This window comes from Heterodontus francisci, chromosome 49 (genome assembly GCF_036365525.1).
Source record: "Heterodontus francisci isolate sHetFra1 chromosome 49, sHetFra1.hap1, whole genome shotgun sequence".
Taxonomy (NCBI): Eukaryota; Metazoa; Chordata; class Chondrichthyes; order Heterodontiformes; family Heterodontidae; genus Heterodontus; species Heterodontus francisci.
In genome coordinates this window covers 9,216,452-9,286,137 of record NC_090419.1, presented here as the reverse complement: position 1 = coordinate 9,286,137, position 69,686 = coordinate 9,216,452, and the positions used below count along the sequence as shown (strand labels likewise).

General features: G+C 55.6%; 2 protein-coding genes across 3 annotated transcripts in view; both read left to right on the top strand.

Annotated features, from left to right (window-relative positions):
• itih6 (inter-alpha-trypsin inhibitor heavy chain family member 6) overlaps positions 1 to 31,188 on the top strand; it is a 67,126-nt gene extending 35,938 nt beyond the window's left edge. The window contains exons 9-19 of the mRNA XM_068024302.1: positions 358 to 605; positions 1,005 to 1,174; positions 3,640 to 3,756; positions 7,313 to 7,484; positions 9,150 to 10,175; positions 10,556 to 10,594; positions 17,442 to 17,486; positions 24,987 to 25,043; positions 27,346 to 27,459; positions 27,971 to 28,366; positions 29,801 to 31,188. Coding sequence (XP_067880403.1) covers positions 358 to 605; positions 1,005 to 1,174; positions 3,640 to 3,756; positions 7,313 to 7,484; positions 9,150 to 10,175; positions 10,556 to 10,594; positions 17,442 to 17,486; positions 24,987 to 25,043; positions 27,346 to 27,459; positions 27,971 to 28,366; positions 29,801 to 30,048 — 2,632 coding nt within the window. The 3' untranslated portion in view covers positions 30,049 to 31,188. The remainder of the gene's footprint in view (positions 1 to 357; positions 606 to 1,004; positions 1,175 to 3,639; positions 3,757 to 7,312; positions 7,485 to 9,149; positions 10,176 to 10,555; positions 10,595 to 17,441; positions 17,487 to 24,986; positions 25,044 to 27,345; positions 27,460 to 27,970; positions 28,367 to 29,800) is intronic.
• Positions 31,189 to 38,268: 7,080 nt separating this feature from the next.
• ndnl2 (necdin-like 2) lies at positions 38,269 to 66,898 on the top strand. 2 transcript variants are annotated; one of them, XM_068024267.1, is made up of 11 exons: positions 38,269 to 38,369; positions 53,956 to 54,047; positions 56,140 to 56,247; positions 56,686 to 56,749; positions 57,571 to 57,650; positions 58,776 to 58,870; positions 60,513 to 60,592; positions 63,842 to 63,884; positions 64,193 to 64,255; positions 65,644 to 65,758; positions 66,203 to 66,898. In XM_068024267.1, exons 2-11 carry the CDS (start codon positions 53,979 to 53,981, stop codon positions 66,281 to 66,283), a joined length of 798 nt encoding a protein of 265 aa, XP_067880368.1. In that variant the 5' UTR covers positions 38,269 to 38,369; positions 53,956 to 53,978; the 3' UTR covers positions 66,284 to 66,898. The 2 variants fall into 2 exon arrangements, with proteins under 2 accessions (XP_067880368.1, XP_067880367.1); XM_068024266.1 differs by having other exon boundaries at positions 38,303 to 38,404.
• The last annotated feature ends 2,788 nt before the right edge of the window (positions 66,899 to 69,686 follow it).

Here is a 69,686-nt window from a genome sequence, read left to right as displayed (position 1 = left end):
ATGGAGGCGTTGCCGGACTGGGAGCCAGTGTAGGTCAGCGAGCACAAGGTGGGGTGATGGGTGAACGGGACTTGGTGCGAGTTAGGGCACGAGGGCAGCAATGTCCGATGAGGTGAAGTTTATGGATGGTGGGTGTTGGCAGGCTGGTCAGGAGAGCATCGGGTCTGGAGCGGCCAAAGGCCGGGGTGAGTGGTTCGCGGACCCTCTCCGCAGGCCAGCACCCTTTCAAGGAGCAACGAGGCGTCAGGCAATAAAGCCGGTGGGGCTCGCTGAGTTAACACGGGCGCTGCGATGGGCCGATGCTCGGCGCGCGCGGCGAGGGTCGGGGCTGAAGGCTCGTGTGTGTGTCCGTCGCAGGGGCCGCGAGACGGAGAGGTTCCGCGTGGCGGTGAACGTGGCAGCCCGGGGCCGCCTGGACGTGGCGCTGACCTACGAGGAGCTGCTGCAGCGGCGGCTGGGCCGGTACGAGCTGGCGGTCAGCCTGAGGCCCAGGCAGGTGGTGCGGAACCTGACGGTCGAGGTGGTCATCTCGGAGCGGACCGGCATCGAGTACGTCAAGGTGCTGCCTCTCAGGACCAGCAAACTGCTGAACAACAAACTGAAAGGTGAGGAGGAAAGATCGTGCGCAATGGTGGGGTGGAGTGGGGGGGAAAGGGGATGAAGGGTTTGACCTTTGACCTCGCCCAGGCCTCAGGCCTCCTGCACGCTTGCCCTTGCAGGCCGCATTGACAGAGCGTGAGGCTCAGCTGGGCCTGGGGTTATGTTCAACGTGGGCTCCGACCGGCATCCAACCCAAAATGGCGGCCGGGTGTCTCTGTTGACGGCATTGTGCGGGCGGTTTCCCTATTGGAGGGGCTGGGGGGTGGTTCGATCGCCTGAAACAGCGGGTGGGAGGGGGTGGACCGTCTCTCTGTAGTGGGGGGGGGGGGGGGGACGAGATCGGGGCACCTTATGAGAGCTGACCCTGAACGAACGCTCTCCCGTCTCCCTCCGGCTTCCCGCAGGAACTCAGGATGTCCTGGACTCCGCCACCGTCGAGCGAACTCTGACCTGTGCCCGGGTCAGGTTCACCCCGAGCCCGGAGCAGCAGGCCCAGTACTCCGACCAAGGCATTTCGGGAGACTTCGTGGTTCAGTATGACGTCCACATGTCCGATCTAATTGGGGACGTGCAGGTGAGTGGAGAGGGGAGCGGGGGGAGGGGATCGAGGGAGGGGAGGGTGCGGGGGGCGAAGGGGAGGGAGGGCTGGGGAGCTACACCTTACTTTGGGAACTGGTGAAGACTTCTCACAATTCTAATTGTGAATGGGCTGGAACCACAGGAAGAGGAGGAGGCCATTCCGCCCATCGAGCCTGTCACACAGGAACAGGAGGAGGCCCATTCAGCCCCTCTCAAGCCTGTCACACAGGAACAGGAGGAGGCCCATTGAGCCCCTCCTCGAGCCTGTCACACAGGAACAGGAGGAGGCCCATTCAGCCCCTCTCGAGCCTGTCACACAGGAACAGGAGGAGGCCATTCCGCCCCTCTCGAGCCTGTCACACAGGAACAGGAGGAGACCAAGCCCCCACCAGAGGAAGTAGTTTCTCCCTATCGACCCGATCGAATCCTTTAATCATCCTAAACCTCTCGATTTAGATCACCCCCTTAATCTTCTACACTCGGGGGGGAATACAAGCCCAGTCTGTGCAACCCGTCCTCGCAGGTTAACCCTTTTAGCCCCGGGATTGTTCTGGTGAATCTGGACTGCACCCACTCCAAGGCTGATATATCGGCCCAAGGTGTCTCAGTGTGTGTGTGTGTGTGTTTTCCCTTCGTTCAGGATTGGACTCAGCTATGACAGCCCCCCATGGTCGATCAGCCTGGCCCACACTCTCTCCGTCCGGGCTCACTCATGGACTATGGACTGGCGTGAGAGGCGGTGGGGTTTCAGGCAGACAGGGAGGTGAGGTGTTCAGAAATACTTCCCTCCTCATATACTGCTGAAATGAAAGAGCACATTGTGGCTGGGAGGATTATTTGCAGGAAATACTCCTCCTGCTGTGGCAGGTCTTTTGGCCAGGGGCCCAAGCTTTGAAGCTGGTATGAAATGGAGCCTGCCCTGTCTCCGCTACCTCGGGGCGAGTCTGCACTCCCAGCCTTGGCATCGTGCCAGCATCCTGTTTTCCGACACACTCCATCCCCGTTACACAATCGTCAGTACTAGCTGGAGGTCACGGCCCACTCGGTCCCCTCCCACGTGCAACAGTAAAGAGTCAGGAAAAAAAAACTTCAATCGGGTTTCAGACAAACAGCTCTTGGTTTTAAAATAAAATAAATAGAGCCTTGGCTAGACCCCATCTGAGTAACTGTGTACAGTTCTAGGCCCCGTTTAGGGAGGATATATCAGCCTCGGAAATGGTGCAGCACAGATTCACCAGTACTGACCCTCCGACAGTGCGGCACTCCCTCAGTACTGACCCTCCGACAGAGCGGCGCTCCCTCAGTACTGACCCTCCGACAGTGCGGCGCTCCCTCAGTACTGACCCTCCGACAGTGCGGCGCTCCCTCAGTACTGACCCTCCGACAGAGCGGCACTCCCTCAGTACTGACCCTCCGACAGTGCGGCGCTCCCTCAGTACTGACCCTCCGACAGTGCGGCGCTCCCTCAGTACTGACCCTCCGACAGAGCGGCACTCCCTCAGTACTGACCCTCCGACAGTGCGGCGCTCCCTCAGTACTGACCCTCCGACAGAGCGGCACTCCCTCGGTACTGACCCTCCGACAGTGCGGAGCTCCCTCGGTGCTGACCCTCCGACAGTGCGGAGCTCCCTCGGTGCTGACCCTCCGACAGTGCGGCGCTCCCATAGTACTGACCCTCCGACAGTGCGGAGCTCCCTCGGTGCTGACCCTCCGACAGTGCGGCGCTCCCTCAGCACTGACCCTCCGACAGTGCGGAGCTCCCTCAGTACTGACCCTCCGACAGTGCGGCGCTCCCTCAGTACTGACCCTTCGACAGTGCGGAGCTCCCTCGGTGCTGACCCTCCGACAGTGCGGCGCTCCCTCGGTACTGACCCTCCGACAGTGCGACGCTCCCTCAGTACTGACCCTCCGACAGTGCGGCGCTCCCTCAGTACTGACCCTCCGACAGTGCGGCGCTCCCTCAGTACTGACCCTCCGACAGTGCGGCGCTCCCTCAGTACTGACCCTCCGACAGTGCGGCGCTCCCTCAGTACTGACCCTCCGACAGTGCGGCGCTCCCTCAGTACTGACCCTCCGACAGTGCGGCGCTCCCTCAGTACTGACCCTCCGACAGTGCGGCGCTCCCTCAGTACTGACCCTCCGACAGTGCGGCGCTCCCTCTGCAACTGCGGGAGGGTTGGGCCTGGATTATGGGGCTCGGGTTTCTGGATTGGGGGCTCAAGGTCACGGCTTTGTGACCCCTAAACAAGAGAGTGAGACCCACGTAATCACTGATGACTCACCATGTAGATAATCATTATTTAACCGGTCAATATAGAAACATGGAAAATAGGAGGTGGAGTAGGCCATTCGGCCCTTTCGCCCTGCTCGACCATTCCAAAAGAGCATAAATGTCTAATTCTGTACTGTTTCCTATATATCAAAGAGCTAATGAACGTCCCTCTCTCCTTCTCTCCTCAGAGCTTCAATGGCTACTTTGTTCATTACTTTGCTCCAAGAAGTTTGCCTGTTGTTGCCAAGAATGTCATCTTTGTCATTGACGTTAGCTCATCCATGATTGGGACAAAGATCAGACAAGTACACCTCGAGAGAGATTTCTGCCAAATCATTTAAACAAAAGCAGCATTTATATATATATATATATACATAGCCCCTTTAACATTGTAAATAATCCCGAGGCCCTTCACAGGAGCGTTCTCATACAAAATTCAACCCCGAGCCACATCAGGAGATATTAGGGACGGGCGACCAAAAGCTCGGTCAAAGAGGTCGGTTTTTAAGCAGCGTCTTAAAGGAGGAGAGAGAGAGGCGGTGAGGTTCAGGGAGGGAATTCCAGAGCTTAGGGCCCCAGGCAGCTGAAGGCACGGCCACCAATGGTGGAGCGATGGGAATCGGGGGATGGTCAAGAGGCCGGAATTGGAGGAGCGGAGAGATAGGGAGGGTTGTAGGGGCTGGAGGAGGTTACAGAGATAGGGAGGGTTGTTCGGGGCTGGAGGAGGTTACAGAGATAGGGAGGGTTGTAGGGGCTGGAGGAGGTTACTGAGATGGGGAGGGTTATGGGGGCTGGAGGAGGTTACAGAGATGGGGAGCGTTGTAGGGGCTGGAGAAGGTTACTGAGATGGGGAGGGTTATGGGGGCTGGAGGAGGTTACAGAGATGGGGAGGGTTGTAGGGGCTGGAGGAGGTTACAGAGATAGGGAGGGTTGTAGGGGCTGGAGGAGGTTACAGAGATAGGGAGGGTTGTAGGGGCTGGAGGAGGTTACAGAGATAGGGAGGGTTGTAGGGGCTGGAGAAGGTTACAGAGATCGGGATGGTTGTAGGGACTGGAGGAGGTTACAGAGATAAGGAGGGTTGTAGGGGCTGGAGGAGGTTACAGAGATAGGGAGGGGGGTCAGGTCCATGGAGGGATTTGAACACGAGGATGAGAATTTTAAAATTGAGGTATTGTTTGATTGGGAGACAGTGTAGGTCAGTGAGTGGGTGACGGGTGAACGGGACTCGGTGCGAGTTAGGACACGGGGGCAGCAGAGTTTTGGATGACCTCGAGTTTACAGAGAGTCGAATGTGGGAGACCAGCCGGGAGTGTGTTGGAATAGTCAGGTCTGGAGGTGACGAAGGCAGGGATGAGGGTTTCAGCAGCCGATGAGCTGAGGCAGGGGCGGAGATGGGCGATGTTACAGAGGTGGAACTAGGCAGAGTTAGTGATGGGGCGGATACGCGGTCGGAAGCTCATCTCGGGGTCAAATATAACCGAGAGATTGGGAACGGTCTGGTTCAGCCTCACACAGTTGTCAGGGAGAGGGATGGTGTCGGGGGCGAGGGAACGGAGTTTGGAGCTGGGACCGAAAACAATGGTTTCAGTCTTCCCGATATTTAACTGGAGGGAATTTCCCCTCATTCAGTACTGGATGTCGGAGAAGCAGTCTGATAGTTTAGAGAGAGTGGAGGTGTCGAGAGAGGTGGTGGTGAGTTAGAGCTGGGTGTCATCAGCTCCCTCAGTACTGACCCTCCGACAGTGCGGCGCTCCCTCGGTACTGACCCTCCGACAGTGCGGCGCTCCCTCAGTACTGACCCTCCGACAGTGCGGCGCTCCCTCAGTACTGACCCTCCGACAGTGCGGTGCTCCCTCAGTACTGACCCTCCGACAGTGCGGAGCTCCCTCAGTACTGATCCTCCGACAGTGCGGCGCTCCCTCAGTACTGACCCTCCAACAGTGCGGCGCTCCCTCAGTACTGACCCTGCGACAGCGCGGTGCTCCCTTGGTACTGACCCTCCGACAGTGCGGAGCTCCCTCAGTACTGACCTTCCGACAGTGCGGCGCTCCCTCAGTACTGACCCTCCAGCAGTGCGGCGCTCCCTCAGTACTGACCCCCTGACAGTGCGGCGCTCCCTCAATACTGACCCTCCGACAGTGCGGCGCTCCCTCAGTACTGACCCTCCGACAGTGCGGCGCTCCCTCAGTACTGACCCTCCGACAGTGCGGTGCTCCCTCAATACTGACCCTGCGACAGCGCAGCACTCCCTCAGTACTGACCCTCCGGCAGTGCGGCGCTCCCTCGGTACTGACACTGCGACAGCGCGGTGCTCCTTCAGTACTGACCCTCCGACAGCGCGGTGCTCCCTCAATACTGACCCTGCGACAGCGCAGCACTCCCTCAGTACTGACCCTCCGGCAGTGCGGCGCTCCCTCGGTACTGACCCTGCGACAACGCGGCGCTCCCTCGGTACTGACCCTCCGACAGTGCAGCGCTCCCTCAGTACTGACCCTCTCGACAGCGCGGCGCTCCCTCAGTACTGACCCTCCGACAGTGCGGCGCTCCCTCAGTACTGACCCTCCGACAGTGCGGTGCTCCCTCAGTACTGACCCTCCGACAGTGCGGAGCTCCCTCAGTACTGATCCTCCGACAGTGCGGCGCTCCCTCAGTACTGACCCTCCAACAGTGCGGCGCTCCCTCAGTACTGACCCTGCGACAGCGCGGTGCTCCCTTGGTACTGACCCTCCGACAGTGCGGAGCTCCCTCAGTACTGACCTTCCGACAGTGCGGCGCTCCCTCAGTACTGACCCTCCAGCAGTGCGGCGCTCCCTCAGTACTGACCCCCTGACAGTGCGGCGCTCCCTCAATACTGACCCTCCGACAGTGCGGCGCTCCCTCAGTACTGACCCTCCGACAGTGCGGCGCTCCCTCAGTACTGACCCTCCGACAGTGCGGTGCTCCCTCAATACTGACCCTGCGACAGCGCAGCACTCCCTCAGTACTGACCCTCCGGCAGTGCGGCGCTCCCTCGGTACTGACACTGCGACAGCGCGGTGCTCCTTCAGTACTGACCCTCCGACAGCGCGGTGCTCCCTCAATACTGACCCTGCGACAGCGCAGCACTCCCTCAGTACTGACCCTCCGGCAGTGCGGCGCTCCCTCGGTACTGACCCTGCGACAACGCGGCGCTCCCTCGGTACTGACCCTCCGACAGTGCAGCGCTCCCTCAGTACTGACCCTCTCGACAGCGCGGCGCTCCCTCAGTACTGACCCACCGACAGTGCGGCGCTCCCTCAGTACTGACCCACCGACAGTGCGACGCTCCCTCAGTACTGACCCTCCGACAGCGCGGTACTCCCTCAGTACTGACCCTCTCGACAGTGCGGCGCTCCCTCGGTACTGACCCTCCTACAGTGCAGCGCTCCCTCAGTACTGACCCTCTCGACAGTGCGGCGCTCCCTCGGTACTGACCCTCCTACAGTGCGGCGCTCCCTCAGTACTGACCCTCCGACAGCGCGGTACTCCCTCAGTACTGACCCTCCGACAGTGCGGAGCTCCCTCAGTACTGACCCTCCTGCAGTGCGGCGCTCCCTCAGTACTGGCACCCGGGGGAATTTCGGGCCTGGATTATGAGGCTCGAGTCTCTGGAGTGGGGGCTCGAACCCCACAACCTTCAGACTCAGAGCGAGAGTGAGACCCGACTGATCCACAGCAGTCAAGGCCTGGGTCCTCCGGTCCCATGAGTTTGGAGGGTCGTTGGGTGTCGAGTTGTTTGCCAATTGCCGTGGGACGTGGAGGAAGGCACAGGATGGGACATCAGGCTAAAGGGCGGAAGGGAGTTTCTCCATCGTACAAATTCCAAATAAAATTGCTTTGCAGACAAAGGAGGCGATGAACACCATCCTGAGCGATCTCCGAAGTGGTGACTACTTCAATATCATCACCTTCTCAGACGTCGTTGAGGTTTGGAAGCCCAAACATTCGATTCGAGCCTCCAAAGAGAACGTCCAGAATGCCCAGGAATACGTCAACAGAATGGTGGCCGATGGATGTAAGTGACTCCCCCATTGGCTTCACCCCCACCCCCCCCCACCCAAGGGCTCAGCTGCATGGCTGCTGACTCCTTATTAGGCAACAGGGCAGTGGGTGCCGACTCTAGGCAGTGAGTGTGAGCTGGCTGTTCGACCATGGGGTGCAGAGGATCACAGCCAAGGCGGATGCTGCCCGCACCCAATATCCACATGTGTCCATTTCAGAAGTCACTGCTGTAACAGAAAACCGGGCAGCAAATCTACGCACAGCAAGATCCCACAACCTAAGACTGATTCACGACCCGATCCGTGTTTTTTTTTTTAAACTCATGTTTGGTTGAGGGATAAATATCAACCGCGGGATATCGGGGATAACTCTCCCCCCCCCACTCCCCACCCCCCCCCCCCCCCACGCTCTTCTTCCGACAGTGGCTGTGGGATCTTTTACGTCCACCACAACCTGAAAGATGGCTCCTCCGACAGTGCGGCGCTCCCTCAGTACTGCACTGAAGTGTCAGGCATGTCACAGAAGGTCGTGGGGTTCGAGCCCCCACTCCAGAGACTCGAGCCCCGTAATCCAGACCCGACACTCCCCCCCCCCCCGCCCCCGTCTCAGTACTGAGAGAGCACCGCACTGTCGGAGGGTCAGTACTGAGGGAGCACCGCACTGTCGGAGGGTCAGTACTGAGGGAGCGCCGCACTGTCGGACGGTCAGTACTGAGGGAGCGGCGCACTGTCGGAGGGTCAGTACTGAGGGAGCGCCGCACTGTCGGAGTGTCAGTACTGAGGGAGCCCCGCACTGTCGGAGGGTCAGTACTGAGGGAGCGCCGCACTGTCGGAGTGTCAGTACTGAGGGAGCCCCGCACTGTCGGAGGGTCAGTACTGAGGGAGCGCCGCACTGTCGGAGGGTCAGTACTGAGGGAGCCCCGCACTGTCGGAGGGTCAGTACTGAGGGAGCGCCGCACTGTCGGACGGTCAGTACTGAGGGAGCGCCGCACTGTCGGAGTGTCAGTACTGAGGGAGCCCCGCACTGTCGGAGGGTCAGTACTGAGGGAGCGCCGCACTGTCGGAGTGTCAGTACTGAGGGAGCCCCGCACTGTCGGAGGGTCAGTACTGAGGGAGCGCCGCACTGTCGGAGGGTCAGTACTGAGGGAGCCCCGCACTGTCGGAGTGTCAGTACTGAGGGAGCCCCGCACTGTCGGAGGGTCAGTACTGAGGGAGCCCCGCACTGTCGGAGGGTCAGTACTGAGGGAGCTCCGCACTGTCGGAGGGTCAGTACTGAGGGAGTGCCGCACTGTCGGAGGGTCAGTACTGAGGGAGCCCCGCACTGTCGGAGGGTCAGTACTGAGGGAGCCCCGCACTGTCGGAGGGTCAGTACTGAGGGAGCGCCGCACTGTCGGACGGTCAGTACTGAGGGAGCGCCGCACTGTCGGAGAGTCAGTATTGAGGGAGCGCCGCACTGTCGGAGGGTCAGTATTGAGGGAGCGGCGCACTGTCGGAGTGTCAGTACTGAGGGAGTGCCTTAATGTGTGTGTCTTTCTCTCTATCTCCGTCTTTCTCTCTCTCTGTCTTTCCTTCCTGACTTTCTCCGCCACTCCATCTCGACTCTCCTTTGCCCTTTCTTTCCCCTCCCTCTCTCTCTCTTGTGGGATTGTCACTGACAGAGGCACCTTCCCCCCCTGCAGGGACGGACATCAACGCAGCTCTGCTGGCGGCGGCCAAGCTTTTCCACCAGGACGCGCCCTCGAAGCCTGGCGACGAGGCAGGAGGAGGGGCGAGCAAGGTGCCGCTGATCATATTCCTGACGGACGGGGAGCCGACCTCCGGGGTCCTCTCGCTCAGCGCCATCATCAGCAACGCCAGGGAGGCCATGCGGGGTAACCTGTCCCTTTTCTGCCTGGGATTCGGGGATGACGTGGACTTCTCACTGCTGCAGCGGCTTGCGCTGGACAACCGCGGTGTGGCCAGGCGCATCTACGAGGACGCAGACGCCAACCTGCAACTCAAGGGCTTCTACGACGAGGTGGCCAGCCCTCTCCTGTTTGACATCCAGCTGGACTATCTGGACAACCAGGTGGAGAATGTCACCAGGACCCTCTTTCCCACCTACTTCAACGGCTCCGAGCTGCTCGTGGCTGGGAGGCTGAGGGCCGGGACGGACGAGGCCCTCCGCGTCCGTTTGCAGGCCACAGGCTCGGCTGAGGTGGTTAACCTGGAGAACGAGATCCTGCTCAACGGGACGGGGCCCAGCTCCAGCTGCCCCCAAGCCGCAGGCGGTGTCAGCGGCTTTGTCCAGAGGCTCTGGGCCTACTACACCATCAAGGAGCTACTGCAGGCCCACCTGAAGATGGACGAGGAAGAAGGCCGCAGGCTTCTGAAGGAAAAGGCCACCGCCCTGTCGCTCAAGTACAACTTTGTGACCCCGCTGACCTCCTTGGTGGTCGTCAAGCCCGCCGAAGAAGGCGAGACAACTCCAGCCACCTCCGCCGCCCCCAAAGCCAGGAGGCCTCCCGACAAGGGGGCCGCCTCACCCGCCAGCCCGGTCCACCGAGCCAGCACGCCCGTCCCGCGGGCAGCTGGCCGGCCCTCGGCAGCACCGGGAACGAGCGCCGCCACGGGGCTGCCAGAAACGCCCGCGTCATTCGTCCACGAGACCTCCGTGACACATGGCCTTCAGAGCGGGCCTCGTGCAACCATGCTGCAGTCTGGCGGTGAGTCGCGTGTGCCAACCTGGTCCTGTCGTGTCTGGTTTTGATGGAGTAAATGAGGAGAAACTGTTCCCAGTGGCGGGAGGGTCGGTAACCAGAGGGATACAGATTGAAGATAATCGGGAAAAGAACCAGAGGGGGAGATGACGAGGATTTGTTTGACGCAGTGAATTGTTGTGATCTGGAACGCGCTGCCTGAAAGGGCAGTGGAAGCAGATTCAATAGTAACTTTCAAAAGGGGAATCGGAGGAATACTGGAAGGGGAATAATTTGCAGGGATATGGGGGAAAGAGCAGGGGTGCGAGGAGGGGGACGTGGGAATAATTGATTGATTAATCTGACCCGAAGCGTTCAAACATTCATGACTACTTTCTTCCCAACAGATGTACTTGTGCAAACAAAATCACAAGCTGACTATTTTGGTAAGTAGATGTGAGTGAACTGTACCACTGCTAGGTCAACAGCACACTGAACTGGAATCTCCGCTGTGTTTCTGTGGAGATGGACTCAACACAAGGCCACTGCTTGCCTGAAGGCAAGTGGTAAAGTCAGAGAATGTGCAATGATTTCACCTGATGTCCGTATTTAACCCGTACTGTACCTGTCCTGGGGAGTGTTTGATGGGGACAGTGTAGAGGGAGTTTTACTCTGTATCTAACCCCCGTACTGTACCTGTCCTGGGGAGTGTTTGATGGGGGACAGTGTAGAGGGAGCTTTACTCTGTATCTGACCCCATTTTTTTTAATCTGTGGAAAACCTTTTATTCAGTCCAATCACTTCTCAAACTTTTCAGCCTTGTCGCTCTCATTTTCCCCTCAATCCAAGGGGCATTCAGTCCGGCTCCCACCTGCTCACTCCCTCAATCCTCCTGCCTGCTCACCCCCTGGCTCTTCCTGCCCGTGCACCTCCCTCCGCTCCAGCGACTGGCCGCCCTCCTCGATCGGGAGACTCAGGACCGCGGCAGAGACCCGGTGTTTCTTCTTGCCCCAGACGAAATCGACGCGTTTCTTCTGGATCTTGGTGGCAAATGCAGGGGGTGGGTCAAAGTGGCCAACCGGTACCACAACATGGAGGCCACCAGTTGGTTTATGACCAACGCACGGCCCCTGTAGGAAAGCACTCGGAGCAGTCCTGTCCAGCGCCCCAGCCGAGCGGTGACTTTCGCCTCCAACTCCTGCCAGTTTGCCAGCTAGGCTTCGTCAGCGAGGCTAAGGTGGACTCCCAGATAGAGGAGGTGTGTGGTGCTCCACTCAAAAGGTGTCATCTCCTCCGGCAGGGAGTCCACCCGCCACTGACCCACCAGGAGTCTGGAACATTTCTCCCAATTGATCCTCGCGGAGGACGCGGCAGAAAAGGTCTGCTGGCAGTCGCGCATCCTCCGCAAGTCAACGGGATCTGTGATTGCGAGGAGCACGTCGTCGGCGTAAGCCGAGAGGACGACCCGCATGGCCGGCTCGCGCAGAGCCAATCCCGTCAACCTCCTGCGAAGCACGCATAGGAAGAGCTCCACGCAGATGGTATACAATTGGCCGGACATGGGGCATCCCTGACGCACTCCTCTCCCAAAGCGAAGGGGCGCCGTCAATGACCCGTTAACTTTGACTAGACACTCTGCGGCGGCATAGAAAAGTCGGACCCGGGCCACAAAATGCGGCCCGAGTCCGAAAGCGCACAGAGTCCCGAAAAGGTATTCGTGATCCACCCTGTCGAACGCCTTCTCCTGATCGAGGGAGAGAAAGACGACCGACTGACCAGTCCTCTGGGAAAGATGGATCAGGTCCCGGACCAGGTGGTTGTTGTCCTGGATGGACCGGCCCGGGACCGTGTAGGACTGGTCGGGGTGGATCATGTGAGCCAGCACGGAGCCCAGGTGGGTAGACATAGCCCGGGCAAAGATCTTGTAAACCGTGCTGAGGAGGGAGACCAGACGCCAGTTTTTAAGCAGGCGGAGATCGCCCCTCTTCGGCAGCAGGACGATGACCGCCCTGCGCCACGAGAGGGGCATCTCCCCGGTCGCCAGGCTTTCCCCCAGGACCCATGCGTAATCGTCCCCCAGGACGTCCCAGAATGCCCTGAGGAACTCCACGGTCAGCCTGTCCAGCCCCGGGGATTTGCCCCTTGAGAGCTGGTGGAGGGCGCCAGTCAGCTCTGCCAATGTGAGCGGAGCCTCCAATCCTTCGGCGCCCTCCGGGCTGACCTGCGGCAGGTCCTCCCACAAAACTCTGCATGCGTCCTCGCTGGACGGATCCGCAGAGAACAACGCACTGTAATAAGTACGGACCAGGAGGCCCATTCCCTCCGGATCCGTGATGGAGGATCCGTCGTCGGCCAGCAGCTCGACGAGCTGCTTACGGACCCCCCGCCATTTTTCCAGCGGGGAGAAGGGTGAGGCGCGGTCCAAATCTTCCAGGATCTGGATCCGCGACTTCATGTACGCACCTCGGGACCCTATGAGCTGCAGGTTCCTCAGCGCGCCCTTCTTCTCTTTATACGCCTGCCACAGGGCTGGGTCCATAAGAACTAGGAGCAGGAGTAGGCAATTCAGCCCCTCGAGCCTGCTCCGCCATTCAATACGATCATGGCTGATCTCATCTCGGCCTCAACTCCATTTTCCTGCCCGTTCTCCATAACCCTTCAACCCATTACTAATTAAAAATCTGTCTATCTCCTCCTTAAATTTACTCAATGTCCCGGCATCCACCGCACTCTGGGGTAGTGAATTCCACAGACTCACGACCCTTTGAAAGAAATAATTTCTCATGTGTTTTTTAAATCTGCTACCCCTTATCCTAAAACTACAACCTCTCGTTCTAGATTGCCCCACCAGAGGAAACATCCCCTCTACGTCTACTTTGTCAATCCCCTTAATCATCTTATATATCTCAATTAGATCTTGTCTCATTCTTCTAAACTCTAGAGAGTAAAGGCCTAAGCTGCTCAATCTCTCTTCATAAGACAAACCCCTCATCTCTGGAATCAATCTAGTGAACCTCCTCTGAACTGCCTCCAATGTAACTACATCCCTCCTCAACTAAGGGGACCAAAACTGTACACAATACTCCAGGTGCGGTATCCCTCATGCCTTGTACAGTTGCAGCAACACTGCCCTACTTTTTAGTCTCTATTCCTTTAGCAATAAATGCCAAAATTCCAGTTGCCTTCCTTATTACCTGCTGTACCTGCATACTAGTTTTCAGCGAATCATGCACGAGGACACCCAGATCCCTCTGCACCGAAGCACTCTGAAGTTTCTCTCCATTTAGATAATAATTTGCCTTTCCATTTTTCCGACTAAAATGGATAACCTCACACTTATCCACGTTATCCAGATAATTATAGACCAGTGAGCCTGACGTCAGTGGTAGGGAAGCTGCTGGAGAAGATACTGAGGGATAGGATCTATTCCCATCTGGAAGAAAATGGGCTTATCAGTGATAGGCAACATGGTTTTGTGCAGGGAAGGTCATGTCTTACCAACTTAATAGAATTCTTTGAGGAAGTGACAAAGTTGATTGATGAGAGAAGGGCTGTAGATGTCATATACATGGACTTCAGTAAGGCGTTTGATAAGGTTCCCCATGGTAGGCTGATGGAGAAAGTGAAGTCGCATGGGGTCCAGGGTGTACTAGCTAGATGGATAAAGAACTGGCTGGGCAACAGGAGACAGAGAGTAGCAGTGGAAGGGAGTTTCTCAAAATGGAGACGTGTGACCAGTGGTGTTCCACAGGGATCCGTGCTGGGACCACTGTTGTTTGTGATATACATAAATGATTTGGAGGAAAGCATAAGTGGTCTGATTAGCAAGTTTGCAGACGACACTAGGATTGGTGGTCCTGGGGAAAATTGATGTACAGAGAGATTTGGGTGTTCAGGTCCATTGTTCCCTGAAGGTGGCAACGCAGGTCAATAGAGTGGTCAAGAAGGCATACAGCATGCTTTCCTTCATCGGACGGGGTATTGAGTACAAGAGTTGGCAGGTCATGTTACAGTTGTATAAGACTTTGGTTCGGCCACATTTGGAATACTGCGTGCAGTTCTGGTCGCCACATTACCAAAAGGATGTGGATGCTTTGGAGAGGGTGCAGAGGAGGTTCACCAGGATATTGCCTGGTATGGAGGGCACTAGCTATGAAGAGAGGTTGAGTAGATTAGGATTATTTTCATTAGAAAGACGGAGGTTGAGGGGGGACCTGATTGAGGTGTACAAAATTATGAGAGGTAAAAACAGGGTGGATAGCAAGAAGCTTTTTCCCAGAGTGGGGGATTCAATTACAAGGGGTCACGAGTTCAAAGTGAGAGGGGAAAAGTTTAGGGGGGATATGCGTGGAAAGTTCTTTACGCAGAGGGTGGTGGGTGCCTGGAACGCGTTGCCAGCGGAGGTGGTAGACGCGGGCACGATAGTGTCTTTTAAGATGTATCTAGACAGATACATGAATGGGCAGGAAGCAAATAGATACAGACCCTTAGAAAATAGGCGACATGTTTAGATAGAGGATCTGGATCGGCGCAGGCCTGGAGGGCCGAAGGGCCTGTTCCTGTGCTGTAATTTTCTTTGTTCTTTGTCCTAACTCCATCTGCCAAATTTTGGCCCATTCACCTAATCTATCCATATCCATTTGTAAATTTCTCATTTCTTTATTGCATCTTACTGTCCCACCTATTTTAGTGTCATCTGCAAATTTGGTTATAGTACCTTCTATCTCTGCATCCAAGGCATTTATATAGATTGTAAATAGTTGGGGCCCGAGGACCGAACCCTGTGGCACCCCACTAGTTACATCTTGCCAACCAGAAAAAGACCCATTTATCCCGACTCTCTGTTTTCTGTTGGTTAGCCAATCCTCTATCCAAGCTAATAAATTGTCCCTCACCCCATGTGATCTTACCTTGTGTATTAACCTTTTGTGTGGCACCTTATCAAATGCCTTCTGGAAGTCCAGATATACTACATCTACAGGATCCCCATTATCCTCTTTGCTTGTTACAGCTTTGAAGAACTCTGGTAAATTAGTCAAACATGATTTACCCTTCATAACACCATGCTGGCTCTGATGGATTGCGTTTTGACTTTCTAAATGCTCTGTTATTACTTCCTTAATAATGGATTCTAACAATTTCCCAATGACAGATGTTAAACTAACTGGTCGATAGTTTCCTACTTTCTGCCTCCCTCCCTTTTTGAATAAGGGCATTATATTAGCTTTTTTCCCAATCCACTGGAACCTTTCCCGTATCCAGGGAATTTTGGAATATTATAACCAACGGATCCCCTATGTCCGCTGCCACTTCCTTTAAGACCCTAGGATGTAGACCATCAGGCCCTGGGGACTTGTCTGCCTTCAATCCCAATAGTTTGCTCAGTACTTTTTCCCTAGTGATGATTGTTCTCAGTTCCTCTCTTTCTATAACCTCTGCATTACCTGTTACTATTGGAATGGTACTAGTGTCCTCCACCGTGAAAACTGAGGCAAAATACTGATTTAGTGTCTCTGCCATTTCTGTGTTCCCCTCTATTAACTCCCCAGTCTCATCCTCCATAGGACCAACATTCACTTTAGCTACTCTCTTACCTTTTATATACTTACAGAAGCTTTTGCTATCTGTTTTTATATTTTGCGCTAGTTTTCTTTCATAATTTACCTTTGCTCTTTTTATTACTTTTTTTAGTAACCCTTTGTTGATCTTTAAAAGTTTCCCAATCTTCCAGCCTGCTACTGGCATTTGCAATGCTGTAGTTTTTGTCTTTATGTTATCCTTAACTTCCTTGCTTAGCCATGGATGTTTTCCCCCCTCTTACAATCTTTTTTCCTCTCTGGAATATATTTTAGTTGGGATGAATTGAATATCTCCTTAAACACCTGCCACTGCGGGTCTGCGACGGCATGACCGAGGCGGGACTCCAAGTCGAGCACCTCCCTCTCTAGGCTCCCTCTCTTGTAGAAACCACTCGAAGTGTGACAACTCCATCCTTCAGTTCCTGCTCTCCAATTATAGCCACCAGAGGAATTCCTGTCTCCTCACAGTATTGGAGCTGGTTCAGGAGCTTTGGGTCCTTCTTGTACATAATTTCCGCCTTGATTACAGACTTCCAGAGCTCTGCCACCAACTTCATCCTCTCTTCCAGAAGCTTCTTCTGCGCCGAGGCAACAAGAGCCTGAGTTTCCGTTGTGCGGATTTTCTGATCTGAGGCCTCCATTTTCTGTTCTTGGTCGACCCTTTCGCATACTCCTGACAGAAGACACGGATGTGAGTCTTGCCCATGTCCCACCATAGCCTCAAGGAGGGGAAGCCCCCCTGCTTCCTTCTCCAGTCGGCCCAGAATCGACGGAATGAGTCCCAGAATCGCTCGTCCTCCAGCAGCCGGTTGTTAAAGTGCCAGTTCGCATACCCTGCCCGCGTGCTGAGCGGAGAGAACTCCACCCACACCAGGCGGTGGTCCGAGCACAGCAACAGCCGCATGGAGGCCACCGAGATGCAGGAGACGTAAGCCTGCGAAATGTAGAGGCGGTCAATTTGGGACCCTCCTCCTCCAGACCTCCATGTGAAGGCGCTGTATCTAACTCTGTACTGTATTTACTCTGTATCTAACCCCCGTACTGCACCTGTCCTGGGAGTGTTTGATGGGGACAGTGTAGAGGGAGCTTTACTCTGTATCTAACCCCCGGACTGTACCTGTCCTGGGAGTGTTTGATGGGGACAGTGTAGAGGGAGCTTTACTCTGTATCTAACCCCCGTACTGTACCTGTCCTGGGAGTGTTTGATGGGGACAGTGTCGAGGGAGCTTTACTCTGTATCTAACCCCGCGCTGTACCTGTCCTGGGAGTGTTTGATGGGGACAGTGTCGAGGGAGCTTTACTCTGTATCTAACCCCGCGCTGTACCTGTCCTGGGAGTGTTTGATGTGGACAGTGTAGAGGGAGCTTTACTCTGTATCTAACCCCCGTACTGTACCTGTCCGGGGAGTGTTTGATGGGGACAGTGTAGAGGGAGCTTTACTCTGTATCTAACCCCCGTGCTGGAGCTGCCCTGGGAGTGTTTGATGTGGACAGTGTCGAGGGAGCTTTACTCTGTAACTAACCCCGTGCTGTACCTGTCCTGGGAGTGCTGTGTCAATCCTAGGACCAGGTAAGTACTGGGTCTGGATTATGGGGCTCGAGACTCTGCAGTGGGGGCTCAAACCCACGAGCTTCTGACTGCGAGACGAGATTGGGACCCATTGAGCCAGTGCTAATTCACAATTAATATCTTAATTTGGTTCATCTTTTTTCAGATGCTGAAACATATGTTGACTTTGACTATGGCGCTGCAGATTTGGGTGAGTGAAGATTTGCAGGTCCTTTATCTTGTGTGTTGGTGACACAGGAAGTTGGTCAACTGACCTTTCAACTATGTGATGCTGATTTGTATAGAAGCTGAGCTGGGGGGCTATCAGACTCACACCCAGCTGCAAGGACCAAGGGGGTTTTGTACTGGGAAATCCCAACATGGGTCGAGTGATTGGGAACTCCAGCAGAAATTGGCCATTTTTACAGCAAATTATCACAAGCCAGTCTGGTTAGGCTATCAGAATAGAATTTAGGCTAAAACAGGGACTGTGGAGTGATCACACCTGGATTATGGTAATAGCACATTGTTCAGACAGTGTAGAGGGAGCTTTACTCTGTATCTAACCCCCCGTACTGTACCTGTCCTGGGAGTGTTTGATGGGGGACAGTGTAGAGGGAGCTTTACTCTGTATCTAACCCCCCGTACTGTACCTGTCCTGGGAGTGTTTGATGGGGGACAGTGTAGAGGGAGCTTTACTCTGTATCTAACCCCCGTGCTGTACCTGTCCTGGGAGTGTTTGATGGGGACAGTGTAGAGGGAGCTTTACTCTGTATCTAACCCCCGTACTGTACCTGTCCTGGGGAGTGTTTGATGGGGACAGTGTAGAGGGAGCTTTACTCTGTATCTAACCCCCGTACTGTACCTGTCCTGGGAGTGTTTGATGGGGACAGTGTAGAGGGAGCTTTACTCTGTATCTAACCCCCCGTACTGTACCTGTCCTGGGAGTGTTTGATGGGGGACAGTGTAGAGGGAGCTTTACTCTGTATCTAACCCCCGTACTGTACCTGTCCTGGGAGTGTTTGATGGGGACAGTGTAGAGGGAGCTTTACTCTGTATCTAACCCCCCGTACTGTACCTGTCCTGGGAGTGTTTGATGGGGACAGTGTAGAGGGAGCTTTACTCTGTATCTAACCCCCGTACTGTACCTGTCCTGGGAGTGTTTGATGGGGGACAGTGTAGAGGGAGCTTTACTCTGTATCTAACCCCCGTTTTTTTTTCGCGGAAGGCCTCAAGCGTGCCGGTGGACACCGCATGCTCCTTCTCCAGGGACACCCGGGCGCGAATGTAACCTTGGAAGAGGGGCAGGCAATCGGGGAGGACGGACCACCCGAACGCCCGCAGCCTGGACCTGTGAATTGCCACCTTGGCCAGGCCCAGGAGCAGACCGACGAGGTGATCCTCCTCCCAGTGTATCTAACCCCGTGTTGTACCTGTGCTGGGAGTGTTTGGGACAGTGTAGAGGGAGCTTTACCCTGTATCTAACACCTTTATTTTTTACAGTCTACAGGGAGCTTTATTCTGTATCTAATCCCTGCTTTTTTTTCCCCCTTTATATACACACTTATATTTTTAAAATAACTTTATTAAAAACAGAAATAAACAAAAACTCAAATTAAAATGCCATTTTCGGCGTTGACAATGCACTCCAGTCCCTGCGGTGCCCACCGGTCGCGGAAGGCCTCAAGCGTACCGGCGGACACCGCATGCTCCTTTTCCAGGGACACCCCGGCGCGAACGTAACCGCGGAAGAGGGGCAGGCAATCGGGGAGGGCGGACCCCCCGACGGCCCGCAACCTGGACCTGTGAATTGCCACCTTGGCCAGGCCCAGGAGCAGACCGACAAGGAGATCCTCCTCCCGGCCCAAGCCCCTCCGCACCGGGTGCCCAAAGATCAGGAGCGTGGGACTGAAGTGCAGCCAGAATTTGAGGAGCAGCCCCTTCAGATACTCAAATAGGGGCTGCAACCTCGCACACTCCGTATAAATGTGGAACACGGACTCGTCCAGGCCGCAGAAAGTACAGGTGGCCTGGGAGTCCGTGAACCTACTTAAAAGCCTATTGCACGGGACTGCTCTGTGCAGCACCCTCCACCCCAGGTCCCCGATGTAAAGGGGGAAGACTCCCGCGTAGAGAGACCTCCATCGGGGTTTCCCCTCGCCGCCAGATGGCAACATGGACCGCCAGGGCGTGTCCGGCCGGCTGACGAGGGCGAGGAAGTGGAGTGTGTGCAGGAGCAGCCCGTACAGGAAACCCCTCCGCGCCGATTGGAATGGCACGGAGGGAATTTCTGAGAGGCGGCTCGGGTTGTGTGGGACCGGCTCCCGAGGAGGGTTTCGGGGCCTGGGTCCAATGAGCAGTTCCGGCGACCCCCCTCCTCCAGACCTCCACGTGAAGGCGCTGGAGTCGGGATGGAGATTCCGCCAGACGTCCACCAAGTTAAGGGAGCTGATCAGTCCCCTCAACTTCTCCACCGACGCTTGGCCGCGCTGGAGACCGGAGCGATCCCCCACCTCGAGGGTGCAGTTAAAATCCCCCCCGAGGATGATGCACTCGCCGCTATTGATGGAGCTCAAGAGAGCGGACACTTCTTCAAAGAAGCGCGCTTGCAACGCGCCGGGCCTGGGCGCGTACACGTTCACAAAGTGGAGCGGCACGCTACCCAGGCGAACGGCGAGGTGGAGCAAGCGGCCCGGCACTAGCTCCTTGACCCCCAAGATCTCCGGCTGAAAAGTCGGGGCCAACAAGATAGCCACCCCACTAGAAATAGGGGTGAGGTGACTCATGTAGACCCCACCCTGCCACTCCAGGAGCCAGGTGGCTTCGTCTCCCGGAACGGTGTGGGTTTCCTGCAGAAAGCTCACCGCGTATCTCCCTTCCCTGAGGACTGAGAGATTGTGAAATCTGCGGTGAGCCCCTCTGCTGCCGTTGATGTTGAGGCTGGCTATGGTTATCTTCATGTCAAAGGTAATTAAAACCCGTCACAAACACCTCACTGTGAGGAGGGAGTGGAAGTGCACCTGGCCCTCCACTCCCCCAGCAACCCATTGAGGAACACATTAAAACGGCGCCTCTCAACCAGTTTCACGCCCGCGCGCTTGCCCGCTTTCTTAAGGGCGGCACGGACGGACTGGATGATCAGCGCCAGATTCGACCAACGGCCGAGGGCCAGCTGAACTTCATTGCAGCAACCCCTGCAAGCCGCGAGGAAATCCCGGAGTTCCGCAGTGGGGATGAGAGGAGATTCGGTGGGAGGCACGAGGGACTCCACCACCTCACTGGCGATGGAATCAAGATCATCCTCCGTGCCCCACACCGAATCCCCATCCTCCTCCGGGTCGTCACCACCAGCGGCCGACACATCCACCACACACTGTGGGGCGGATGCCCCTGCCGCACCAGCTGGTCCTGCCTCCGTCACGATCCCACCCCCAGGATCGATGGCGGAGGAGTCCTCTCTGGGTTCTATTGTGAAACTGGAGCCTGTAGGCACCAGCGGTTCAGGACCCCCCTCCACCTCCGTCCCCAGGCCAATTTATGGTCCAGGGGAGACAGAAGTTCTCGACTCCAGAAATCCAGCCGGAACCGAGACCGGAGGCGGAGAGAGGAGGCCATCTCCTGCTCCGCCAGCACCCACAGGCCCAGCAGATGGGGCAGAATTCTCAGTTATGACCGGGTCGGGTGTCTCCTGGTTGGTGGTGGACTCCGGCTGGGAGGGCCAACCCTCTGGGGCCTCGCCCTCCCCTTCATTCAGGGCACCCAACCCAGTAGCAGTGGCAGAATGGGCGGCGTCCCCAGGCTCCCCCACCACAAGCAGGGCCCCACTTACTCCTTCAAGAGGGGCCTCAAGTACCGGGGCCTTCCCCTCCCCTCCATCCTGAGGAATAGGGAGCTCCTGCCTGGACTTTGTCGCCTTGGTGGTGGCGGTAGGGGAAACCTGGGGACCCGAAACAGGAGACAGCTCCCCTCCAACAGATAGGCCCTGCGCCTCAGGGCCCCTCGTTACCTCTGTGGAGGGGTGCCTTCTCCTCTTTTTCCCACCAGGGCGCAGAGGCTCAGAGACCTCCATGTCATCAGAGGCCTCCGCCTCCGCACCCTCCTTTTTAGTCACCCTGGGCCTGAGCCCAGCCCTGGGACAGGTGGATTCCGTGAGAACGGGCTTTGAGCTGAGCTCAGGCTCGGGTCGTTTCAATGTGTCCAGGGGATGCTTCTTTTGCCTCCGCATCTTCCTTCCACTCGGACGGGCACTCCCCTCCCCACTGGAGGCTGTGAAAACCACAGCCTCCAGAACCGACTGAGTGGTGTCTGTTGGATGTGTGGGGGGAGTGGGAGGAGGTGCTGTGGAATCACTCTGGGCCGCTGAGGTGGAGCTGGCGGCTGGGAGGTTGGGGCAGTTCTTACGAACATGCCCCACCCCCTTGCAGACGTGGCACCGCGCCCCGTCCGAGGTCCAAAAGACGCGGTAGGCCGTCCCCTGGAACTCCACATTAAATTGGCCTTCCAAGTCCTCCTCCCGCGCCAGCTGCATAAATAACTGGCGGCGGAAGGAGTAGACATGTTGGAGGCTGTGTTCCCGAAGACCAAGCCGGACTGGGGTGATCCCTGACCTCACCTCCCCCAGATGGTGCAGGTGGGGGAGGAGGAGCTCACTGGAATGAAGGGCGGGACGTTTGATAACATTATCCGCTGCGCAGTGGCCCCCAGAGGGTCCACTGGCAGGAAAGTCCCCCCCCCACAGTGAGCCCCTTACTCAGGGCCAGGGACACGGCCCGCTCGGTCTTTAGAAAAAACACAGCCTTCCCATACATCAGCCATTGCCTTCACACAGGCCTCAATGGACATGTTGGGGTGGGGATAGTTCTTCACCCCATGGCTGGATGTTATTAATTTAAAAGGTGACGGGGCCACGTGGGCAGCCACAGAGGCTGCAGCTGCATAGGTTGTAGAGGGCCCCGCCACCTGTGATGAAGGGCTAGCCATGGGTCTAAGAGCTAACCCACCCCAAATTGTAGGCTTGAAAATAACTTTATGCACAAAACAAACAAACAACAGGTTAGGGGAGAGGCTGAGGGAATGGAGGAGAGGGAAAGACAGGCTGTAAGTGATGACTTTCTTTCCTTTCTGGAGGTGGTGCACACAGCACACTTAAAACAGTCTCTGCCAGCACACTTGGTCTTCCGGTCTTCTGGTTGGGGGAGGCGTCTTCACCTAGGCCAGCTGAAGCTGACCAGGCACTATTTATCCCCTTCTGTATATTAGCCAGGCAGCTTCAGCTGACTCAGGCTGGGCAATTGGGGTGGGGAGGGAGCTTCCCTGCAACTTTAGTGCAACTGCACAGCTCCCTGCAGAATTGTATAGCCCCCACCCCTTGTTCTTCTGGCCTCTTCCACCTCCCACAACAGTCCAAATGAAATGAGTCTGGTGCTCAACACCCACCTCCAAATACAGGCTTATTCCAAAAGTCTTTCCTCTGCAGCAAATGTTGAAAGGTTTTTGCAGTTTCTCCTCAGCTCTCCCTCTCCAGCAGCACCTCCAGCAACTGACTGCAGCACTGTCAGCTGCACCTCGTTGATGCACTCTGGAGTCCCAATTAGGAAGCAGCCAACCCCCGTGCTGTACCTGTCCTGGGGAGTGTTTGATGGGGGACAGTGTAGAGGGAGCTTTACTCTGTATCTAACCCCCGTACTGTACCTGTCCTGGGGAGTGTTTGATGGGGACAGTGTAGAGGGGGCTTTACTCTGTATCTAACCCCCGTTTTTTTTTTTTCTTTTTTTTTTGTAAGTATGGGAGTAACAGAGGGATCTTTACTCAGTACCTTAACATTTTTTTTTGTGTTCTACATTTCCAACTCTGATCTACTGAGTGTGCATTTGCATCCCTTACTCTGCAAACTGTGGACCACAACCCTGCCCTCTGGATTTCTCTCCCTAAACTCTACAGTCTCACTAGCCCCTTCTGAGAACATCTTTACTCACCTCCCATTTTTTTTTTTAGTGTAGAGGGAGCTTTACTCTGTATCTAACCCCCGTTTTTTTTTACTCTGTATCTAACCCCCGTGCTGTACCTGTCCTGGGAGTGTTTGATGGGGACAGGGTAGAGGGAGCTTTACTCTGTATCTAACCCCCGTACTGTACCTGTCCTGGGAGTGTTTGATGGGGACAGGGTAGAGGGAGCTTTACTCTGTATCTAACCCCCGTTTTTTTTTACAGTAAGACCAGGTGAAAGCTGAGAAGGGCCCCTAGACATCTTTATCACCTTGTCGTAACAACGGGCTCCCTATAGAATTAGGCAGCCCCGCCTCTGGGATCTTCCAACACCTCCTCCCTCCCCTAACAGTTCAAACAAATGTTCTCTGGTGCTCCAACACCCACCTCTCCAAAATGATTTGTAGGTCTTTGTCCTTACAAAATAGAAACAGTTCCACAGTTGAATTTGTAAGTTGCAGCTCTCTCCACTCTCCTCTCCAGTTGCAGCTCTCTCCACTCTCCTCTCCAGTTGCAGCTCTCTCCACTCTCCTCTCCAGTTGCAGCTCTCTCCACTCTCCTCTCCAGTTGCAGCTCTCTCCACTCTTCTCTCCAGTTGCAGCTCTCTCCACTCTCCTCTCCAGTTGCAGCTCTCTCCACTCTCCTCTCCAGTTGCAGCTCTCTCCACTCTTCTCTCCAGTTGCAGCTCTCTCCACTCTCCTCTCCAGTTGCAGCTCTCTCCACTCTCCTCTCCAGTTGCAGCTCCCACAGCCTGCTCAGGTGCAGCTGGTTCACCTAATTGCACACAGGAAGTGCTCCAGCCAATCCTGTTTCTTTTTAATGCTATTGATTTTATTTTCACAGTAACTTCTGCCAACAAGCCAGAGTGCAATTTACATAACCACACTTACGTCTGCAGAAAATGCTCAGCAGATTTAGCCATCATCTCGTGACTGCCAAATTTAAGAACTGTCCTGAAACCCCATAGAACGAAAATGGAGATCATAACACTTTATTTGCGAAACTTGACGAAACAGCAAATCAGTGAGAGGCTGTAATTCTTCGACCATGTTTTACCAGTTGAAAACAAAATTATGTAGCGCCAAGCACTCCAAGTGAAGCAAAGCAGCTGCTAGGGCAATAGAATCCTAGTGCAAAAATGCCCATTTAGTTTTGACACAACAACTAGTATCAGACTTGCATTTCATCGTGGAGACATAAATATAAATCTTTCACTTGCATTTATGTAGGCTTGGGGACAACAAAATAGTTCAAATACTTTGAGAATGGGTTGGCAGATTTTCATCTAATTACTGCCCTTTTTTTCATCTAACCCCCGTGCTGTACCTGTCCTGGGAGTGTTTGACGGGACAGTGTAGAGGGAGCTTTACTCTGTATCTATCCCCGTTTTTTTTTCCCTGGGAGTGTTTGACGGGACAGTGTAGAGGGAGCTTTACTCTGTATCTATCCCCGTTTTTTTTTCCCTGGGAGTGTTTGACGGGACAGTGTAGAGGGAGCTTTACTCTGTATCTATCCCCGTTTTTTTTTTCCCTGGGAGTGTTTGACGGGACAGTGTAGAGGGAGCTTTAGTCTGTATCTATCCCCGTTTTTTTTTTCCCTGGGAGTGTTTGACGGGACAGTGTAGAGGGAGATTTAATCTGTATCTAACCCCATGCTGTCCTGGGAGTGCAAGTGAGGCAGTTTTTATGTCTTGTGGCAAGATGAAAGATTCTTTCTTCATTTGACAGACCTCCCGTTTGATCTCATGGAAGAACAAATGATGTACCCCTCATATCCATACTCTGGTAAGATTTGACTGGGGATTTTGAATAAATTGTTGTGGGTAGGTGGGAGCGGGAGATGAGGGATAAAGGAGAGAATGCAAAACCTGCGACCTTTTTATCTAAATGGAGAGAAACTTCAGAGTGCTTCGGTGCAGAGGGATCTGGGTGTCCTTGTGCATGAATCGCAGAAAACTAGTTTGCAGGTAAAGCAGGTAATAAGGAAGGCATTTTGGCATTTATTGCTAAAGGAATAGAGTATAAAAGTAGGGAAGTGTTGCTGCAACTGTACAAGGCATTAGTGAGACCGCACCTGGAGTATTGCGTACAGTTTTGGTCCCCTTAGTTGAGGAGGGATGTAGTTGCATTGGAGGCAGTTCAGAGGAGGTTCACTAGATTGATTCCAGAGACGAGGGGTTTGTCTTATGGAGAGAGAGCGAGAGTTTAGAAGAATGAGAGGAGATCCAATTGAGGTATACAAGATGATTAAGGGGATTGACAAAGTAGACGTAGAGGGGATGTCTCCTCTTGTGGGGCAATCTAGAACGAGAGGTCATAGTTTTAGGATAAGGGGTAGCAGATTTAAAACAGAGATGAGGAGAAATTACTTCTCTCAAAGGGTCGTGAGTCTGTGGAATTCACTACCCCAGAGTGCGGTGGATGCCGGGACATTGAGTAAATTTAAGGAGATAGACAGATTTTTAATTAGTAATGGGTTGAAGGGTTATGGAGAACGGGCAGGAAAGTGGAGTTGAGGCCGAGATGAGATCAGCCATGATCGTATTGAAAGGCGGAGCAGGCTCGAGGGGCTGAATGGCCTACTCCTGCTCCTACTTCTTATTTTCTTTTATGAAGTCACTGCACCGTTGACGGGCGAGGCCTGATTTTAACTCCAGACTCAGTATAGGCCATCCAACCCCTCACCACCCTCATTCCCAGGGTCGCCAAGTCTAGTCGGATGTGTTCCTGGAGGGATTGCTGTAGTCGGCCTGTTCAGGGGAGGGTGCTTTTGAAACCAGGCCTGCGATGAGCTGCTGGTGTGGTGGGGGGGGGGGTCCGTTCCTGAGACGGAGGTGTCAGTGGGGGTCAGTATCCCAGAGATGGTTTACATTGTAGGGTCTACCACCGCACCCCTCCCTACACGAGCTGCCACAACCGCCCCCGACCTCAGGACATCCCAGAGTGTTTCACAGACATGTGTACATATCCTCGCCGTGTCATCCTGATTGTCATAGTAACCAGGGACAGGGTGACAGGACCCCTCTGACAGTGCAGCACTCCCTCAGTGCTGACCCTCCGACAGTGCAGCACTCCCTCAGTACTGACCCTCTGACAGTGCAGCACTCCCTCAATATTGACCCTCCGACAGTGAGCGCTCCCTCAGTACTGACCCTCCGACAGTGCAGCACTCCCTCAGTGCTGACCCTCCGACAGTGCAGCACTCCCTCAGTACTGACCCTCCGACTGTGTGGCGCTCCCTCAGTACTGACCCTCCGACTGTGTGGCGCTCCCTCAGTACTGACCCTCCGACTGTGTGGCACTCCCTCAGTACTGACCCTCCGACAGTGCGGAGCTCCCTCAGTACTGACCCTCCGACAGTGCGGCGCTCCCTCAGTACTGACCCTCCGACAGTGCGGTGCTCCCTCAGTACTGACCCTCCGACAGTGCAGCACTCCCTCAGTACTGACCCTCCAACAGTGCAGCACTCCCTCAGTATTGACCCTCCGACAGTGAGCGCTCCCTCAGTACTGACCCTCCGACAGTGCAGCACTCCCTCAGTACTGACCCTCCGACAGTGCAGCACTCCCTCAGTACTGACCCTCCAACAGTGCAGCACTCCCTCAATATTGACCCTCCGACAGTGAGCGCTCCCTCAGTACTGACCCTCCGACAGTGCGGCGCTCCCTCAGTACTGACACCTGGGGGAGTGTCGGGCCTGGATTGTGGGGCTCGAGTCTCCAGAGTGGGGGCTCGAACCCACCGTCTTCTGACTCAGATTCGAGTGGGAGACTGACTGAGACACAGCTTACCTTGCAGAATTAGTCAACAACTCCATGCTCGTTGTTATCATGTGACTACCTGGACGCCAGGGGGAGAACTGGACGGACCTCAATCTTTTCTCAACTGGACGTCCTTCTCTTTCTAATGAGGTAAATCAGCCAGGAGGTTGAAACGGTTCAGCAGAGTGCTTTGACATCCCTTGCCTGAGCGGCAAGGCGGGGTCTGTGACAGGCAGGGCCGTCAATGCCTAGCTATGATCTGTGGCGCTGTGCACAGAGCTCTGCCTTCGTCTCACACAGTCTCTCCCTCTCACACTCCCACACAGCGGATGGCGATCCTCACTTTGTGGTCAAGGTGCCGCACTCGAACGAGACCATTTGCTTCACCATTGACGGGCGTGCGAACGACACCCTGCGTCTGGTCGAGGACCCTCTCTCAGGTAGGGGGCCGCTCACCGGCCGGCCTTTTACGAGTGGGTGAGCGGGCCGTGCGAGCGAGGTGGGGGGGTGGGGGGGGGTTGGTGGTGTGAGAGTGTGTGTGAGTACTGGCCGATGTTTCACCCAGTGTAACTTACCTCATTATAAAATATCATGAACAGGTACATTAAATAATCAAAAAGGCGGAAGGAATGCTGGCCTTTATATCTCGAGGACTGGAATACAAGGGGGTAGAAGTCATGCTTCAGCTATACAAAGCCCTGGTTAGACCCACACCTGGAGTATTGTGAACAGTTCTGGGCACCACACCTTGGGAAGACGATATTGGTCTTGGAGGGAGTGCAGTGGAGATTTACCAGAATGATGCCAGGTCTCCAAGGGTTAAATTACGAGGGGCGATTACACAAACTAGGGTTAACATTTCAGGTCTGTGACCTTTGATCAGATATTCTATGATTGTAAGACGGGCTTAACGTGATAAATGTTTCTGTCCCATTCAATGTCTTCCCACAGGGGTCACTGTCGATGGCCATTTAATAGAAGCTCCAGTCAACCCAAAACACAAGAACTGCCCTCGCACCTTCTTTGACCGCATGTCCGTGCGGGTGGCGAGTCCGGCAGCGGGGTCAGGGGTCAGAGGATACAGGGTCAACGTCAGCCGGGATGGTATCACCCTGGAAGGGGAGCACCAGCTCGCCATCGCTTGGAACTCCAGCTCCGTCACCAGCAAGCCGGGCTTGCGGGTCTCTGTGTCTCGATCGGCTGGAGTCACCGTTAGGATCGGGGCGAAAACCGAATTCCTGATCCTGCTCCACCGCTACGCTCACCCCTCCCACCTCCAGCTCGACCATCTCGGGTTTTACGTCGTGCGGGGTGATGGGCTTTCCCAACATGCTCAAGGGTTGCTAGGTGAGTAACAGTTAGTACAACCATTTTATATCATTGGCTTTGTCCGAAACCCCTCGATTAGATTCCAGTCTGTAACTCATCCCCGGGTATCTGTTACTCGACATATAAACCCCTTGATTAGATTCCAGTCTGTAACTCACTCCCGGGTATCTGTTATTCTATATATAAACCCCCCGAACCCCTCGATTAGATTCCAGTCTGTAACTCACTCCCGGGTATCTGTTATTCTATATATAAACCCCCCGAACCTCTCGATTAGATTCCAGTCTGTAACTCACTCCAGGGTATCTGTTATTCTATATATAAACCACCCCGAACCCCTCGACTAGATTCCAGTCTGTAACTCACTCCCGGGTATCTGTTCTTCTATATATAAACCCCACCGAACCCCTCGATTAGATTCCAGTCTGTAACTCACTCCCGGGTATCTGTTATTCTATATATAAACCCGCCCGAACCCCTCGATTTGACCCTAGCTTTAACTCACTCCGGGGTATCTGTTATTCTATATATAAACCCGCCCGAACCCCTCGATTTGATTCCAGTCTGTAACTCACTCCCGGGTATCTGTTATTCTATATATAAACCCGCCCGAACCCCTCGATTTGACCCTAGCTTTAACTCACTCCCGGGTATCTGTTATTCTATATATAAACCCGCCCGAACCCCTCGATTTGACCCTAGCTTTAACTCACTCCCGGGTATCTGTTATTCTATATATAAACCCGCCCGAACCCCTCGATTTGACCCTAGCTTTAACTCACTCCGGGGTATCTGTTATTCTATATATAAACCCGCCCGAACCCCTCGATTTGATTCCAGTCTGTAACTCACTCCCGGGTATCTGTTATTCTATATATAAACCCGCCCGAACCCCTCGATTTGATTCCAGTCTGTAACTCACTCCCGGGTATCTGTTATTCCATATATAAACCCGCCCGAACCCCTCGATTTGACCCTAGCTTTAACTCACTCCGGGGTATCTGTTATTCTATATATAAACCCGCCCGAACCCCTCGATTTGATTCCAGTCTGTAACTCACTCCCAGGTATCTGTTATTCTATATATAAACCCGCCCGAACCCCTCGATTTGACCCTAGCTTTAACTCACTCCCGGGTATCTGTTATTCTATATATAAACCCGCCCGAACCCCTCGATTTGACCCTAGCTTTAACTCACTCCCGGGTATCTGTTATTCTATATATAAACCCGCCCGAACCCCTCGATTTGACCCTAGCTTTAACTCACTCCGGGGTATCTGTTATTCTATATATAAACCCGCCCGAACCCCTCGATTTGACCCTAGCTTTAACTCACTCCCGGGTATCTGTTATTCTATATATAAACCCGCCCGAACCCCTCGATTTGACCCTAGCTTTAACTCACTCCCAGCTGCCCATGAGATTTTGACAGACTGATGCTGTTGTTTCAGGACAATTTCAGCACACCGATATTCGCCTCCACAGGCCGTCGTTTGGTGGAAGGGGCCGGGGTCCAGGTCCGGCCGAGCTCAGGCGTGGGGGTCGAAAGGTCGCGGTCAGCCTGACGTCGAAGACGCTGAAGGACTCGCCCTTGCCCGCTCACGTGGCGCCGTGCTGGCTGGTCCGTCGGCAGGATGTCGAGCGTCTGATTGGTGGCACTTACGTGGACTTTGTCGTCCCCCGGCTCCTTGGCGCCTGAGCATGTGGCCTGTAGCTTCTTGCTCTCTCCTGGTCGGGAGGGATATCGTCCTGACCGAACCTCTTCACAGAATGTGCTGCTAAAACCGCTCGATCACCGCAACCTCTCCAAACCAGCAGCCACGGAGGATGGGATGACTGACGCCAGTTACTCCCGTCTTCTTTAAACAACTTGTCCGACACCTTTTTAATTTCATTTGACTAAAATGGCTCCCTCTGACCAGAGCTGGTGATTCAATAGAACATACAGCACAGAAACAGGCCATTCGGTCCATCTGCTCCATGTCGGTGTTTATCCTCCAGATGAGCCTCCTCCCACCCGCTACTTCATCTCTCCCCGCCCCCCCCGAAACCATATCTTTCTGTTCCTTTCTCCCTCATGTGTTTATCCAGCTTCCCCCTTAAATACATCGATACTATTCACCTCAACCACTCCCTGTGGGAGCGAGTTCCACATTCTCACCACTCTCTGTCCACCATCCAGAAGGCACAAGTCAGGAGTGCGATGGAATACTCTCCACTTGCCTGGATGGGTGCAGCTCCAACAACACTCAAGAAGCTCGACACCATCCAGGACAAAGCAGCCCGCTTGATCGGTACCTCATCCACTCCCTTCAACCTTCACTCCCTCCACCACCGATGCACAGTGGCAGCAGTGTGTACCATCTACAAGATGCACTGCAGCAACTCACCGAGGCTCCCTCGACAGCACCTTCCAAACCCGCGACCTCTACCACCTAGAAGGACAAGGGCAGCAGACACATGGGAACACCACCACCTGCAAGTTCCCCACACACCATCCTGACTTGGAACTAAATCGCCGTTCCTTCACTGTCGCTGGGTCAAAATCCTGGAACCCCTTTCCTAACAGCACTGTGGGTGTACCTACCCCACATGGACTGCAGCGGTTCAAGAAGGCAGCTCACCACCACCTTCTCAAGGGGCAATTAGGGAGGGGCAATGCATGCTGTCGTTTGAATTTTAAGCCCCAGATCCCACAGGTCACCTCCCCACCCTGGACATGCTGCAGGTGGTGAAGGCTGCTGGCTAATCCCCCATGGGGGGGAATCACAGCTGGCTGCTGTGTTTGGGGGTTTATGTGCAGGTTCCATCAACGTCCTGTTGGGGAAATTGAGCACAGAGTGGCAATTACTGATTTTCTGGTTAAGTGCTGGTGGCAGAGGTTAATCCAGACCCTTGTTGCGGTATCCCACCCTCAATATTGACCCAGCGCAGTTTACATCTGCGGAACACAAAGAAAACCTTGCGTCTCTCCAGCACCTTTCACCACCTCAGGTGTCCCAAAGCACCTCACAGCCAATCAAGTACTCTCAAGGTGGAGTCACTGTCATAACGTCGGAAACGTGGCAACCAATTTACACACAGTAAGATCCCGCAAGGAGCAAATCGATCAATATCGTTTCCAGGACACTGGGGAGACCTCCCACCACCCCCTGCCTCCACCAACACCCATCCCCCCCTACCCCACCCACTGCTCATCTTCCAGCAGTGGCAGTGGGATCTTTTACATCCACCTGACAGGGCAGAAGGGGGCCTCGGGTTCAACGTCTCATCCGGAAAGATGCAATTTCCCGGTCAGATAGACTGAAGTGCGGCCTGGGGGGGCAGGTATGAGGAGAAGGGAATCATTGAGAAAAGTCAGAGCGCAGAATGATATCGATCGACAGGAATCTCCTGGAAAAGGAGCGGAGCTGAATTTTCCTCAAGGTCTGCTTTTATCTTTATATTAAATAGAAAAGAGCAAAAAATAACAGTATGATTCAATAGAGCACAAGCACGGCAGCTGTACAGATGTTTTGTAGAGCAAAATTATATCATTCGGACTTTATCAACGTTGACCCTGATCAGCTCAGGATCATCTATATATTAACATCAGTAGAGATACAGACAGTAACACAGGGCGCTGGGGGAGAGTGGTTACTGAGTGACAGTGTGAGGAAGCTGGATTAACATCAGTAGAGATACAGTCAGTAACACAGGGCGCTGGAGGGAGAGGGGTTACTGAGTGACAGTGTGAGGGAGCTGGATTAACATCAGTAGAGATACAGTCAGTAACACAGGGTGCTGGGGGGGTGAGGGGTTACTGAGTGTCAGTGTGAGGGAGCTGGATTAACATCAGTAGAGATACAGACAGTAACACAGGGCGCTGGGGGAGAGTGGTTACTGAGTGACAGTGTGAGGAAGCTGGATTAACATCAGTAGAGATACAGTCAGTAACACAGGGCGCTGGAGGGAGAGGGGTTACTGAGTGACAGTGTGAGGGAGCTGAATTAACATCAGTAGAGATACAGTCAGTAACACAGGGTGCTGGGGGGAGAGGGGTTACTGAGTGACAGTGTGAGGGAGCTGGATTAACATCAGTAGAGATACAGTCAGTAACACAGGGCGCTGGAGGGAGAGGGGTTACTGAGTGACAGTGTGAGGGAGCTGAATTAACATCAGTAGAGATACAGTCAGTAACACAGGGTGCTGGGGGGAGAGGGGTTACTGAGTGACAATGTGAGGGAGCTGGATTAACATCAGTAGAGATACAGTCAGTAACACAGGGTGCTGGGGGGAGAGGGGTTACTGAGTGACAGTGTGAGGGAGCTGGATTAACATCAGTAGAGATACAGTCAGTAACACAGGGCGCTGGAGGGAGAGGGGTTACTGAGTGACAGTGTGAGGGAGCTGGATTAATATCAGTAGAGATACAGTCAGTAAAACAGGGCGCTGGGGAGAGAGGGGTTACTGAGTGACAATGTGAGGGAGCTGGATTAACATCAGTAGAGATACAGTCAGTAACACAGGGCGCTGGAGGGAGAGGGGTTACTGAGTGACAGTGTGAGGGAGCTGGATTAACATCAGTAGAGATACAGTCAGTAACACAGGGCGCTGGGGAGAGAGGGGTTACTGAGTGACAGTGTGAGGGAGCTGGATTAACATCAGTAGAGATACAGTCAGTAACACAGGGCGCTGGAGGGAGAGGGGTTACTGAGTGACAGTGTGAGGGAGCTGGATTAACATCAGTAGAGATACAGTCAGTAACACAGGGCGCTGGGGAGAGAGGGGTTACTGAGTGACAGTGTGAGGGAGCTGGATTAACATCAGTAGAGATACAGTCAGTAACACAGGGCGCTGGAGGGAGAGGGGTTACTGAGTGACAGTGTGAGGGAGCTGGATTAACATCAGTAGAGATACAGTCAGTAACACAGGGCGCTGGGGGAGAGGGGTTACTGAGTGACAGTGTGAAGGAGCTGGATTAACATCAGTAGAGATACAGTCAGTAACACAGGGCGCTGGGGGGAGAGGGGTTACTGAGTGACAGTGTGAACGAGCTGGATTAACATCAGTAGAGATACAGTCAGTAACACAGGGCGCTGGGGGGAGAGGGGTTACTGAGTGACAGTGTGAGGGAGCTGAATTAACATCAGTAGAGATACAGTCAGTAACACAGGGCGCTGGGGGGAGAGGGGTTACTGAGTGACAGTGTGAGGAAGCTGGATTAACAACAGTAAAGATACAGTCAGTAACACAGGGCGCTGGGGGGAGAGGGGTTACTGAGTGACAGTGTGAGGAAACTGGATTAACATCAGCAGAGATACAGTCAGTAACACAGGGTGCTGGGGGGAGAGGGGTTACTGAGTGACAGTGTGAGGGAGCTGGATTAACATCAGCAGAGATACAGTCAGTAACACAGGGTGCTGGGGGGAGAGGGGTTACTGAGTGACAGTGTGAGGGAGCTGGATTAACATCAGTAGAGATACAGCCAGTAAAACAGGGCACTGGGAAGAGAGGGGTTACTGAGTGACAGTGTGAGGGAGCTGGATTAACATCAGTAGAGATACAGTCAGTAACAGAGGGCGCTGGGGGGAGAGGGGTTACTGAGTGACAGTGTGAGGGAGCTGGATTAACATCAGTAGAGATACAGTCAGTAACACAGGGCGCTGGGGGAGAGTGGTTACTAAGTGACAGTGTGAGGGAGCTGGATTAACATCAGTAGAGATACAGTCAGCAACACAGGGCGCTGGGGGGAGAGGGGTTACTGAGTGACAATGTGAGAGAGCTGGATTAACATCAGTAGAGATACAGTCAGGAAAACTGGACTCTGGGGGAAAGGGGATACTGAGTGACAGTGTGAGGGAGCTGGATTAACATCAGTAGAGATACAGTCAGTAACACAGGGCGCTGGGGGGAGAGGGGTTACTGAGTGACAGTGTGAGGGAGCTGGATTAACATCAGTAGAGATACAGTCAGGAAAACTGGGCTCTGGGGGAAAGGGGTTACTGAGTGACAGTGTGAGGGAGCTGGATTAACATCAGTAGAGATACAGTCAGTAACAGAGGGTGCTGGTGTGAGAGGGTTTACTGAGTGACAGTGTGAGGGAGCTGGATTAACATCAGTAGAGATACAGTCACGAAAACTGGGCTCTGGAGGAGAGGGGTTGCTGAGTGACAGTGTGAGGGAGCTGAATTAGCATCAGTAGAGATACAGTCACGAAAACTGGGCTCCGGGGGAGAGGGGTTGCTGAGTGACAGTGTGAGGGAGCTGGATTAACATCAGTAGAGATACAGTCAGGAACACAGGGCGCTGGGGGAGAGGGGTTACTGAGTGACAGTGTGAGGGAGCTGAATTAGCATCAGTAGAGATACAGTCAGGAAAACTGGGCTCCGGGGGAAAGGGGTTACTGAGTTACAGTGATGGGGAGCTGGATTAACATCAGTAGAAATACATTCAGTAACACAGGGCGCTGGGGGGAGAGGGGTTACTGAGCGACAGTGTGAGGGAGCTGGATTAACATCAGTAGAGATACAGTCAGTAACACAGGGCGCTGGGGGAGAGGGTTTACTGAGTGACAGTGTGGGGGGGAGGGTTTACTGAGTGACAGTGTGAGGGAGCTGTAATAGCATCAGTAGAGATACAGTCAGTAAAACAGGACACTGGGGGAGAGGGGTTACTGAGTGACAATGTGAGGGAGCTGGATTAACATCAGTAGAGATACAGTCAGTAACACAGGGCGCTGGGGGGAGAGGGGTTACTGAGTGACAGTGTGAGGGAGCTGGATTAACATCAGTAGAGATACAGTCAGTAACACAGGGCGCTGGGGGAGAGTGGTTACTGAGTGACAGTGTGAAGGAGCTGGATTAACATCAGTAGAGATACAGTCATTAACACAGGGTGCTGGGGGGAGAGGGGTTACTGAGTGACAGTGTGAGGGAGCTGGATTAACATCAGTAGAGATACAGTCATTAACACAGGGTGCTGGGGGGAGAGGGGTTACTGAGTGACAGTGTGAGGGAGCTGGATTAACATCAGTAGAGATACAGTCATTAACACAGGGTGCTGGGGGGAGAGGGGTTACTGAGTGACAGTGTGAGGGAGCTGGATTAACATCAGTAGTGATACAGTCAGTAACACAGGGCGCTGGGGGAGAGGGGTTACTGAGTGACAGTGTGAGAGAGCTGGATTAACATCAGTAGAGATACAGTCAGTAACACAGGACGCTGGGGGGAGAGGGGTTACTGAGAGACAGTGTGAGGGAGAGGAAATTAAACGTGAGGTCTGGCTGATCCCAGCACACAAAATGAATGCCGCGGCCATGGTTGACCACATGACCAATTCCAACCACATACCTCCCATCACTTTGGTACAAGGAGCTCGGGGGAAGCAGTGGAGGTGGCTCAGTGCGGGTATGATGAAGCAGTCCTGATGGTTTCTCTCAGCATTTTAAATGCGGTTTGCGATGACAATGATGACTATTTTTGAAAGTATATTATGAAGCGTCTTGTCTATCTCTCTTTGTAATAAAGGCCTTCGCCATGCCTCAACCTACTGAGATGTTCCAACACTCAGTTATCAACTAGTTTGCTCTCTCTGTCCCCCAATCCATTGTGGGTAATAGCCCACATCTCTCCAGCTCCTTACACCACCACAGGATGTGCCAAAGTGCCTCACACCCAATGGGGAAGGTTTTTTTTACTTGAAATGTGGTCACTGTTGTAATGTGGGAAACGCGACTGCCAATTTGCGCAAGATCCCACAAACAGCAATGTGATAAATGTCCCAGATCATCTCTTTTTTTTTTGAAATATCAGGCTTGGGCTGATAAGTTGCAAGTAATATTCGCGCCGCACAAGTGCCAGGAATCCAACTATCTCCCCTTGATGTTCAATGGCATTACAATTGTTGAATCCCCTGCAACATGTTAATAGGGCTGTTAAGAAGGCATATGGTGTGTTAGCCTTTATTAGTAGGGGGATCGAGTTTCAGAGCCACGGGGTCATGATGCAGCTGTACAAAACTCTGGTGAGGCCGCACCTGGAGTATTGCGTGCAGTTCTGGTCACCGCATTATAGGAAGGATGTCGAAGCTTTGGAAAGGGTGCAGAGGAGATTTACTAGGATGTTGCCTGGTATGGAAGGAAGGTCTTACGAGGAAAGGCTGAGGGACTTGGGGTTGTTTTCGTTAGAGAGAAGGAGGAGGAGAGGTGACTTAATAGAGACATACAAGATAATTAGAGGGTTAGATAGGGTGGATAGTGAGAGTCTTTTTCCTCGGATGAGGATGGCAAACACGAGGGGACATAGCTTTAAGTTGAGGGGTGAAAGATATAGGACAGATGTCAGAGGTAGTTTCTTTACGCAGAGAGTAGTAGGGGCGTGGAACGCCCTGCCTGCAACAGTAGTAGACTCGCCAACTTTAAGGGCATTTAAGTGGTCATTGGATAGACATATGGATGTAAATGGAATAGTGTAGGTCAGATGATCGGCGCAACATCGAGGGCCGAAGGGCCTGTACTGCGCTGTAATATTCTAATTCTAATTCTAATTCTAACATCCTGGGGGTTACCGTTGACCAGAAAGAGAACTGGACCAGCCACATAAATGCTGTGGCTACAAGAGCAGGTCAGCGACTGGAAATTCTGCAGCGAGTAACGCACCTCCTGTCTCCCCAAAGCCTGTCCACCATCTACAAGGCACAAGTCAGGAATGTGATGGAATACTCTCCACTTGCCTGGATGGGTGCAGCTCCAACAACATTCAGCAAGCTCAACACCATCTGGACAAAGAAGGCCGCTTGATCGGCACCCCATCCACCACCTTCAACATTCCCTCCCTCCATAGAATCATAGAATTGTACAGCACAGGAGGAGCCCATTTGATACTTTGAGTCTGTGCCAGCTTCTTTGAAGAGCCATCCAATTCGTCCAACTCCCCCACTCTTTTCCCCATTATTTATTCAATTCCCTTTTGATACTTATTAAATCTGTTTGTATTCGCCTATCAGGCAGTGCATTCCAAATCCTAACCACTCCCTCCACCACCGACGCACAGTGGCAGCAGTGTGTACCATCTACAAGATGCACTGCAGCAACTCACCAAGGCTCCCTCGACAGCGTCTTCCAAACCCGCGACCTCTACCACCTAGAAGGACAAGGGCAGCAGACGCATGCGTGGGTTTGGTGGGGGCGGTGTTCCGGAGGTGGCGAACGGGCAGTCCTGGTGACAGCGCAGGGGGACAGGTGGCCGGGAGCCCATCCCAGGGTCCGGTGTCACCCACTGAGGGGTGCCAAAAGCTCCTGGGTTCAAGCCTCCAGGCTGCAGCAAGGGAATTGATCGGGGACAACAGAACAATTCGACAATTGCTGCTTCACACGCTTGTGGCGGAAACCAGTGCTGGCACCAGCACCAGGCCAGTTCATGAGCCATTGTTCACCTGCACCTCCCAAGAAAACCTCCTTTACCAAGATGGCGGCGCCGCAGTACCATCTACCAAGATATAGACATCGCTCCCTAACCAAGATGGCGGCCATGCCATGTCGCTCTCTCTCTCCCCCCCCCCCAGTATAAAGACGCGCCTCCTTACCAACATGGCGAACGAACCTCGCCGTCCTCCCGTATATGGCCAATGCCCCCTTACCAAGATGGCGGCGTTATCATGTCCCCTTCATGAAAGCGCGTGCCCTTACCAATATGGCGGACGCAAATGCCCCTTCCACCGCCCGCCCCCGGGGCGGTCCTTCCGTAAATAGACGATGCTACCTTACCGAGATGGCGGAGCGCCGCGATCACCTCCTGCGTCAAATTGTGGCGCCACCGCGTTCTTCTCGTTAAACGCTGGTGGCCCATCTTCCTGCGGCGGCGGCGGCGGCGGCGGCGGCGTGGTGCCAGCTGTCCCCGCCCCCAACCCCGCTCCCGTCGCCATGGGAACCGCGGGCGGTTGACGCCCGACGCCGCTTCCACCAAACGTCACCGCGCAGCGATAGGACACGTGACCCGCCGCCAGCCGCCGTCCAATCCGGAACCGGGAAGTGGAGAGAAGGTTCGAGAATCAAACACCGGTTGTGGAGTGAGGGGGTAAATACCCGGGGGGGAGAGAGAGGGGGGTAAATACCCGTGGGAGGTGGTAAATACCCGTGGGGGGAGAGAGAGGGGGGTAAATACCCGTGGGGGAGAGAGAGGGGGGTGGGTGTAAATACCTGTGGGAGAGAGAGAGGGGGTAAATACCCGTGGGAGGTGGTAAATACCCGTGGGGGGAGAGAGAGGGGGGTAAATACCCGTGGGGGGAGAGAGAGGGGGGTAAATACCCGTGGGGGAGAGAGAGGGGGGGGGAAATACCCGTGGGGGAGAGAGAGGGGGGTGGGTGTAAATACCTGTGGGAGAGAGGGGGGTAAATACCCGTGGGAGGTGGTAAATACCCGTGGGGGGAGAGAGAGGGGGTAAATACCCGTGGGGGGAGAGAGAGGGGGGGTGTAAATACCCGTGGGAGGCGGTAAATACCCGTGGGGGGAGAGAGAGGGGGGGTGTAAATACCCGTAGGAGGCGGTAAATACCCGTGGGGGAGAGAGAGGGGGGGGGAAATACCCGTGGGGGAGAGAGAGGGGGGTAAATACCCGTGGGAGGTGGTAAATACCCGTGGGGGGAGAGAGAGGGGGGTAAATACCCGTGGGGGGAGAGAGAGGGGGGTGTAAATACCCGTGGGAGGTGGTAAATACCCGTGGGGGGAGAGAGAGGGGGGTAAATACCCGTGGGGGGAGAGAGAGGGGGGGTGTAAATACCCGTGGGGGAGAGAGAGGGGGGGTAAATACCCGTGGGAGAGAGAGAGGGGGGTAAATACCCGTGGGAGGCGGTAAATACCCGTGGGGGAGAGAGAGGGGGGTAAATACCCGTGGGGGGAGAGAGAGGGGGGGAAAATACCCATGGGGGAGAGAGAGGGGGGGTGTAAATACCCGTGGGAGGCGGTAAATACCCGTGGGAGAGAGAGGGGGGGTAAATACCCGTGGGGGGAGAGAGAGGGGGGGTGTAAATACCCGTGGGAGGCGGTAAATACCCGTGGGGGAGAGAGAGGGGGGGGGAAATACCCGTGGGGGAGAGAGAGGGGGGTAAATACCCGTGGGAGGTGGTAAATACCCGTGGGGGGAGAGAGAGGGGGGTAAATACCCGTGGGGGGAGAGAGAGGGGGGGTGTAAATACCCGTGGGAGGTGGTAAATACCCGTGGGGGGAGAGAGAGGGGGGTAAATACCCGTGGGGGGAGAGAGACGGGGGGTGTAAATACCCGTGGGAGGCGGTAAATACCCGTGGGGGAGAGAGAGGGGGGGTAAATACCCGTGGGAGAGAGAGAGGGGGGTAAATACCCGTGGGAGGCGGTAAATACCCGTGGGGGGAGAGAGAGGGGGGTAAATACCCGTGGGGGGAGAGAGAGGGGTGTAAATACCCGTGGGAGGTGGTAAATACCCGTGGGGGGAGAGAGAGGGGGGTAAATACCCATGGGGGGAGAGAGAGGGGGGGTGTAAATACCCGTGGGAGAGAGAGAGGGGGGTAAATACCCGTGGGAGGCGGTAAATACCCGTGGGGGGAGAGAGAGGGGGGTAAATACCCGTGGGGGGAGAGAGAGGGGGGGTGTAAATACCCGTGGGAGGCGGTAAATACCCGTGGGGGAGAGAGAGGGGGGTAAATACCCGTGGGGGGAGAGAGGGGGGGGGGAAAATACCCGTGGGGGAGAGAGAGGGGGGGGTGTAAATACCCGTGGGAGGCGGTAAATACCCGTGGGAGAGAGAGGGGGGGGTAAATACCCGTGGGGGAGAGAGAAGGGGGGGGTGTAAATACCCGTGGGAGGCGGTAAATACCCGTGGGAGAGAGAGAGGGGGGTAAATACCCGTGGGAGGCGGTAAATACCCGTGGGGGAGAGAGAGGGGGGGGAAATACCCGTGGGGGAGAGAGAGGGGGGTAAATACCCGTGGGGGAGAGAGAGGGGGGGGGTGTAAATACCCGTGGGAGGCGGTAAATACCCGTGGGAGAGAGAGAGGGGTGTAAATACCCGTGGGAGGCGGTAAATACCCGTGGGAGAGAGAGAGGGGGGGTAAATACCCGTGGGGGAGAGAGGGGGGGGTGTAAATACCCGTGGGAGGCGGTAAATACCCGTGGGAGAGAGAGAGGGGGGTAAATACCCGTGGGAGGCGGTAAATACCCGTGGGGGGAGAGAGAGGGGGGGAGAGAGAGGGGGGGGGAAATACCCGTGGGGGGAGAGAGAGGGGGGGTGTAAATACCCGTGGGAGGCGGTAAATACCCGTGGGGGAGAGAGAGGGGGGGAAAATGCCCGTGGGGGGAGAGAGAGAGGGGGGGAAAATACCCGTGGGGGGAGAGAGAGGGGGGGGAAATACCCGTGGGGGGAGAGAGAGGGGGGGAAATACCCGTGGGGGGAGAGAGAGGGGGGGGAGAGAGAGAGGGGGGGTAAATACCCGTGGGGGGAGAGAGAGAGGGGGGGTAAATACCCGTGGGAGAGAGAGAGGGGGGTAAATACCCGTGGGGGGAGAGAGAGGGGGGTAAATACCCGTGGGGGGAGAGAGAGGGGGGTGTAAATACCCGTGGGGGAGAGAGAGGGGGGGGAAATACCCGTGGGGGGAGAGAGAGGGGGGGGGAAATACCCGTGGTGGGGAGAGAGAGAGGGGGGTAAATACCCATGGGGGGAGAGAGAGGGGGGGTGTAAATACCCGTGGGAGAGAGAGAGGGGGGTAAATACCCGTGGGAGGCGGTAAATACCCGTGGGGGGAGAGAGAGGGGGGTAAATACCCGTGGGGGGAGAGAGAGGGGGGGTGTAAATACCCGTGGGAGGCGGTAAATACCCGTGGGGGAGAGAGAGGGGGGTAAATACCCGTGGGGGGAGAGAGGGGGGGGGAAAATACCCGTGGGGGAGAGAGAGGGGGGGGTGTAAATACCCGTGGGAGGCGGTAAATACCCGTGGGAGAGAGAGGGGGGGGTAAATACCCGTGGGGGAGAGAGAAGGGGGGGGTGTAAATACCCGTGGGAGGCGGTAAATACCCGTGGGAGAGAGAGAGGGGGGTAAATACCCGTGGGAGGCGGTAAATACCCGTGGGGGAGAGAGAGGGGGGGGAAATACCCGTGGGGGAGAGAGAGGGGGGGTAAATACCCGTGGGGGAGAGAGAGGGGGGGGTGTAAATACCCGTGGGAGGCGGTAAATACCCGTGGGAGAGAGAGAGGGGTGTAAATACCCGTGGGAGGCGGTAAATACCCGTGGGAGAGAGAGAGGGGGGGTAAATACCCGTGGGGGAGAGAGGGGGGGGTGTAAATACCCGTGGGAGGCGGTAAATACCCGTGGGAGAGAGAGAGGGGGGTAAATACCCGTGGGAGGCGGTAAATACCCGTGGGGGGAGAGAGAGGGGGGGAGAGAGAGGGGGGGGGAAATACCCGTGGGGGGAGAGAGAGGGGGGGTGTAAATACCCGTGGGAGGCGGTAAATACCCGTGGGGGAGAGAGAGGGGGGGAAAATGCCCGTGGGGGGAGAGAGAGAGGGGGGGAAAATACCCGTGGGGGGAGAGAGAGGGGGGGGGAAATACCCGTGGGGGGAGAGAGAGGGGGGGAAATACCCGTGGGGGGAGAGAGAGGGGGGGGAGAGAGAGAGGGGGGGTAAATACCCGTGGGGGGAGAGAGAGAGGGGGGGTAAATACCCGTGGGAGAGAGAGAGGGGGGGTAAATACCCGTGGGGGGAGAGAGAGAGGGGGGGTAAATACCCGTGGGAGAGAGAGAGGGGGGTAAATACCCGTGGGGGGAGAGAGAGGGGGGTAAATACCCGTGGGGGGAGAGAGAGGGGGGTGTAAATACCCGTGGGGGAGAGAGAGGGGGGGGAAATACCCGTGGGGGGAGAGAGAGGGGGGGGGAAATACCCGTGGTGGGGAGAGAGAGAGGGGGGTAAATACCTGTGGGGGAGAGAGAGAGAGGGGGGGTAAATACCTGTGGGGGAGAGAGAGAGAGGGGGGGTAAATACCCGTGGGGGAGAGAGAGAGAGAGGGGGGGTAAATACCCGTGGGGGGAGAGAGAGGGGGGGGAAATACCCGTGGGGGGAGAGAGAGAGGGGGGGTAAATACCCGTGGGAGAGAGAGAGGGGGGGTAAATACCCGTGGGGGGAGAGAGAGAGGGGGGGTAAATACCCGTGGGGGGAGAGAGAGGGGGGGGAAAATACCCGTGGGGGAGAGAGAGGGGGGGAAATACCCGTGGGGGAGAGAGAGAGGGGGGGGTGTAAATACCCGTGGGGGAGAGAGAGGGGGGGGAAATACCCGTGGGGGAGAGAGAGAGGGGGGGTGTAAATACCCGTGGGAGGCGGTAAATACCCGTGGGGGAGAGAGAGAGGGGGGGGTAAATACCCGTGGGGGAGAGAGAGGGGGGGTGTAAATACCCGTGGGAGGCGGTAAATACCCGTGGGGGAGAGAGAGGGGGGGTGTAAATACCCGTGGGAGGCGGTAAATACCCGTGGGGGAGAGAGAGGGGGGTGTAAATACCCGTGGGGGAGAGAGAGGGGGGGGAAATACCCGTGGGGGGAGAGAGAGGGGGGGGGAAATACCCGTGGTGGGGAGAGAGAGAGGGGGGGTAAATACCCGTGGGAGAGAGAGAGGGGGGGGTAAATACCTGTGGGGGAGAGAGAGAGAGGGGGGGTAAATACCCGTGGGGGGAGAGAGAGGGGGGGGAAATACCCGTGGGGGGAGAGAGAGAGGGGGGGGTGTAAATACCCGTGGGGGAGAGAGAGGGGGGGGAAATACCCGTGGGGGAGAGAGAGAGGGGGGGTGTAAATACCCGTGGGAGGCGGTAAATACCCGTGGGGGGGAGAGAGAGGGGGGGTGTAAATACCCGTGGGAGGCGGTAAATACCCGTGGGGGAGAGAGAGGGGGGGTGTAAATACCAGTGGGAGGCGGTAAATACCCGTGGGGGAGAGAGAGGGGGGGTGTAAATACCCGTGGGAGGCGGTAAATACCCGTGGGGGAGAGAGAGGGGGGGTAAATACCCGTGGGAGGTGGTGAATACCCGTGGGGGAGAGAGAGGGGGGGTAAATACCCGTGGGGGAGAGAGGGGGGGTAAATACCCGTGGGGGAGAGAGAGGGGGGGTAAATACCCGTGGGAGGTGGTAAACACCCGTGGGAGAGAGGGGGGGTGGGGTAAATACCGTGGGGGGGGAGAGAGGGGGGGTAAATACCCGTGGGGGGGAGAGAGAGAGGGGGGGTAAATACCCGTGGGGGGGGGAGAGAGAGGGGGGTAAATACCCGTGGGGGGAGAGAGAGGGGGGGGGAAATACCCGTGGGGGAGAGAGAGGGGGGGTGTAAATACCCGTGGGAGGCGGTAAATACCCGTGGGGGAGAGAGGGGGGGGTAAATACCCGTGGGAGGTGGTAAATACCCATGGGGGAGAGAGAGGGGGGGTAAATACCCTTGGGAGGTGGTAAATACCCGTGGGGGAGAGAGGGGGGGGTAAATACCCGTGGGGGAGAGAGAGGGGGGGTAAATACCCGTGGGAGGTGGTAAATACCCGTGGGAGAGAGGGGGGGTGGGGTAAATACCCGTGGGGGAGAGAGGGGGGGGTAAATACCCGTGGGAGGTGGTAAATACCCGTGAGAGAGGGGGGGGTAAATACCCGTGGGGGGAGAGAGAGGGGGGAAATACCCGTGGGGGAGAGAGAGGGGGGGTGTAAATACCCGTGGGAGGCGGTAAATACCCCTGGGGGAGAGAGAGGGGGGGTAAATACCCGTGGGAGGTGGTAAATACCCGTGGGGGAGAGAGAGGGGGGGTAAATACCCGTGGGAGGTGGTAAATACCCGTGGGGGAGAGAGAGGGGGGTAAATACCCGTGGGGGAGAGGGGGGGGTGGGGTAAATACCCGTGGGAGGAGAGAGAGGGGGGGGGAAATACCCGTGGGAGGAGAGAGAGGGGGGGGAAATACCCGTGGGGGAGAGAGAGAGGGGGGGGTGTAAATACCCATGGGAGGCGGTAAATACCCGTGGGGGAGAGAGAGGGGGGGTAAATACCCGTGGGAGGTGGTAAATACCCGTGGGGGAGAGAGAGGGGGGGTAAATACCCGTGGGGGAGAGAGGGGGGGTAAATACCCGTGGGGGAGAGAGATGGGGGGGGGTAAATACCCGTGGGAGGTGGTAAATACCCGTGGGAGAGAGGGGGGGTGGGGTAAATACCCGTGGGGGAGAGAGAGGGGGGTAAATACCCGTGAGAGAGGGGGGGTAAATACCCGTGGGGGGAGAGAGAGGGGGGGAAATACCCGTGGGGGAGAGAGAGGGGGGGGTGTAAATACCCGTGGGAGGCGGTAAATACCCGTGGGGGAGAGAGAGGGGGGTAAATACCCGTGGGAGGTGGTAAATACCCGTGGGGGAGAGAGAGGGGGGGTAAATACCCGTGGGGGAGAGAGAGGGGGGGTAAATACCCGTGGGAGGTGGTAAATACCCGTGGGGGAGAGGGGGGGTGAGGTAAATCCCCGTGGGGGAGAGAGAGGGGGGGGTAAATACCCGTGGGAGGTGGTAAATACCCGTGTGGGAGAGAGGGGGGGGTAAATACCCGTGGGAGGTGGTAAATACCCGTGGGGGAGAGAGAGGGGGGGTTAATACCCGTGGGAGGTGGTAAATACCCGTGGGGGAGAGGGGGGGTGGGGTAAATACCCTTGGGGGAGAGAGGGGGGTTAAATACCCGTGGGAGGTGGTAAATACCCGTGGGAGAGAGAGAGGGGGGTAAATACCCGTGGGAGGTGGTAAATACCCGTGGGGGAGAGAGAGGGGGGGTAAATATCCGTGGGGGAGAGAGAGGGGGGGGTAAATACCCGTGGGGGAGAGGGGGGGTAAATACCCGTGGGGGAGAGGGGGTGGGGTAAATACCCGTGGGGGGGAGAGAGGGGGGTAAATACCCGTGGGGGGAGAGAGAGGGGGGGGAAATACCCGTGGGAGGTGGTAAATACCCGTGGGCGGAGAGAGGGGGGTAAATACCCGTGGGGGAGAGAGAGGGGGGGAAATACCCGTGGGGGGGGGGAGAGAGAGGGGGGTAAATACCCGTGGGAAGCGGTAAATACTCGTGGGCGGAGAGAGGGGGGTAAATACCCGTGGGCGGAGAGAGGGGGGGTAAATACCCCTGGGGGTCAATACCCGTGGGGGAGAGAGAGGGGGGTAAATACCCGTGGGGGAGAGAGAGGGGGGGTAAATACCCGTGGGGGGAGAGAGAGGGGGGTAAATACCCGTGGGAGGCGGTAAATACCCGTGGGCGGAGAGAGGGGGGGTAAATACCCCTGGGGGTCAATACCAGTGGGGGAGAGAGAGAAAGGGGGGGTAAATACCCGTGGGGGGGGCAGAGAGAGGGGAGGTAAATACCCGTGGGCGGAGAGAGGGGGGGGTAAATACCCCTGGGGGTCAATACCCGTGGGGGAGAGAGAGGGGGGTAAATACCCGTGGGGGGGAGAGAGAGGGGGTAAATACCCGTGGGAGGCGGTAAATACCCGTGGGTGGAGAAAGGGGGGGTCAATACCCCTGGGGGTCAATACCCGTGGGCGGAGAGAGGGGGGGGTAAATACCTGTGGGCGGAGAGAGGGGGGGTAAATACCCGTGGGGGAAAATACCCGTGGGAGGCGGTAAATACCCGTGGGGGAGAGAGAGGGGGGTAAATACCCGTGGGGGAGAGGGGGTGGGGTAAATACCCATGGGGGGAGAGAGAGGGGGGGTAAATACCCGTGGGGGGAGAGAGAGGGGGGGTGAATACCCGTGGGAGGTGGTAAATACCCGTGGGGGAGAGAGAGGGGTGTAAATACCCGTGGGGGAGAGAGAGGGGGGTAAATACCCGTGGGGGAGAGAGAGGGGGGGTAAATACCCGTGGGGGAGGGGGGGGTAAATACCCGTGGGAGGTGGTAAATACCCGTGGGCGGAGAGAGGGGGGGTAAATACCCGTGGGGGAGAGAGAGGGGGGGAAATACCCGTGGGGGGGGAGGGAGAGAGAGGGGGGTAAATACCCGTGGGAAGCGGTAAATACCCGTGGGCGGAGAGAGGGGGGTAAATACCCGTGGGCGGAGAGAGAGAGGGGGGTAAATACCCGTGGGGGAGAGAGAGGGGGGGTAAATACCCGTGGGAGGTGGTAAATACCCGTGGGGGAGAGAGAGGGGGGGGGTAAATACCCGTGGGGGAGAGAGAGGGGGGGTAAATACCCGTGGGAGGTGGTAAATACCCGTGGGGGAGAGGGGGGGTGGGGTAAATCCCCGTGGGGGAGAGAGAGGGGGGGGTAAATACCCGTGGGAGGTGGTAAATACCCGTGGGGGAGAGAGGGGGGGGGTAAATACCCGTGGGAGGTGGTAAATACCCGTGGGGGAGAGAGAGGGGGGGGTAAATACCCGTGGGAGGTGGTAAATACCCGTGGGGGAGAGGGGGGGTGGGGTAAATACCCGTGGGGGAGAGAGGGGGGTTAAATACCCGTGGGAGGTGGTAAATACCCGTGGGAGAGAGAGGGTGGGTAAATACCCGTGGGGGAGAGAGAGGGGGGTAAATACCCGTGGGAGGTGGTAAATACCCGTGGGGGAGAGAGAGGGGGGGTAAATATCCGTGGGGGAGAGAGGGGGGGTAAATACCCGTGGGGGAGAGGGGGGGTAAATACCCGTGGGGGAGAGGGGGGTGGGGTAAATACCCGTGGGGGGAGAGAGGGGGGTAAATACCCGTGGGGGGAGAGAGAGGGGGGGGGGAAGAGAGAGGGGGGGAAATACCCGTGGGAGGTGGTAAATACTCGTGGGCGGAGAGAGGGGGGTAAATACCCGTGGGGGGGGGGGAGAGAGAGGGGGGTAAATACCCGTGGGAAGCGGTAAATACTCGTGGGCGGAGAGAGGGGGGTAAATACCCGTGGGCGGAGAGAGGGGGGGTAAATACCCCTGGGGGTCAATACCCGTGGGGGGAGAGAGAGGGGGGTAAATACCCGTGGGAGGCGGTAAATACCCGTGGGCGGAGAGAGGGGGGTAAATACCCCTGGGGGTCAATACCCGTGGGGGAGAGAGAGGGGGGGTAAATACCCGTGGGGGGGAGAGAGAGGGGGTAAATACCCGTGGGAGGCGGTAAATACCCGTGGGTGGAGAAAGGGGGGGTCAATACCCCTGGGGGTAAATACCCGTGGGGGGAGAGAGAGGGGGGTAAATACCCGTGGGAGGTGGTAAATACCCGTGGGGGAGAGAGAGGGGGGTAAATACCCGTGGGGGAGAGAGGGGGGTAAATACCCGTGGGGGGAGAGAGAGGGGGGGTAAATACCCGTGGGGGAGAGGGGGGGGGTAAATACCCGTGGGGGAGAGAGGGGGTAAATACCCGTGGGGGGAGAGAGAGGGGGGGTAAATACCCGTGGGGGGGGAGAGAGAGGGGGGTAAATACCCGTGGGAGGTGGTAAATACCCGTGGGCGGAGAGAGGGTGGGTAAATACCCGTGGGGGAGAGAGAGGGGGGGAAATACCCGTGGGGGGGGGGAGGGAGAGAGAGGGGGGTAAATACCCGTGGGAAGCGGTAAATACCCGTGGGCGGAGAGAGGGGGGGTAAATACCCGTGGGCGGAGAGAGGGGGTTAAATACCCCTGGGGGTCAATACCCGTGGGGGAGAGAGAGGGGGGGTAAATACCCGTGGGGGAGAGAGAGGGGGGGTAAATACCCGTGGGGGGAGAGAGAGGGGGGTAAATACCCGTGGGAGGCGGTAAATACCCGTGGGCGGAGAGAGGGGGGGTAAATACCCGTGGGCGGAGAGAGGGGGTTAAATACCCCTGGGGGTCAATACCCGTGGGGGAGAGAGAGAAAGGCGGGGTAAATACCCGTGGGGGGGGGAGAGAGAGGGGAGGTAAATACCCGTGGGCGGAGAGAGGGGGGGGTAAATACCCCTGGGGGTCAATACCCGTGGGGGAGAGAGAGGGGGGGTAAATACCCGTGGGGGGGGAGAGAGAGGGGGTAAATACCCGTGGGAGGCGGTAAATACCCGTGGGTGGAGAAAGGGGGGGTCAATACCCCTGGGGGTCAATACCCGTGGGCGGAGAGAGGGGGGGTAAATACCCGTGGGCGGAGAGAGGAGGGGGTAAATACCCGTGGGGGAAAATACCCGTGGGAGGCGGTAAATACCCGAGGGGGGGAGGGGTAAATACCCGTGGGGGTAAATACCCGTGGGGGTGAGAGAGGGGGTAAATACCCGTGGGGGAGAGGGGGGTGGGGTAAATACCCGTGGGGGAGAGAGAGGGGGGGTAAATACCCGTGGGGGGAGAGAGAGGGGGGTAAATACCCGTGGGAGGTGGTAAATACCCGTGGGCGGAGAGAGGGGGGGTAAATACCCGTGGGGGAGAGAGAGGGGGGGGGGTAAATACCCGTGGGGGGAGAGAGAGGGGGAGGTAAATACCCGTGGGGGAGAGAGGGGTTGTAAATACCCGTGGGGGAGAGGGGGGTGGGGTAAATACCCGTGGGGGGAGAGAGAGGGGGGGTAAATACCCGTGTGAGGTGGTAAATACCCGTGGGCGGAGAGAGGGGGGGAAATACCCGTGGGGGAGAGAGAGGGGGGGAAATCCCGTGGGGGGGGGAGAGAGAGGGGGGTAAATACCCGTGGGAAGCGGTAAATACCCGTGGGCGGAGAGAGGGGGGTAAATACCCGTGGGCGGAGAGAGGGGGTTAAATACCCCTGGGGGTCAATACCCGTGGGGGAGAGAGAGGGGGGTAAATACCCGTGGGGGAGAGAGAGGGGGGGTAAATACCCGTGGGGGGAGAGAGAGGGGGGTAAATACCCGTGGGAGGCGGTAAATACCCGTGGGCGGAGAGAGGGGGGGGGTAAATACCCCTGGGGGTCAATACCCGTGGGGGAGAGAGAGAAAGGGGGGGTAAATACCCGTGGGGGGGGAGAGAGAGGGGAGGTAAATACCCGTGGGCGGAGAGAGGGGGGGTAAATACCCCTGGGGGTCAATACCCGTGGGGGAGAGAGAGGGGGGGGTAAATACCCGTGGGGGGGAGAGAGAGGGGGTAAATACCCATGGGAGGCGGTAAATACCCGTGGGTGGAGAAAGGGGGGGTCAATACCCGTGGGGGAGAGAGGGGGGGTAAATACCCGTGGGAGGCGGTAAATACCCGTGGGCGGAGAGGGGGGGGGGTAAATACCCCTGGGGGTCAATACCCGTGGGGGAGAGAGAGAGAGGGGGGTAAATACCCGTGGGGGGGGGAGAGAGAGGGGGGTAAATACCCGTGGGAGGCGGTAAATACCCGTGGGAGGAGAGAGGGGGTGGTAAATACCCGTGGGGGGGAGAGAGAGAGGGGGGGGTAAATACCCATGGGGGGGGAGAGAGAGGGGGGGTAAATACCCGTGGGAGGCGGTAAATACCCGTGGGAGGAGAGAGGGGGGTGGTAAATACCCGTGGGGGGAGAGAGGGGGGGTAAATACCCGGGGGGGGAGAGAGGGTGGGTAAATACCCAGGGGGGGGAGAGATGGGGGGTAAATACCCGGGGGGGAGAGAGAGAGTGGGGTTTAAGTACCCGAAATACCCGGGGGGGGAGAGAGAGAGAGAGGGGGGAAATACCCGGGGGGGAGAGAGAGAGAGAGAGAGGGGGGTAAATACCTGGGGGGGGGGGAGAGAGAGAGAGGGGGGTAAATACCCGGGGGAGAGAGAGAGAGGGGTAAATACCTGGGGGAGAGAGAGAGAGAGAGAGAGAGAGGGGGTAAATACCTGGGGGGGGGGGAGAGAGAGAGTGGGGTTTAAGTACCCGAAATACCCGGGGGGGGGGGGGGGGGGGGAGAGCGAGAGAGAGGGGGGAAATACCCGGGGGGGGGAGTGAGAGAGAGAGACAGACAGAGGGGGGGGGTAAATATCCGAGGGGGGGAGAGAGAGAGAAAGAGAGGGAGGGGGTAAATATCCGGAGAGGGGGGGGGAGAGAGAGAGGGGGGGTAAATACCTGGGAGAGAGAGAGAGGGGGTAAATACCTGGGGGGGGGGGGAGAGGGGGTAAATACCCAGGGGGGGAGAGAGAGAGGGGGGGTAAATACCCAGGGGGGGTGAGATGGGGGTAAATACCCGGGGGGAGAGGGAGAGAGATGGGGGTAAATACCCGGGGGGAGAGAGAGGGGGTGGGGTAAATACCCAGGGGGAGAGAGAGGGGGGGGGTAAATACCCAGGGGGGGGGAAGAGAGAGATGGGGGTAAATACCCGGGGGGAGAGGGAGAGAGATGGGGGTAAATAACCAGGGGGAGAGGGAGAGAGATGGGGGTAAATACCCAGGGGGGGGGAGAGAGAGAGACGGGGGTAAATACCCAGGGGGGGGGAGGGGAGAGAGAGGTGGGGTAAATACCCGGGGGGGGGAGAGAGAGGGGGTAAATACCCGGGGGGGAGAGAGAGATGGGGGTAAATACCCGGGGGGAGTAAATACCCGAGGGGGAGAGAGAGAGAGGGGGTAAATACCCGTGGGGGGAGGGGGAGAGAGTGGGGGTAAATACCCATGGGGGGAGGGGGAGAGAGAGAGGGGGTATATACCCGTTGGGAGGGGGGGGAGGGAAGAGAGAGGGGGGTAAATATCCGGGGGTGGGAGAGAGAGAAAGAGAGAGGGGGTATATACCCGTGGGGGGGGGAAAGAGAGAGGGGGTATATACCCGTGGGGGGGGGAAAGAGAGAGGGGGGTAAATATCCGGGGGTGGGAGAGAGAGAAAGAGAGAGGGGGGTAAATATCCGGGGGTGGGAGAGAGAGAGAAAGAGAGAGGGGGGTAAATACCGGGGGTGGGGGGGAAAGAGAGAGGGGGGTAAATATCCGGGGGTGAGAGAGAGAGAAAGAGAGAGGGGGGGTAAATACCGGGGGTGGGGTGGGGAAGAGAGAAGGGGGGGTAAATACCGGGGGTGGGGTGGGGAAGAGAGAAAGGGGGGGTAAATACCGGGGGTGGGGTGGGGAAGAGAGAGAGGGGGGTAAATACCGGGGGTGGGGTGGGGAAGAGAGAGAGAGGGGGGGTAAATACCGGGGGTGGGGTGGGGAAGAGAGAGAGGGGGGGTAAATACCCGGGGGGGGGGGAAGAGAGAGGGGGGGTAAATACCCGGGGGGGGTGGAGAGACAGGGTGGGTAAATACCCGGGGAGGGGAAAAGAGAGGGGTGGTAAATACCCGGGGGGAAGAGAGAGCGGGGAGAGAGAGGGTGGGTAAATACCCGGGGAGGGGAAAAGAGAGGGGTGGTAAATACCCGGGGGGAAGAGAGAGCGGGGAGAGAGAGGGTGGGTAAATACCCAGGGGGGGGAAAGAGATGGGGGTAAATACCCGGGGGAGAGAGAGATGGGGGTAAATACCCGGGGGGAGAGGGGGGTAGAGAGAGAGGGGGTAAATGCCCGTGGGGGGAGGGGGAGAGAGAGAGAGAGGGGGGTATATACCCGTTGGGGGGGGGGGTGGGGGAGAGAGGGGGGTATATACCCGTGGGGGAGGAGAGAGGGGGAATATACCCAGGGGAGAGGTTGTGGGGGTAAATACCCAGGGAGAGAGGGGGGTATATACCCGTGGGGGGTGGAGAGAGAGAGGGGGTTATACACCCGTGGGGGGGGAGAGAGGGGGAATATACCCAGGGGAGAGGGTGTGGGGGTAAATACCGGGGGGGGGGGGGAGGTTGTGGGGGTAAATACCCAGGGAGAGAGGGGGGTAAATACCCGGGGGGAGAGGGAGGGAGGAGGTAAATGACCCGGGGAGAGAAGTGGGGGTAAAAACCCGGGGGGGAGAGAGAGAGAGAGAGAGTGGGTAAATACCCGGAGGGAGTGGGGGTAAATACCCTAGGGCAGAGGGAGAGAGGGGGTAAATTTCTGGGGAGAGAGAGAGAGAGAGGAGGGGGGTAAATTTCTGGGGAGAGAGAGAGAGGGGGGGGGTAAATTTCTGGGGAGAGAGAGAGAGAGAGGGGGGGGTAAATTTCTGGGGAGAGAGAGAGGGGGTAAATTTCTGGGGAGAGAGAGAGGGGGTAAATATCTGGCGGGAAGAGAGAGGGGGTAAATATCTGGGAGGAGAGAGAGAGAGGGGGTAAATATCTGGGAGGAGAGAGAGGGGGTAAATATCTGGGGGGAAGAGAGAGAGGGTGTAAATATCTGGGAGGAGAGAGAGAGAGGGGGTAAATATCCGGGGGGAGGGAGGGAGAGAGAGAGAGAGAGGGTAAATATCCGGGGGGAGAGAGAGAGAGAGAGAGAGGGTAAATACCTGGGGGGAGAGAGAGAGAGAGGGTAAATACCTGGGGGGAGGGAGAGAGGGGGTAAATAGCCGGGGGAGGGAGAGAGGGGATAAATACGCGGGGGGAGAGGGAGAATTTAAATACCTGGGGGGGGAGGGGATAAATACCCCAATGGGGGGGGGTAGAGAGAGGGTGAGGTTGGGGGGTAAATACCCGGGGGGGAGAGAGGGAGAGGTTTGGGGGGGGGGGTAAATACCCGGGGCGGGAGAGGGAGAGAGCAGGGGGGGGGGTGTAAATCCCCGGGGAAAGGGAGAGAGAGAGAGGGGGTAACAACTGGAGGTGGGGGGGGGGGGGAAGAGAGAGAGAGAGCTGAATACCTGGGGGGGTAAAAACCCAGGGAGAGAGAGAGTAAATACCCGGGGGGCGGAGAGAGATTGAGGGGGTAACTACTCGGATGGGGAGAGAGAGAGGTGGTAACTACCTGGAAGGGGGAGGGGGGAGATAGAGAGGGGGTAACTATCCGGGGGAGGGGGGGGAGAGAGTGCGGGGGTAAGTACCCGGGGGGAAAAAGAGAGAGAGGGTGTAAATACCTGGGGAAAGGGTGAGAGAGAGGGGGGGGGTAACAACTGGAAGAGGGGGGGGGGGCTAGAGAGAGAGAGCTGAATACCTTGGGGGGTAACAACTGGAGGGGGTGGGGGGGGGAGAGAGAGAGATGAATACCCGGGGGGGTAAAAACTCAGGGAGAGAGAGAGTAAATACCCGGGGGGCGGAGAGAGATTGAAGGGGTAACTATCCGGATGGGGAGAGAGAGAGGGGGTAACTACCCGGATGGGGAGAGAGAGAGGGGGTTACTACCTGGGTGGAGGGGGGGATAGAGAGAGGGGGTAACTACCCTGGGGGAGGGGGGGAGAGGGAGAGGGGGTAACTACCCGGGGGGTGGGGGAGAGAGGGAGAGGGTAAATACCTTGGGGAGGGGGTAAATACCCGAGAGGGGGAGGGAGAGGTTGGGAGGGTAAATACCCAGGGGGGAGGGGGAGAGAGGGGGTAAATACTGGGGGGGGGGAGAGGGAGTGGGGGTAAATACCAGGGAGTGGGGGTAAATATCCGGGGGGGGGGGGTGGGTGAGAGAGAGAGAGTGGGTAAATACTTGGGGGATGGCGAAAGGGAGTGGAGGTAAATACTGGGGAGAGGGAGTAAATACCGGGGGGGGGGGGGGTTGGGGGAGAAGGAGTGGGGGTAAATACTGGGGGGGGGGGGGGAAGGGAGGGAATGGGGGTAAATAATGGGGAGAGGGAGTGAGTAAATGCTTGGGGATGGGTAATGTAACCAGGCATCAGGTGGTGGCTGTGGAACAAGACCGCCCCTTACCCCCGACCCCCTGTCCCAGTAGATGTTGGTGCTCTTGGACCAGAGAAATTGGATCATAAATGCTGAATGTCAGAAATGATAACCTATGTGTTTCTGCCCACACCTGCTCCCCTCAGGTTTCTTTGTTTCCTGTCTTCAGATGCCAAGGGGAAGACAGTCCGGGGCGAACTCATGTGGCCAGCGGAGTTCACAGGTTGGCTTGTCTCAGGTAAGCAGGGGTTCTGGCAGTGTTGGTTACAGTTGTACTGTGTCCCCTCCTGTGCTCGCTGACCAACACTGGCTCCCAATCCAGCCAATTCTCATCCTTGGGTACAAATCCCTCCATGGCCACATTCCCCCGCCCCCGATCTCTGTAACCTCCTCCAGCCCCGACAACCCTCCCTATCTCTGTAACCTCCTCCAGCCCCTGCAACCCTCCCTATCTCTGTAACCTCCTCCAGCCCCAACAACCCTCTCTATCTCTGTAACCTCCTCCAGCCCCTACAACCCTCCCTATCTCTGTAACCTCCTCCAGCCCCTACAACCCTCCCTATCTCTGTAACCTCCTCCAGCCCCTACAACCCTCTCTATCTCTGTAACCTCCTCCAGCCCCTACAACCCTCTCTATCTCTGCAACCTCCTCCAGCCCCTACAACCCTCCCTATCTCTGTAACCTCCTCCAGCCCCTACAACCCTCCCTATCTCTAACCTCCTCCAGCCCCTACAACCCTCCCTATCTCTGTAACCTCCTCCAGCCCCTACAACCCTCCCTATCTCTGTAACCTCCTCCAGTCCCTACAACCCTCCCTATCTCTGTAACCTCCTCCAGTCCCTACAACCCTCCCTATCTCTGTAACCTCCTCCAGCCCCTACAACCCTCCCTATCTCTGTAACCTCCTCCAGCCCCTACAACCCTCTGAGATCTCTGCACTCCTCCAATTCCGGCCTCTTGACCATCCCTCAATTCCCATCGCTCCACCATTGGCGGCCGTGCCTTCAGCTGCCTGGGGCCCTAAGCTCTGGAATTCCCTCCCTAAACCTCTACACCTCTCTCTCTCCTCCTTTTAGATGCTCCTTAACTCCGACCTCTTAGACCGAGCTTTTGGTCGCCTGTCCCTAATATCTCCTCCTGTGGCTCGGGGTTAAATTCTGTCTGATTTACACTCCTGTGAAGCATATTCGGGCGATTTATTCCATTAAAGCTGCAATATAAATGTAAGCTGCTATTCTCCAACCACATTTTCAGTCTCATTCTTGTCCAGAGACAGGCGGTCATGGGTTCGAGCCCCCCACTCCAAAGACTCGATCCCCATAATCCAGGCCTGACTCTGCTCCGGTGCCTATACTGAGGAAGCTTCGCGCTGTCGGAGGGTCAGTACTGAGGGAGCGCCGCACTGTCGGAGGGTCAATACTGAGGGAGTGCCGCACTGTCGGAGGGTCAGTACTGAGGGAGCGCCGCACTGTCGGAGGGTCAGTACTGAGGGAGCGCCGCACTGTCGGAGGGTCAGTACTGAGGGAGCGCCGCACTGTCGGAGGGTCAGTACTGAGGGAGCGCCGCACTGTCGGAGGGTCAGTACTGAGGGAGCGCCGCACTGTCGGAGGGTCAGTACTGAGGGAGCGCCGCACTGTCGGAGGGTCAGTACTGAGGGAGCGCCGCACTGTCGGAGGGTCAGTACTGAGGGAGTGCCGCACTGTCGGAGGGTCAGTACTGAGGGAGCGCCGCACTGTCTTCAAACCGAGGCCCCCCGTCTGATCTCAGGTGTCTGTAAACATCCCACGGCCACGATATTGGAAAAGAGCAGGTGCAGGCGGAAGTTCTCCTCTGTGTGCTTGGGCAGTGATTCATCCCTCAATCAATATCCCAGAAAAATCCGGACCACTTATTTCATAGCGGTTTGTGGGATCTTGCTGTGCACAAATTGCCACGTTTCCTACTTTACAACAGTGACCCCACTTCGAAACAAAAGCTCCTTCATTGGCTGCGAGGTGCGGTGGGTATGTCCAGCCATTGTGAAGGGTGCTGGGAGGATGCGCGGGCAGCTTTTCACTCACCCTGAGCACTGGATCGGTGTCAGGCTTTACTGAGAGGTAGCACTCTGGACCTTGGCGAACGGTTTCGCCTTGTCCAGGTCATTAGCACTGGAGGACAGGGCCTGCACGGGGAGGGTAAATTCAGGGAGATTTCTTTCAGAAAGTAACACTGTCGGCACTCCCGGGCCAAGGGATCCACTCAGCAGCGGGTTTGCTGCTCCCCGCCGCCGGCTGCCGCCTTCGATCTGGAGTCAAGCCGTGTCGCCACTCTTGTCTGTTTTTTTTTTCAGAATGATGAGGACTCCGATATCGATGATGCAGGCCCCTCGCAGAGTGCCTCGGGCTCGCAGGCCCATCACAACTTGGATAAGCTGACACCAGCTGCCGTCGACAGGAAGGTAACGGATGTGTTTGTCGCGTTATTCCACTTGCTGCAGCTTGGCCGTGGGTCAGAGACTGGTGCAGCACATCCGTGAAAGAGCTGCCCGATTTAACAACTCCCCACGTCCCGGTCGTCTCCCCATAGCCCTGTAAGATTTCACTTCCTTTTCCAGTATGCATCCAGATTCGACCCGATCGAATCCTTTAATCACCTTAAACCCCTCGATTTAGATCACCCCCTTAATCTTCTACACTCGAGGGGAATACAAGCCCAGTCTGTGTAACCCGCCCTCGCAATTTAACCCCTTTAGCCCCGTTATCATTCTTGTGGCTCTACGCCACACCCCTCCAAGTCCACGAGAGCCTTCCCCGAGGTGTCCAGAACTGAAGACTGGCGTCTGTACTTCCCTCCGTGTATTCAAGGTGCTAATGGTCATTTTCTTAATGCTTAACAGGTGAGTGAGGTGGTTCAGTACATCCTGATCATGGAGCAGAAAAAGGTTCCAGTGAAACGGAAAGGTGGGTGACTAAGTCGGGTGCAGCCTGCAGAAAATTAGCAAGCTTTTCTTCAGTTCTAGTCTGTTGTAATGCACCCCACCCCTCCCTCACCCTGATATATTTGCACACACCCTCGAAGTGGCAGAGCCCCAGGTCTTTGCACGCCAGTGTTCAGAAATATAATTTGCTGGGTTTATTTTGGGCAACTGTTGTCAGCACCAAACTCCTATTCCTATAACACAGAGTAAAGCTCCCTCTACACTGTCCCCATCAAACATTCCCCAGGACAGATACAGCACTGGGTTAGATACAGAGTAAAGCTCCCTCTGCACTGTCCCCATCAAACACTCCCAGGACAGGTACAGTACGGGGGTTAGATACAGAGTAAAGCTCCCTCTACACTGTCCCCATCAAACACTCCCAGGACAGGTACAGTACGGGGGTTAGATACAGAGTAAAGCTCCCTCTACACTGTCCCCATCAAACACTCCCAGGACAGGTACAGCACTGGGGTTAGATACAGAGTAAAGCTCCCTCTACACTGTCCCCATCAAACACTCCCAGGACAGGTACAGCACGGGGTTAGATACAGAGTAAAGCTCCCTCTACACTGTCTCCATCAAACACTCCCAGGACAGGTACAAGTCCTGGAGTGGGGTCTTGAACCCATGACATAGTGATTTCAAGGCAAGAGTGCTACGACTGTGCCTCGCTTATTTGATCTCATGATGGGCACTGTTGGGTTCTTTTTGGTTGGCGACCATTTTGCTGTGTGTCAGGGTGAGAATTATTTTTAAAGTGTTGAAGTCTGTCTGAGCACTGGAGTCTGTTTCCTTCTGCAGATATAATCAAGCATGTGTTGAAGGACTACAGGTCAATATATACAGAGATCATGAAACGGACTACCAGAACCTTTCACCAGGTTAGTTTACATCACTGACTGCAACCCCCAGACCAGACCCCTCGTAGCCCAACAGGTAGGACAACTTGCATTTCTATAGCGTCTTTAACGCAGCAACACGTCCCAAGGTGCTTCACAGGAGCGTCAATCAAACAGATGTTTGACACCGAGCCACATGAGGAGATATTAGGGACAGGCAACCAAATGCTCGGTCAAAGAGGTCGGTTTAAAGTAGTGTCCTAAAGGAGGAGAGAGAGAGAGGCGGAGAGGTTTAGGGAGGGAATTCCAGAGCTTTGGGCACCAGGCAGCTGAAGGCACGGCCGTCAATGGTGGAGCGATGGGAATCGGGGGATGTTCAAGAGGCCGGAATTGGAGGAGTGCAGAGATCTCGGAGGGTTGTAGGTGCTGGAGGAGGTTACAGAGATAGGGAGGAGGGGGGGGGGCGTGGCCTTGGATACCGCCTGGGTAGCTGATACAGTCTGTGTCTGGTGTAGACTCATTGATAAGAGATTGGCTACAATTCGTCAATAACTCCATTAACGTCATATCATGTGATTACCGGGAATGTCGAGGGAAGAGTAGGTGGATCTCTCGGTCTTGACTAGACGTTTCTACATTCTGATGAAGGAAAGGGTGTGTAAGCATTGCTTAAGGTTTCTTATCCTGTAAGGAATCTTACCCACTTGCCAGCTCCCATACACAGTGCGAATGTTCTCTCTCTCTCTTGCTCTCCCTGCCCCCTCCACCTCCACTGCCTGCCCCCAATATCTGTGATGATATGCCTCCCGCTTATAATCAGGGACCCCGTTTACCGTGACCTAGTCAAATTCACTTTGTCTTGCTTGGGACTCCTGGGACCTGTAATTGTTGTTTTAGGGGTGCAGTGGTGGTGGGAGTCGTCTTCATCCCTACAAACTGTGTATTGGTAACTGACCAGTTCAACTTGCCTTTCTGTTAATGCAGAATTGCAGGGTTTCCCAGAGTTTTAGCGACTGCATTTGTGCCCATTTTACACCATGCAGCTTGGGCTGACAACCGATGGTATTGATAATCTTTCCTGCTGTCTCATTCAGAGTAACTATGTGTTTTCACTTCCAATCATTTGTGTCTGTCTCTGTGCTTGTCTCTCTCTCTGTGTCTCTCCAGGTATTTGGGCTGGACTTGGTGGAAATTGACCCTAAAACTCACGCCTACATCCTCGTTAACAAACTGGAGCGAGTGGAGGGTGATAACATGAATTGGTAAGCTGAGCTGCCACAGTGCCCCTGCTGTATTTTGTAACTGTTTTTCTGTTTTGTGCTAGCAGGCTTACTCTAAACTGGCTGCTAAGGGATTATGGGGCCAGGGGGTTGTACTTTCTGAATGTCTCTTTAGGGCAGGCTTTTACAGGTCTCCACACTAATCCAGCCTTTAAAGACGCTGACTTGAACAGATGCTTCACTAGCCACAAGTCAGGAGTGTGATGGAATACTCTCCACTTGCCTGGATGGGTGCAGCTCCAACAACACTCAAGAAGCTCGACACCATCCAGGACAAAGCAGCCCACTTGATTGGCACCCCATCCACCACCTCCAACATTCACTCCCTCCAACACCGACGCACAGTGACAGTAGTGTGTACCATCTACAAGATGCACTGCAGCAACTCACCGAGGCTCCTTAGACAGCACCTTCCAAACCCGCGACCTCTACCAACTAGAAGGACAAGGGCAGCAAATACATGGGAACACCACCACCTGCAAGTTCCCGTATCGCTGTTCCTTCACTGTCGCTGGGTCAAAATCCTGGAACTCCCTCCCTAACAGCATTGTGGGTGTACCTACCCCACACGGACTGCAGCGGTTCAAGAAGGCAGCTCACCACCAACTTCTCAAGGGCAGTTAGGGATGGGCAATAAATGCTGGTATTGCCAGTGAAGCTCACAATAGATACTGACCTTGCCAGTGATGTCCATATCCCGTGAATTAATTTTTTTTAAAAAGGAGTCATAGTGTCATGCTAAGAGGTTGGCCATTTTGGACTGAGATGGGGAGAAATTTCTTCACTTGGAGGGTTGTCAATCTTTGGAATTCTCTCCCCCAGAGAGCTGTGGATGCTCCGACATTGAGTATATTCCAGACTGAGATCGATGGTACAGTCGAGGTGAGGTGGAAGATCAGCCAAGATCTTATTGAATGGGGGAATGGGCTCGAGGGGCCAAATGCTCTCCTCCTATTTCTTGTTCTCTGGTAGGTTCTTGCCCTCCAGGGACACGTGTGATTTGCGGCTGAGGAGGTAGACGGGTAACTGTCGTGATCGCTGCAGGTGTTAAACTGACTGCTGAGTACTCACTCAGATCTTTTCCTCCTCCTCTCCTTCCTGCAGGAGGTAACAGCTCACAGCCAACACCACCTTTAGAGCAGAATAGATTAACGGGAGATTAACCAGAATGATAGCAGGACTGAGAGAATTCAGTTACACGGCGAGACTAGAGAAGCTGGGATTATTCTCCTAAGAACAGAGAAGGTTTAAGGGGAGATTTCATTGAGGCGTTCAAAATCAGATAGAGTGAATCAGGAGAAACTGTTCCCAGTGGTGGGAGGGTCGGTAACCGGAGGGACACCGATTTAAGATAATCGGGGAAAGAACCAGTGGGGGAGAGGAGGAGAATGTTTTTTGACGCAGCGAGTTGTTGTGATCTGGAACGCGCTGCCCGAAAGGGCGGTGGAAGCAGATTCAATAGTAACTTTCAAAAGGAGAATCGGATAACTACTGGAAGGGGAGAAATTTGAAAGAGTCAGCATGTGCACAGTAGGCCGAACGGTGGCCTCCTGTGCCGTTGAGCGTCAATCGGCTGTGTATCCTGACAACTTAAAGATTGTGACTTTATTTTTCTCTGTTACAGGGGTGATGCTGCACCCAAAATGGGACTCCTGATGGTCATTCTCTCCGTCATCTTCATGAAGGGCAACGTGGTGAAGGACTGTAAGGCCCTTGCTAAGCCAGTTCTGTTTGGACCCTAACCTGCCATCAGGATAATCGCGCGGGGCTGTCGGCGGTTGTGCGCGTACCTGTAGCTTTCAAAATCCGCGTCACGTGTGGACACTGCCGACTCGGTCCCCAGGAGCGCCAAACCTCCAGACCACTCTGTCAGCTACCCAGGTGGTGCTCCGCACCCTCACCCACTCCATATCCCTAACCACCTCCAACCTTCCGAGATCTCTGCGCTACTCCAATTCCGCCCTCTTGACCATCCCCCGATTCCCATCGCTCCACCATTGGCGGCCGTGCCTTCAGCTGCCTGGGGCCCAAAGCTCTGGGATTCCCTCCCTAAACCACTCCGTCTCTCTCTCTCTCCTCCTTTAAGACGCTGCTTAAAAACCGACCTCTTTGACCGAGCTTTTGGTCGCCCGACCCTGATATCTCCTGATGTGACTCTGGGTCAAGTATTGTTTGATTACATTCCTGCGAAACACGTTGGGATTTGTTTTAAATGAAGAGAAAAGCAAGATTTAAAATTATATAGTGCCTGTCACCAACCCAGGATGTCCCAAAGTGCCTCACAGACAATGAAGGATTTTTATTTGAAGTGTACTCACTGTTGTAATGTAGGAAACGCGGCTGACAATTTGAGCACAGCAAGATCCCACAAGCCATGTGATAAATGACCCAGATCACCTGTGTTTTATTCTGTACTGATGGTTGAAAGGTATATATTAGCCCCAAGGCACCAGGGATACCTCTCCCCTGCATTCTACTTGGCCAATCATTGACTTTCATACAGCTGCCTATCACTTTGACATGGGTGGGTTCAGAAGATTATTATTGGAGTGCGATGCCTTTTATGTAGGTGGTGATTTAGAAACAAAACTGTGCTGTAAATGCCGAGTTTCCTGCTGTGCAAGGTGATGTTCCCAGCCAGTACTGAGGGAATGCTCACTGTCGGAGGGTCAGTACTGAGGGAATGCTCACTGTCGGAGGGTCAGTACTGAGGGAATGCTCACTGTCGGAGGGTCAGTACTGAGGGAATGCTCACTGTCGGAGGGTCAGTACTGAGGGAATGCTCACTGTCGGAGGGTCAGTACTGAGGGAATGCTCACTGTCGGAGGGTCAGTACTGAGGGAATGCTCACTGTCGGAGGGTCAGTACTGAGGGAATGCTCACTGTCGGAGGGTCAGTACTGAGGGAATGCTCACTGTCGGAGGGTCAGTACTGAGGGAATGCTCACTGTCGGAGGGTCAGTACTGAGGGAATGCTCACTGTCGGAGGGTCAGTACTGAGGGAATGCTCACTGTCGGAGGGTCAGTACTGAGGGAATGCTCACTGTCGGAGGGTCAGTACTGAGGGAATGCTCACTGTCGGAGGGTCAGTACTGAGGGAATGCTCACTGTCGGAGGGTCAGTACTGAGGGAATGCTCACTGTCGGAGGGTCAGTACTGAGGGAATGCTCACTGTCGGAGGGTCAGTACTGAGGGAATGCTCACTGTCGGAGGGTCAGTACTGAGGGAATGCTCACTGTCGGAGGGTCAGTACTGAGGGAATGCTCACTGTCGGAGGGTCAGTACTGAGGGAATGCTCACTGTCGGAGGGTCAGTACTGAGGGAATGCTCACTGTCGGAGGGTCAGTACTGAGGGAATGCTCACTGTCGGAGGGTCAGTACTGAGGGAATGCTCACTGTCGGAGGGTCAGTACTGAGGGAATGCTCACTGTCGGAGGGTCAGTACTGAGGGAATGCTCACTGTCGGAGGGTCAGTACTGAGGGAATGCTCACTGTCGGAGGGTCAGTACTGAGGGAATGCTCACTGTCGGAGGGTCAGTACTGAGGGAATGCTCACTGTCGGAGGGTCAGTACTGAGGGAATGCTCACTGTCGGAGGGTCAGTACTGAGGGAATGCTCACTGTCGGAGGGTCAGTACTGAGGGAATGCTCACTGTCGGAGGGTCAGTACTGAGGGAATGCTCACTGTCGGAGGGTCAGTACTGAGGGAATGCTCACTGTCGGAGGGTCAGTACTGAGGGAATGCTCACTGTCGGAGGGTCAGTACTGAGGGAGCGCCGCACTGTCGGAGGGTCAGTACTGAGGGAATGCTCACTGTCGGAGGGTCAGTACTGAGGGAGCGCCGCACTGTTGGAGGGTCAGTACTGAGGGAATGCTCACTGTCGGAGGGTCAGTACTGAGGGAATGCTCACTGTCGGAGGGTCAGTACTGAGGGAATGCTCACTGTCGGTGAGTCAGTACCGAGGGAGCGCCGCACTGTCGGAGGGTCAGTACCGAGGAAGCGCCGCACTGTCGGTGGGTCAGTACCGAGGGAGCGCCGCACTGTCGGAGGGTCAGTACTGAGGGAGAGCTGCACTGTCGGAGTGTCAGTACTGAGGGAGTGCCTCACTGTCGGAGGGTCAGTACTGAGGGAGCACCGCACTGTCGGAGGGTCAGTACTGAGGGAGAGCTGCACTGTCGGAGGGTCAGTACTGAGGGAGTGCCTCACTGTCGGAGGGTCAGTACTGAGGGAGCGCCGCACTGTCGGAGGGTCAGTACCGAGGGAGCGCCGCACTGTCGGAGGGTCAGTGCCGAGGGAGCGCCGCACTGTCGGAGGGTCAGTACCGAGGGAATGCTCACTGTCGGAGGGTCAGTACCGAGGGAATGCTCACTGTCGGAGGGTCAGTACTGAGGGAATGCTCACTGTCGGAGGGTCAGTACTGAGTGGGCGCCGCACTGTCGGAGGGTCAGTACTGAGGGAATGCTCACTGTCGGAGGGTCAGTACTGAGGGAGCGCCGCACTGTCGGAGGGTGAGTCCTTCGGGCTGAAACGTTATAGCCAAGGCCACCGTCTTCCCTCTCAGGTAGATGTAAAAGATTTCAGGGACACTATTGAAAGAAATGTTGGGGGGTGTGGAGGAAGCTCTCCCTGGTGTCCTGGGACCAATATTTATCCGTCAACCAACATCACTAAAAAAACACATGATCTGGGCCATTTAGCTGATTGCTGTTAGTGGGATCTTGCTGTGTGCAAGTTGGTTCCTGCGTTTTGTTACCTTACAGCAGTGACCACACTTCAGTGGCTGTGAGGTCCTTTGGGATCTCAGGTGGTGAAAGGCTCTGGAAAAATACATGTCCTTTCTGTACTGTTGGCGTCACGTGTTGTGGTACCAGCATTCTGCGTCTCCTGAAGCATTGAGTACTGTTCAAAATTGCTGTGAAGCCGTATTTAACATTCGTTCTCTCTCCCTTTCTAGCTTTGCTGTGGCACATCCTTAAAAAACTTCGGGTCGACCCCAGGTAACGCTCAACTGACACATTCGTATTTGTCATTTTACACTGAGCCCCGGGAGTTAATTTTGGGGGCGCTGGTTGATAAGCTCCGCGCGCTGATTCAGCTGATCCGTGGCCCCTTCTGGGGCGGACTGCACAAGAAATTTGCATTTATGAAGTGCCAGTCCTGACCTGAAGGTACCAAAGCACAACAGAATCAACAGTGCCAGTGTTTTACGTTATTTCCCTGTCCCACCAGCCTGTTCCAAACTCACCCAACTGGGTTTTGGGCATTTTTGTTCCTTTTCAAACCCGGTGTTTTTGCTTCCCTCCAGTGAGAGACACGACGACTTTGGGGACGTGAAGAAGCTCATCACCGAGGAGTTTGTCAAACAGAAGTGAGTGCCGTAGATCCACTGGCTGTAGCATAGGAACCTGCCTTTTCACCTGTACCTGTCCTGGGGAGTGTTTGATGGGGACAGTGTAGAGGGAGCTTTACTCTGTATCTAACCCCCGTGCTGTCCCTGTCCTGGGAGTGTTTGATGGGGGACAGTGTAGAGGGAGCTTTACTCTGTATCTGACCCCCGTGCTGTCCCTGTCCTGGGAGTGTTTGATGGGGGGACAGTGTAGAGGGAGCTTTACTCTGTATCTAACCCCCGTGCTGTATCTGTCCTGGGAGTGTTTGATGGGGACAGTGTAGAGGGAGCTTTACTCTGTATCTGACCCCCGTGCTGTACCTGTCCTGGGAGTGTTTGATGGGGACAGTGTAGAGGGAGCTTTACTCTGTATCTAACCCCCGTGCTGTACCTGTCCTGGGGAGTGTTTGATGGGGACAGTGTAGAGGGAGCTTTACTCTGTATCTAACCTCCGTGCTGTACCTGTCCTGGGAGTGTTTGATGGGGACAGTGTGAAGGTAGCTTTACTCTGTATCTAACCCCCGTGCTGTACCTGTCCTGGGAGTGTTTGATGGGGACAGTGTAGAGGGAGCTTTACTCTGTATCTAACCCCCGTGCTGTACCTGTCCTGGGAGTGTTTGATGGGGACAGTGTAGAGGGAGCTTTACTCTGTATCTAACCCCGTGCTGTACCTGTCCTGGGGAGTGTTTGATGGGGACAGTGTAGAGGGAGCTTTACTCTGTATCTAACCCCGTGCTGTACCTGTCCTGGGAGTGTTTGATGGGGACAGTGTAGAGGGAGCTTTGCTCTGTATCTAACCCCCGTACTGTACCTACCTATGGGGATAGTCCAGTAGTTTCATGATCACCATTACTGAGGCTAGCTTTTCATTCTGGATATTGAATTTAAATTCCCTCAGCTGTTGTGAGATTTGAACTTGTGTTACGGATCATTCGTCCCCTGGATTACCAATCCAGTAAAATTAGCACTTTGCTACACTGCCCTTTCAGTATGTCGGAAAACGCTCCTTTTAATCTGAGTAATTCTTCGCCTTGTTAAATAGTTGGAGTAACAAAGGATTAGGCATTGGGAAGATATTTACCTTGTACTTTAACAGCATTTAGGGCTTTGTGGAGGAATCAGCTACAGTTTACCATCCAACATGAGGCGAACAGTATCGATGTATTTAAGGGGGAAACTGGATAAACACACAAGGGAGAAAGAAATAGGGGGAGATGAAGTAGGGGGAGGGAGGTGGCTCGTGTGGAGCAGAAACACCAGCACGGAGCAGATGGGGCTGAATGTCCAGTTGCTAGGCTGTAGACCTGATGTAAATGTATCAAGCTGATGGAGGATTTGTTGATGTTTGCCTCTCTTTCTCCCCCCTTTAGGTACCTGGATTATTCGCGGGTTCCTCACACAGACCCCTTGGAGTACGAGTTTCGCTGGGGACCCAGAGCTTCAAGGGAAACCTCCAAGCTGAAGGTCCTAGAGTTTGTTGCAAAGGTTAGCAACGCTTCCGAATTGAGCTCGGTGATCAGGGAGCCACGGGACAGTGGAGGGGGGGTGGCGAGGGCGAGGGCGGTGGGACATGTGTTGCTAGAAAGTAGGATCAGCAACCACCGTGACTAGGATTGAAGATAATCGGGTAAAGAGCCAGAGGGGGAGAGGAGGAGAATTTATTCTGAGGCAGTGAGTTGTGATCTGGGACGCGCTGCCTGGAAGCAGATTCAATAGTAACTTTCAAAAGGGGGAATTGGAGAAATACTGGAAGGGGAGATATTGCATGCCTTGTGGGAAACAGTGGTCAAGCGGGGGTCGGGTAGATGTGGGGGCGTGGGGCTAATTGAAGAGCTCTTTTCAAAAGAACCAGCATTGCTACGATGGGCCGAATGGTTCCTTTTTGCGTGGTACAATTCCATCTCGTGTTAATTTTCCTTTTGTTATCAGATGCACAATCAGGATCCGAAAACGTGGGCTACACAGTACAAAGAAGCCCAGCAGGAGGCAGCAGCGTCTTCAAAGAACTAACCAGGCAAAGTAGCCGCCGTTTGCATCAGGGCTTGGACACCCGTGTTGGCCCAATTTACTGTCCGCTGCCCATTGCCCCGGCACCCCGCGCTCAAGTCTTGAGAAAGCAACTGCACAAGTCGACGAGCGCCCTGCGCACAGCGGACCCCTTGTAAATACTAATCTGTGTGGGCTCCTCAACGTGAGCACAGTCGTGGGAGATTCATGGGCAGTCAGTCCCTCCTCCCACTAGCCAACAGTGCAATGGGCAGGCACCACCCCTCCCCCCTGGGGGTTCACACTTGGGGGTGCCAGCTGCCAGTTGATTGCCGAGTTTTATTTAAGGCTGGTGTCTGAAGGGAAAGGTATCCAGATTGACATATCAGCTACCAGGACTCTTTCCCCCTGCCCCTTAAAACGTCAATCCACCTTTCCCTCTGGGAAGTGACCGCTCCTTTGAGGATTTCCTGCAGCTACGTAGCGTTAGGGAGAGTCGCGAAGGGCTCATCGCGAGGGAATTGCTGTATCTTTTTTTTTTAACTGATTGAAGATGTTGCCTCCCCGTCTGGATTCCGCCAGCTTGTTTTTGTAAGTGCGTTTTTTGTATGTGCGATTAAATTGATGTCTTTGTCATGACTTCCACTCCGCGTGCCTGCCTTGCCAGATCACCTGCGCTTCAGGCTGCCCCCAGCTGCTTTATTCTACCCCCCCCACCCCTCCCTCCATCCAGTGTACCTCATGCCAGGCGTGCAGGGCATCGGGCGTAACTACATGCAGCCATGGGCACTACACCTCAGGGAAGATATATCAGCCTCAGAGTGAGTGCAGCACATATTCACCAGAATGATCCAGGGCTAAGAGGGTTAAATAACGAGGACAGGTTACACAGCCTGGGCTCGTATTCCCCTCGAGTGTAGAAGATTAAGGGGGTGATCTAATCGAGGGGTTTAAGATGATTAAAGGATTCGATCAGGTCGATAGAGAGAAACTATTTCCTCTGGTGGGGAGAGAGTCCAGAACAAGGGGGCAGAACCTTAAAATCAGAGCCAGGCCGTTCAGGGGGTGATGTGAGGAAGCACTTCTTCACACAAAGGGGGAGTGGAAATCTGGAACTCTCCCCCCCCCCCCCCCCCCCCACCCCAGAAACTCTGGATGCTCAGGGTTAATTAGACTATTATTGTTGGGTATGGGGATTAAGGGTTAGGAAACCAAGGCTGGAAGATGGAGTTCAGATACAGGTTAGCTGTGATCGAATTCAGTGGTGGAACAGGCTCGAGGGGCTGAATGGCCTCCTCCTGTTCCTGTGTTCCAACACCAGTCTTGGTCGTCAAGGGATCAGGGAGCTGCCTCTGCGCTGGAGCCAGCCGGTGATGATGACCTCTCCGGACCTGCAGGTCACAGTGTCCGAGGAGAAGGGTGTGATCATCAAAGTGGGGAAACTCACTGAACTCCAGGTCATCCAGCACCGCTTCCCCCACCCCACCTAGCCACAAGTGGACTGCGTCAGGCTCTACATAGTCCGAGGAGATGGCCTGTCCCAGGCAACACAGGGGCTACTCGGTAAGAGAGTCCCTCAAACCTACAGCTACACCATCCTCGAGGCTTATTCTGTACCTGACCTCCTGCACGTGTGAGCTGCAAGGTGCAGTGTCTGTGTGATTGGGCTCCCTCAGGGGAGCAGGGAACCAGGCTCAGTTCCAACCCTCTGCTCCCATCTCTCGAGCTAAGCAACTGTTGAATCTGCAGACCAGATGGTTAGCACTCTCTCCAACTCTATTTCATTTCCTCCCTCTCTTTCTCTTTGTTTCTCTCTCTCTCTCTGCCTCCCTCTCCCCTTCATTCTGTCTCTCCATCTCCCTATCTCTTGCTGTCTTTCTCTGTCTCCCTCCCCTCTTCACTCTCACTCTTTCTGTCTCTCTTCACTCTCTCAGTTTGTGTCTCTGTCTCCTGCTCTTTCCCTCGCCCAGGCTCCGCCCTCCCTCGCTCCCCTCGCCCCGGCTCCGCCCTCCCTCGCTCCCCTCGCCCCGGCGCCGCCCTCCCTCGCTCCCCTCGCCCCGGCGCCGCCCTCCCTCGCTCCCCTCGCCCCGGCGCCGCCCTCCCTCGCTCCCCTCGCCCCGGCGCCGCCCTCCCTCGCTCCCCTCGCCCCGGCGCCGCCCTCCCTCGCTCCCCTCGCCCCGGCGCCGCCCTCCCTCGCTCCCCTCGCCCCGGCGCCGCCCTCCCTCGCTCCCCTCGCCCCGGCGCCGCCCTCCCTCGCTCCCCTCGCCCCGGCGCCGCCCTCCCTCGCTCCCCTCGCCCCGGCGCCGCCCTCCCTCGCTCCCCTCGCCCCGGCGCCGCCCTCCCTCGCTCCCCTCGCCCCGGCGCCGCCCTCCCTCGCTCCCCTCGCCCCGACTCCGCCCTGAGACACTTGCCACCAGATTCAATGAAGACAACTCCCGCGCAGTCAGGAATTTCATCTCATGGCACAACCCGCACTCCCCTCTACCACTCTCCCTAACATAAATGTAACCACAGTCCTCGGTGAGGTGGGACGTACATGTTGAAAAACCATTAACCCACTCATAACCTGAGGCCTGCGTTCTGTCCCTCTCCTGAAATGCAAGTGACAACCGAGTTTCATCAGTCCTGTTGGCAGAGTTGTTTGGAAAATGTTTCATTCGAGTCTTTCGTAGCTGCCCACATTAAACCACACAAGGGAACATTTAATGTCACGCATCTCTCACCGCAGGCCCAGAAGCTGCCCTGTTTCTGAATCAACAACAAAATTAACCATTTATTATAAAACCAAGTCTTAACCATAAGAAGAAAATCTACATACGAATTGAGATGTTAAAGCTCCTTATTTTTCCCTAGCCCTCATACACATGTACATCCAAAAACTGGGAAAAACAGGGGATTTTGATTTGCAGCTCTTTCAAAGGAATAATTTTTTTTTTAAACTTGGGCTGCCATGAGCTGGAAGGCAGTTCTTCAGTTTGGTGAGGTGTCCCAAAGTCAAATAATTGGGTGCCACTCGAAGTCTTCCCAGGCGAGGTTGATGAACAGTCTGTGATGGGTAGGCATTCAAAGAACTTCAACGGTAGAAGGCTTCACATAGGTCTTCCATCAGGGGTGTAGCAACAGGTGTCAGTTCTCACATTCGATGCAAAAGCCCTTTTTTATAGTTGCAAGATTTCTGCAAATTCAGGGTTTCTCGGAAAATGCAGGAGGCAACAGTACCACTTCATGCAAGCTTTTTCTTTTCAAGAGCAAGGATTCTTTACAGAGTGGTCATACTTTTCTGGTTCTTCTGATCTCTAGTCAGGTCAAAATCAAATTATGAATGCCTGCTTTAGTCCAAACCCACTGGCTTTTAAAAGTTCGAAGATGTCACACAAAAGGTAGCTCTGAGGTCAAACCCACTGCTGGTTTCCAGTATTAGTTCACT

Excerpts from the sequence above, each read along its gene's own strand:
- ndnl2 (XM_068024267.1), top strand. The coding sequence starts at position 53,979 with ATGCCAAGGGGAAGACAGTCCGGGGCGAACTCATGTGGCCAGCGGAGT. Across the intron at positions 54,048-56,139 it reads CACAGGTTGGCTTGTCTCAG|AATGATGAGGACTCCGATAT; the intron begins GTAAGCAGGGGT and ends TTTTTTTTTCAG. Across the intron at positions 63,885-64,192 it reads AAACTTCGGGTCGACCCCAG|TGAGAGACACGACGACTTTG; the intron begins GTAACGCTCAAC and ends GCTTCCCTCCAG.